The 71,882-nt window shown below is 42.7% G+C and overlaps 1 protein-coding gene and 1 pseudogene across 3 annotated transcripts; both read left to right on the top strand.

Annotated features, from left to right (window-relative positions):
* Positions 1-22,419: 22,419 nt before the first annotated feature.
* On the top strand, positions 22,420-71,670 carry SLC35F2 (solute carrier family 35 member F2). Of its 3 annotated transcripts, XM_077893329.1 has the most exons (9): positions 22,496-22,566; positions 48,737-48,830; positions 56,920-57,095; positions 59,627-59,754; positions 63,823-63,982; positions 64,829-64,985; positions 65,512-65,564; positions 66,765-66,919; positions 70,688-71,670. In XM_077893329.1, the coding sequence occupies exons 3-9, from the start codon at positions 56,951-56,953 to the stop codon at positions 70,871-70,873; spliced, it is 984 nt and encodes a 327-aa protein (XP_077749455.1). In that variant the 5' UTR covers positions 22,496-22,566; positions 48,737-48,830; positions 56,920-56,950; the 3' UTR covers positions 70,874-71,670. The 3 variants fall into 3 exon arrangements, with proteins under 3 accessions (XP_077749454.1, XP_077749455.1, XP_077749456.1); XM_077893328.1 differs by lacking the exon at positions 48,737-48,830 and having other exon boundaries at positions 22,420-22,566; XM_077893330.1 differs by lacking the exons at positions 22,496-22,566; positions 48,737-48,830 and adding an exon at positions 39,518-39,673.
* On the top strand, positions 27,339-28,215 carry LOC144311189 (small ribosomal subunit protein eS6 pseudogene; annotated as a pseudogene).
* Positions 71,671-71,882: the final 212 nt, after the last annotated feature.

The following is a 71,882-nucleotide window of genomic DNA, read 5'->3' as shown; positions in this document are numbered from 1 at the left end:
TATATTCCCCAAATGAATGAGACCATTTAATATTTGTCTTTCTCCGATTGACTTATTTCACACAGCATAATACCCTCTAGTTCCATCCACGTCGAAGCAAATGGTGGATACTTGTCGTTTCTAATAGCTGAGTAATATTCCATGGTGTATATAGACCACATCTTGATCCATTCATTTTTCAATGGACACTGAAGTTCCTTCCACAGTTTGGCTATTGTGGACATTGCTGCTATAAATATTGGGGTGCAGGTGTCCTGCCATTTCACTGCATCTGTATCTTTGGGGTAAATCCCCAGCAGTACAATTGCTGGGTCGTAGGGCAGATCTATTTTTAACTCTTGTAGGAACCTCCACACAGTTTTCCAGAGTGGCTGTACCAGTTCACATTCCCACCAACAGTGCAAGAGGGTTCCCCTTTCTCCACATCATCTCCAACATTTGTTGTTTCCTGTCTTGTTAATTGTCACCATTCTCACTGGTGCGAGGTGGTATCTCATTGTGGTTTTGATTTGTATTTCCCTGATGGCAAGTGATGCAGAGCATTTTCTCATGTGCTTGTTGGCCATGTCTATGTCTTCCTCTGTGAGATATCTGTTCAGGTCTTTTGTCCATTTCATGATTGGATTGTTTGTTTCTTTGCTGTTGAGTTTAATAAGTTCTTTATAGATCTTGGATACTAGCCCTTTATCTGATATGTCATTTGCAAATATATTCTCCCATTCTGTAGATTGTCTTTTAGTTTTGTTGACTGTTTCTTTTGCTGTGCAGAAGATTTTTATCTTAAGTCCCAATAATTCATTTTTGCTTTTCTTTCCCTTGCCTTCATAGATGTATCTTGCAAGAAGTTGCTGTGGCCAAGTTCAAAAACGGTGTTGCCTGTGTTTTCCTCTAGGATTCTGATAGATTCTTATCTCACATTTAGATCTTTCATCCATTTTGAGTTTATCTTTGTGTATGGTGTAAAAGAATGGTCCCATTTCATTCTTCTGCACGTGGCTGTCCCATTTTCCCAGCACCATTTATTGAAGAGACTGTCCTTTTCCAGTGATTAGTCTTTCCTGCATTGCCCAATATTGGTTGACCATAGAGTTGAGGGTCCATTTCTGGGATCTCTATTCTGTTCCATTGATCTTTGTGTCTGTTTTTGTGACAGTACCACACTGTTTTGATGACAACAGGTTGTAGTACAACCTGAAATCTGGCATTGTGATGCCCCCAACTATGGTTTTCTTTTTTATGTTTTTTTCAATTTTATTTTTTTAAAGATTTTATTTATTTATTCATAGAGACAGAGAGAGAGAGAGAGAGGGGCAGAGACACAGGCAGAGGGAGAAGCAGGCATCATACAGAGAGCCTGATGTGGGACTCGATCCAGGGTCTCCAGGATCACACCCTGGGCTGCAGGCAGAGCTAAACCGCTGCGCCACCGGGGCTGCCCTGGTTTTCTTTTTTAATATTCCCCTGGCTATTCGGGGTCTTTTCTGATTCCACACAAATTTTAAGATGATTTGTTCCAACTCTCTGAAGAAAGTCCATGGTATTTTAATAGGGATTGCATTAAACGTGTAAATTGCCCTGGGTAGCATTGACATTTTCAGAATATTAATTCTACCAATCCATGAACATGGAATATTTTTCCATCTCTCTGTGTCTTCCTCAATTTCTTTCAGAAGTGTTCTGTAGTTTTTTAGGGTATAGATCCTTTACCTCTTTGGTTGGGTTTATTCCTAGGTGTCTTATGCTTTTCAGTGCAATTGTAAATGGGATTGACTCCTTAATTTCTCTTTCTTCAGTCTCAGTGTAGAGAAATGCCACTGATTTCTGGGTATTGATTTTGTATCCTGCCACACTGCCAAATTGCTGTATGAGTTTTAGCAATCTTGGGGTGGAGTCTTTTGGGTTTTCTATGTAGAGTATCATGTCATCTGCGAAGAGGGAGAGTTTGACTTCTTCTTTGCCAATTTGAATGTCTTTTATTTCTTTTTGTTGCCTGATTGCTGAGGCTAGGACTTCTAGTACTATGTTGAATAGCAGTGATGAGAGTGGACATCCCTGTTGTGTTCCTGATGTTAGGGGAAAGGCTCCCAGTGTTTCCCCATTGAGAATGATATTTGCTGTGGGCTTTTCGTACATGGCTTTTAAGATGCTGAGGAATGTTCCCTCTATCCCTACACTCTGAAGAGTTTTGATCAGGAATGGATGCTTTTATAAATTAATAATCAGTTCAAATCCACCAGTACTGTGTTTTGTCAAATGCTTTCTCTGCCTCTACTGAGAGGCCCATCTGGTTCTTGTTTTTTCTCTTGTTGATATGATCTATCACATTGATTACTTTATGAGTGTTGAACCAGCCTTGCATCCTGGGTATAAATCCCCCTTGGTCATGGTGAATAATCTTCTAAATGTACTGTTGGGTCCTATTGGCTAGTATCTTGTTGAGAATTTTTGCATCTGTGTTCATCAGGGATATTGGACTATAATTCTCCTTTTTAGTAGGTTCTTTGTCTGGTTTTGGAATTAAGGTGATGCTGGCCTCATAGAAGGAGTTTGGAAGTATTCCATCCCTTTCTATCCTTTGGAACAGCTTTAGCAGAATAGGTATGGTTTCTTCTTTAAATGTTTGATAGAATTCCCCTGGGAAGCCATCTGGCCCTGGACTTTTGTATCTAGGGAGGCTTTTCATGACTGCTTCAATTTCCTCCCTGGTTCAGGAGGAAACCCTGTTCAGGTTTTCTGTTTCTTCCTGTTCAAGTTTTGGTAATTTGTGATTTTCCAGAAATGTGTCCATTTCTTCTAGATTGCCTAATTTATTGGCATACAGCTGCTCATAATATGTTTTTAAAACCATTTGTATTTCCTTGGTATTGGTGGTGATCTGTCCTTTTTGATTTGTGATTTTATTTTATTTTTTAACATTATTTACTTATTCATACAGACACACACACACACACAGAGAGAGAGAGAGAGAGAGAGAGAGAGGCAGAGACACAGGCAGAAGGAGAAGCAGGCTCCATGCAGGAAGCCCGATGTGGGACTCGATCCTGGGTCTCCAGGATCACGCCGTGGGCTGAAGGTGGCGTCAAACCGCTGAGCCACCCGGGCTGCCCTCATTTGTGATTTTATTTTATTTTATTTTTTATTTTTTAAATTTTTATTTATTTTTGATAGTCACACAGAGAGAGAGAGCGAGGCAGAGACATAGGCAGAGGGAGAAGCAGGTTCCATGCACTGGGAGCCCGACGTGGGATTCGATCCTGGGTCTCCAGGATCGCGCCCTGGGCCAAAGGCAGGCGCTAAACCACTGCGCCACCCAGGGATCCCTGTGATTTTATTAATTTGAGTCTTTTCTCTTTTGTTTTTAATAAGGCTGGCTAATGGTTTGTCTATCTTATTAATTCTTTCAAAGAACCAACTCCTGGTTTTGTTGATCTTTTCCACAGTTCTGGTCTCTATTTCATTGAGTTCTGCTCGAATCTTTATTAACTCTCTTCTTCTGCTGGGTGTAGGATCTATTTGCTGTTCTTTCTCCAGTTCCTTTAGGTGAAAGGTTAGCTTTTGTATTTGAGTACTTTCCAGTTTTTTGATGGATGCTTGTATTGTGATGTACTTCCCCTTCAGGACTGCTTTTGCTGTATCCCAAAGTTTTTGGACAGTTGTATCTTCATTCTCATTAGTTTCTGCGAATCTTTTAAATTCTTCTCTAATTTCCTGGTTGACCCTTTCATCATTTAGCAGGATGGTCTTTTTCTTTTTCTTTCTTTCTTTTTTATTTTTTTTGTAGCAGGATGGTCTTTAACCTCCATGTGTTTCAATTTCTTCCAAACTTCCTGTGATTTAGTTCTAGTCTCAAAGCATTATGGTCTGAAAATATGCAGGGAACAATCCCAATCTTTGGGTATCGGTTAAGGCCTAATTTGTGACCCAGTATGTGGTCTATTCTGGAGAAAGTTCCATGTGCACTTGAGAAGAATGTGTATTCAGTTGCATTTGGATGTAAAGTTCTGTAAATATCTGTGAAATCCATCTGGTCCAGTGTATCATTTATTTATTTATTTATTTATTTTAAAATATTTTATTTATTTATCTATTCATAGAGACCCAGAGAGAGAGAGAGAGGCAGAGACACATGCAGAGGGAGAAGCAGGCTCCATGCAGGGAGCCCGACGTGGGACTCGATCTCGGGTCTCCAGGATCACACCCCGGGCTGCAGGTGGCGCCAAACCACTGCGCTACCGGGGCTGCCCCAGTGTATCATTTAAAGCTCTTGTTTCTTTGGAGATGTTGTGCTTAGAAGATCTGTCAATTACAGAAAGCGTTGTGTTCAAGTCTCCCAGTATAAGTGCATTATTATCTAAGTATGTTTTTACTTTGGTTATTAATTGTTTGATGTACTTGGCAGCTCCCACATTAGGGGAATAAATATTCATGATTGTTAGGTCCTCTTGTTGGATAGATCCTTTTAGTATGATATAGCGTCCTTCTTCATCTCTTACTACAGTCTTTGGGATAAACTTTAATTTATCTGATATAAGGATTGCTACCCCAGCTTTCTTTGGAGGATCATTTGAATGGTAAATGGTTCTCCAACCTTTTATTTTCAGTCGGGAGGTCTAAAATGAGTCTCTTGTAGACAGCAAGTAGATGGGTCCTGCTTTTTTATCCAGTCTGACACCCTGTGCCTTTTGATGGAATCATTAAGCCCATTCACGTTCAGAGTTACTATTGAAAGATATGAATTTAGTGTCATCATAATACCTTTTTAGTCCCTGTTTTTGTGGATTGTTTCCTTGGACTTCCTCTTTCTTTCACAGAGTCCCCCTTAATATTTCTTGCAGAGCTGATTTGGTGGTCACATATTCTTTCAGTTTCTGCCTATCTTGGAAGCTCTTTATCTCTCCTTCTATTGTGAATGAGAGCCTTGCTAGATAAAGTATTCTTGGCTGCATGTTCTTCTCATTTAGGACCCTGAATATATCCTGCCAGCCCTTTCTGACCTGCTAGGTCTCTGTGGAGAGGTCTGCTGTTAACCTAATACTTCTCCCCATAAAGGTTAGAGATTTCTTGTCTCTTGCTGCTTTAAGGATTTTCTCTTTATCTTTGGAATTTGCAAGTTTCACTATTGCAAACTGGGGTGTTGAACAGTTTTTATTGATTTTAGGGGAGGGTCTCTCTATCTCCTGGATCTGAATGCCTGTTTCCCACCCCAAGTTAGGGAAGTTCTCACCTATGATTTGTTCAAATACACTTTCTGGTCCTCTGTCCCTTTCGGCGCCCTCTGGAACTCCAATCAAATGTAGATTTTTCCTTCTGAGCTGTCATTTATTTCCCTTAACCTTTCCTCATGATGTTTTAATTGTTTTTCTTTTTCCTCAGCTTCCTTCCTTGCCATCAGCTTGTCTTCTACGTCACTCACTCTTTCTTCTACCTCATTAACCCTTGTCATTAGGACCTCCAGTTTGGATTGTATCTCATTTAATTGATTTTAAGTTTTGGCCTGATTAGATCTAAATTTTGCAGTCATGAAGCCTCTTGATTCCTTTATGCTTTTTTCGAGAGTCAACCAGTAGCTTTATAATTGTGTTTCTGAATTGGCTTTCTGACATCAAAATGTAATCCAAATTCTGTAACTCTGTGGCAGAGAGTACTGTTTCTTTCTTTTGTCGTGAGTTCTTCCTTCTAGTCATTTTGCTCAGTGCAGAGCAGCTAAAAATGAGTTATACTGGAAAAAGGAAGGAAAAAAGGGGGAGAAAAGGGGGAAACAAACAAACAAACAAAAAAAAACAAGGAGGGGTATCCTCTGATTCTATATAGTGTAAGTCCCTAGACTTCCCCTAGACTTTTCCAGCGCTTCTTGGTTAAGAACTTGCTCTTCCCCTGTCCTTCCAGCTGGTATTCTGGGGAAGGGGCCTGCTGTGCTGATTCTCAGGTGTGTGCACCTGGGGGAGCTGCCCCGCCCTTGCCAGGTGCACGGTTCAGTGGGAGCTGTTTATCCTGTGAGGCCCCTGCTCCCTGGCGGCCCTGCCTAGTCCCAGGCACAAGGTGATACCAGGAGGAACAACAATAGTGGCAGCGGCCAGTTCTCCAGCCCTGGAGTCCGCTCCAGCAGTAACGATCACAGCTCCCAGTCTGCTGGGGCCTGGATGCTCTGGGGGTGGAGGCGCTGACCTGCATAGCTCGGGGGCACCCAGTGGCAGGAGTGTCCTCCTTGTCCTGTGTCCTCCTGGCTTCCGCCTGTCCCGGGTGGAAGCACCGGATTCTGGGCTGTGTCCCCCAATGCCCTGGGCTCCAGGGCCTGCGCCACTGGAATCGTGCTCTCCGGCAGTGCAGTCCCCTGTGCGGAGCCGCGGCCTGAGCTGCTCCCGGGGCCGCTGGTCGCTTGCCACAGCCGTTTAGAGAGCTGGTCCATGGTGTGTGGTGTGCTCTCCCCTGGGGCGCAGTTCCTCTTTTAGTGACCCCAGGAACCTGGGGGCTCCACTGCCCCTCCTGGGATCCTGCCCGAGTTCCCTGCGAGTACGTTTCTGTCCGGGAAGATTGGTGAAGCACCTGCTTCTCCGGGACTGGGCTTTCCTGTCCTGGGGGCACTTGCCACCGGGCCTTAGCCCGGCTCCTCATTTGGGCCCCGCCCCCACTGGATGCTTTTTTATTTATTAATTTTTTTCTGTCTTCCTACCTTGATAGAAGTGTGAACTCTTCTCACTAGCATTCCAGCTGTTCTCTCTTTAAATCTCAGGCTGAATTCGTAGGTTTTCAGGATGATTTGAAAGTTATCTAGGTAAGTTGGTGGGGACAGGTGACTTGGGGATCCTACTCTTCCCGCCATCTTGCCTGACGCCCAAGTGTCCCACCCTTGATTTGGCTAAGGTCATGACATCAGGGTCCTGGGATTGAGCCCCACAGTGGGCTCTGTGCTGAGCACGGAGCCTGCTTAGGATTCTCTGTCTTCCTCTGCCCCTTCCCTGCTTGTGTTCATTTTATGGGTCTAAACACGTGTGCGCGTGCACACACATACACACACACAGAAGGGAGAGAGAGAGAAATAGGGTATTATCACTGAGAAAAGATAGATTAACAGCAGAAATAGGCCTATAAAAATTTTAGCTTTTGGAATTTTAAGACAGAATATAAAATATTGTTGTTTAAAGAAATAAGAATGAAGCTTGAAAACATGAGGAGGAAACAAGTAAATATGCAAAGTAACCTCCAGAAACAATTGAAAAGAAAATCTCAGAATTGGTTTAATCACCATTAGACACAATTAAAAAGAGAATTACCATTATTGAAGGTAATTTGAAATAATTATCCAGAATAATTTCAGGGAGAAAAATATGGAAAATGTGAAAGAAACTGAAAATGTGGAGGAAAGAATAAGAATATCTGGTCTATGTCTAAAAGGAATTCCAGGGCTACTTGGGTGGTGCAGTCAAATGTCTGACTTTTGATTTCAGCTCAGGTCATAATCTCAGGGTTGTGAGATTGAGCCCTGCAACAAGCTCTATGCTGAGTGCGAGCCTGCTTAAGATTCTCTCTCTCCACCTCTCCTTTGCTCTTTCTCTCTAAAAGAAATAAATAAAATACTTAGGGCAGCCCCTGGTGGCTTTGCAGTTTAGTGCCATTGTCAGCCTGGGTGTGATCCTGGAGACCTGGGATCGACTCCCACATTGAGCTCCCTGCATGGAGCCTGCTTCTCCTTCTGCCTGTGTCTCTCTGCCTCTCTCTCTCTCTCTGTGTCTCTCATGAATAAATAAATAAATAAAATCTTTAAAAAATATTTAAAAAATGGAGTTCCAATAAATAAATAAATAGATGGATAGATAGATAGATAATAAATAAATGGAGTTCCTGACGAAGATAATAGAAAGACCAGGGAAATGTTAATATAGATCTAATGGCTGACTATTTTCCTAGTTATTGAAAGATATCTTCAAATCCTGGAAGCCCAGCAAAGCCAAACAAATCCCAAGCATCACATGAACATTGAGACACATCATAGTGAAATGAACAACCTCAAAAAAAACAAAACAACAACAACAAAAAAACGATGGTAGTGAAAAGCCACAGGAAGAGTCAGGTCACCTACAAAGAAGGTGGTTGACTGACTCTTGGTTGTAGAGGTGTAGACAAGTAAAATATATTCAAAGTGGTAAGAAAAAATATTAGTCAATATAAAGTTCTATACCCACCAAAACTGTCTTAAAAACACAAAGAAGAGGGGCGCCTCGGTGGGTCAGTCGACTAAGTATCTGACTCTTGGTTTCAGCTCAGATCATATCTCAGGATCTTGGAATCAAGCCCTGTGTTCAACAGAGTTTGCTTGTCTCTCTCCTTCTGCTCCTCCCTCACCTCCTCTCATAAATAAATAAAATCTTTTTTTTAAAAAAGAAAGAAGATATAATCAAGACATTTTTAGACAATCAAAAATAGACTATCATCAAAAGGCACCGTCTAAAGGAAGTTCTAAAGATGTACCTCAAGTGGAAAGAAAATAAATTCTTTTCTAAAAATATTTTATTTATTTCTTCATGAGAGACAGAGACAGGCAGAGACATGAGCAGAGGGAGAAGCAGGCTCCCTGAGGGGAGCCTGATATGGGACTTGATTCCAGGATCATGCCCTGAGCCAAAGGCAGATGCTCAACTGCTGAGCCACCCAGGCATCCCACAAATCATTATTATACAGACATATTATTGAAAGACAAAGAAGGGGGAAAAAATACCCAAGCCCAATACTAATTAAGAGGAACCTGGAGAAGCTCTATTAGTAGCCAGAAAAGTTGACTTTAACATAAAAATTATTACTATAGATAAAGAGTGTCATTTCATAATGGTGAAATCTTTGATTCACTAGAGATATATAACAATTTAAAATTGCTACATACCTATTGCTGCAAATTGAAAACATACACATCAAATATTGACAAATTTAGAAGGAGTAACTGACAAACCTCCCATCATATTGTTTAATCCATTGGCTCTCAAACTTTAGTATACATCAGAACCCATGAAAAGCTTGTTAAGATGCAGACTGCTGGGCCTGTCTCCAGAGCTTCTGCTTCAACAGACTGAGGGTGGAATCTGAGAATTTCTACTTCTAACAAGTTCTGAGGTGCTGCTCATGTCTCTGCTTTGGGAACCCCAATTTGTAAATCACTGGTTTAACAAATGTTTCAATGATATACATCAAACCAACAAGAACTTAGTAGGAGATGGAATATTTGAAGAGCACCATTATTAAGCTTGATCTAATGGACATATTAGAACATTAGAGAATATGTATTTTGTTATTTTTTTTAAATTTTATTTAAATTTTACTTAGTTAACATTGCAATATTGTTTCTGGAGTAGAATTCATTGATTGATCTCTTTCATACAACACTCAGTGCTCATCACAAAAAATGTCTTCCTTAATCCTCATCACCCATCTATCCCATCTTCCTACTCCCATCTCTCCATCAACCCTCAGTTTGTTCTGTATTGTTAAGAGTCTCTTATGGTTTATTTCCCAATCTCTCACCCCTCTCTTACCTTATGTTCATCTGTTTTTTTCCTTAACCTTAAATTCCACATGTGAATGAGACCATATGACTTATTTCACTTAGCATAGTACACTCTAGCTCCATCCATGTTGTTGCAAATGGTAAGATTTCATTCTTTTTGAATTTCATTGTATATATAGACTACTTTTTTTTTAAAGATTTTTTACTTATTCATTAGAAAGAGAGAGAGAGAGGGAGTGAGAGAGAGAGAGAGAGAGGCAGAGACCCAGGCAGAGGGAGAAGCAGACTCCATGCAGGGAGCCTGACATGGGACTCGCTCCCAGGACTCCAGGATCACGCCCTGGACTGAAGGCGGCCCTAAACCACTGAGCCACCTGGGCTTCCTTAGACTACTTCTTCTTCTGTATCTTCTGTATCTAGTCCTCTGTGATGAACATTTTGGCTTTCTCTATAGTTTGACTATTGCTGATAATGCTGCTATAAACATTGGGGGTGATGTACCCCTTTGAATCTGTATTTTTGTATTCTTTGGATAAAAATTAGTAGTGCAATTGCCAGGGCATAGGGTAGTTTATTTTTAACTTTTTGAGGAACCTCCATACTGTTTTCCAGAGTGGCTGCATCAGTTGGCATTCTCACCAACATTGCAAGAAGGTTCCCCTTCTCCACATCCTTGACAACATCTATTGTTTCTTGTGTTGTTAATTTTAGCCAGAGAATAGACATTTTATTTATTTATTTATTTATTTATTTATTTATTTATTTATTTATTTATGATAGTCACACAGAGAGAGAGAGAGGCAGAGACATAGGCAGAGGGAGAAGCAGGCTCCATGCACCGGGAGCCCGACGTGGGATTCGATCCCGGGTCTCCAGGATCGCGCCCTGGGCCAAAGGCAGGCGCCAAACCACTGTGCCATCCAGGGATCCCGAGAATAGACATTTTAAACACACATGAGACATTTAAGGAAATTCACTGTCTGTTTAGGTCTCAAAGCTAATTTTGGCCATTTTCAAATTATTGGTATTATATAGGCTGTGTTCATGGATTAAAGCTTGAAATTAATTTTAGAAAAAGAACTTAAAAAATCTTACTGTGCTTAGAAATAATGAGATGTCTTGAACTCATGATCAAAGAAGAAATCATAATGGAAATTGAAAAATACTTATAAGTGAATGATAGCAAAACTATTAAGTTGTGAGATGCAGCTCAAAATTAATGAACTTAAATTATGATTTAAGGAATTAGGGGACTAGAAGGATAAACCCAAATAATGTAGAAGGAAGGAAGGAAGTAATACAGATTGAAACAAAAATTAATGAAATAGAAAACAAATATGACAGGTAGTGAGAGGGGCACTGAGATTATTACATTAAAATTTATGGAATATGTATATGAAAAGATAAAAAATATTTTTGAAGAGGGTTACCTGAATGCTTTACGGTCAGCCTCTTTTGTTGATCTCTAACATGATTATTGAGGCACTTATGGAGCTGTTCCTACTAGAATAAGGCGATGTTTTTGGGGAGCAGTGGAACACCAAATTAGTCATTAAATAAACAAGCCAATTTCAGGTAATTTCTGAATTAGCTTGCTAGGGTTGCCATAACAAGGTACCACACACTGGGGGGCATAAAAAACCAGGAATGTATTTCTCAAAGTTTTAGAGACTGGAAGTCTAAGGTCAAGTTGAACAGGGTAGATTCCTTATAAGAATCTCTACTTGGCTTGTAGATGGTCATCTTCTCCCTGTGCCCTTACATGGTCTTCCTTCTGTAACTATGTCCTAATTTCTTCCTCTTATGAGTATACCAGTCATATTGGTTTAGAGCCCACCTTAATCACATCATTTTATTTAATTATCTTTTGAATGATCTGATCTCCAAATATGGTTACATTCTGGGGTATTGGGAGTTACGACTTAAACATATGAATTTTGGTGGGAAACAGTTCAGCCCAAAGCACTCTGCCTTCTGGCCCCCCAAAATCTATGACTTCTGTGGGCAACCACGGACTAGCTGGAGTAACTGAACCAAACCAGGCCCGGACTTGCGTCCTTCATTCACTCAAAAGGCTCTGGAGCCTAGAGGGTGAATAGGGGATCCCTGGGTGGCGCCCCGGTTTAGCGCCTGCCTTTGGCCCAGGGCGCGATCCTGGAGACCCGGGATCGAATCCCACATCGGGCTCCCGGTGTATGGAGCCTGCTTCTCCCTCTGCCTGTGTCTCTGCCTCTCTCTCTCTCTCTCTCTGTGTGACTATCATAAATAAAATTAAAAATTAAAAAAAAATAAAGGGTGAATAGCTGGTAGACGCTTGAGAAAGGGCTTGAGCAATGGTTCTCAGGGCTCGCTTGTACGTGATCGCCCACATAACACAATAGATACAACTTATTCTGACCTGGTCAAAAATGTAAATAACGGTCTGTCTGTCCTTGCTGGTCTGTTTACCATACCTAATATTCCTTTGAAGTATGCACATCTGGAGCAACAAGCTTATCTATTTACCAAGGTCTTCTGGCACCTGTGAGTCTGTCCTGCATGCTGAGAAAGGGGAACTTTGGAGGGTTTCACAAACCTGCTAAAAATAAACACCTTCTTGGCTTTGTTTTGCTCATGCTATAAAATGTTGTAAAACCTTGAATAAAGCTGGCACTGCTTGGACATCATCCACTGTGTCCCTCCTGTCCCCATCTCTTTTCTTTTATTTTCCTCATCCCCTTATCCTCAGGACCCTGATCATGTTGCCACAGCATGCGCAACACTTTTCACATGCAAAATATATTTAGCCTATATCAATAGATAGCTTCAGGAGCCTAACCCACTCTAGCATCAATTCTAAATCTAGAATCTCATCTAAATTTAATCTCAGTCAGGTATGGGTGAGACTTGGTTTGGCTTATCCTGAGGCAAAATTCCTCTTCAGGGCTGTGAATCTGTGCAATGAGACAGATTATCTACTTTCCAAATTCAGTGGTGGGACAGGCATAGGACAGACACTAAAAGGGAGAAATCAGAAATAAGAAAGAGGTTACTGTCCCAAATAAGTCAGAACACTAGCAGGGCAAATTCCATTAGATTTTAAGCCTTCTTTGGCTTGATGCTCTGTCATTTGCGCCAACCAGGATGATGGTCCCTCACCCCCGGTCCTGGTTGACTTGAACATATGAATTTTGGGGAACACAATTCATCCATAAAGATGTCTATGGTAAAAATGTACCCATTAAATTTGATAGAGACTGGGAGACAGTGGATTAATTTACATCAGGGAAGTCTTCTCTACATAAGTGACATTGGACCTGAGATGATGCTGAAATTATGCTCTAATAATCTGAGGCAGATTATTCTAGGTAGAGGAAATGGGAAAAATTTGGAGTTAGAGGAATAGGAAGAATAGTATCCTGTGCAAGTTGGAGAGACAGAGTTGTAGACTGGAGTAAGAAGTCTAATTTTTATTCGGAATAAGACAGGCAGCATTGATAGCTTGCAAGCAAGTGAGTGACCTTATTTCATAGGCATTTTGGATAATGGTTATAGAGAGGCAGGAACAGAATACATCCAAAGATACAGGACTTCAGTGCAATGGTTCAGGCTAGAGATTTTGGTAGTCTGTTCTAAGGTGATAGAGATAGAGAAAAGTGAGTAGGTTCAAGATATATTTTGGAAATGGGAAAAGAAGACTGGCTATTGGATTGCATGAGGAGGATCAGAGAAAGGGAGGACTCAAGCATGACCCCTAGATTTTTTAGCTTGAGAACTGATACACTGAGGTGCTATGTCCTAGGACTGGAATGAATGGTAGAGAACAGGAAATGGGGAAACTGAGTTTCGTTGGTGCCATGTTTGAGAAGTCTTTAAGATTTCCTAGTGGAGATGCCAGGTAAACAGATGTGTGAATTTTCAGCTCAGAGGAATCCCATACCAGACTTATAAAATTTGGGAGTCATCAGCCTATGGATACTATTTGAAATCATGCAACTGGACAAAAAGAAATAGCTATAGGTAATACAAACTTTATGTTTCTCCAGATGATTCTCCCCTTCTTTTTTCAATTTTTAAAAAATTGTTGTTCAACTGCACATCTGCACTCTTTTCAATGACTCTTAACTCCTTATATCAGAGGTTGGACAATCTCGGGGGTGGTGGGGGTGGTGGGGGAAAGGATTCAGGCAATAGTGCCTGGAGAGGTGAAGGGAAGAGAAATCCTTCAGGACTGAGCAGAAAAGAAGGTAGGAAGTGGGGCCTGGCTGGGAATAAGAAATAATCTTGGTAAAGGCTCATGTTTCAAACTCTTCTTTCCTTGCATAGATAATAAGGTCCTTTAGGGTTGTGTACAGATCTTCTCTATTAAATTTTAGACAATTTCAGGGCAAGAACCATGTCTTATTCATTATCACATTTTCCCTGCCACCTACACAGGTCCCTGATTATAGCAGTTTTTCTAAAAGTATTGGTGGAGAGGAGGAAGAAAAGAAAGATGGGAGAAAAAGTAAGGGTAATTTTCATGTCTCAAATATTGCTGGTCATATCTGGAACTGTGGTCTGCACATAATTTGCCTTCAACCAATACCTGGTTGATTGATTTATAATATTCTCTATCATAAGATAATGGTTTTAATGTGAATTCTCCAAACCTGACATCTAAGCGCACAGTATTATTGATTCACTCTGTTTAATGACAAATAATTCTGATGTTCTCTTTTTCGGTACCTTGTGTACTTCCAGCAGTTCAAATCGAAGATAGCTAGACACCAAGATTCGTAGAACACTCTGAGAAAGAGAAAATAAGGAGGCTTAGCTAGAACAAGTCAGCTGTTTGTCTTTGTTTGTGGGCCTCAAATGTAGTGATAATAGGATGCTAGAAACAGGGGTCTTGAGACGCTTGGGTGGCTCAGTGGTTGAGCCTCTGCCTTTGGTTCAAGTCATGATCCTGATGTCCTGGGATTGAGTCCCGCACTTGGCTCCCTGCAGGGAGCTTGCTTCTCCCTCTGCCGTTGTCTCTGCCTCTCTCTCCGTGTCTCTCATGAATAAATAAATAAAATAAAATCATTTTTAAAAAGAAACAGTGGTCTTTTAAAATAAGAGTTTTTTCCTCCAGCTTTATTGAGATATAATTGACAACATTGTGTAAGTTTAAAGCATATGATATGATGATTTGACATCCATATATATGTGCGTGTGTGCATAGCAAAGTGATTATCACATTAAGGTTAGTTAACACATCCATCACCTCACATGGTTACTTCCTTTTTTGTTTTTGTTTTGTTTTTGTGGTGGGAACAGTTAAGGTCTATTCTAGCAAATTTCAAGTTTACAATTCAGTGTGGTTAGCTGTGGTCACCAGGCTGTACATTAGATCCCAGAACTTATTCATCTTATAACTGAAAGTTAATACCCTGACCAACATCTCCCCATTTCTACTTCCTAGCCCCTGGTGACCACCCATATTCTACTCTATTTCTATGAGTTCACCTTGTCCTTAAGATTCATCTATGTTGCTGTAAATGGCAGGATTTCCCTTGCTATAGCTGAATAATATTACATTGTATTAAAATAAGGCTTTTATATAAAGGCTTTAAGAGGAAGTTAAATACAGATTGCATTTGAAAAGTTCCCATTTACTTTTCAAGAAAATGACTGTAGCCTAGTTTAGTTCTGGATTTAAAGAGTCTTTTTTTTTTTTTTTTTTTTAAGTAGCCTCCACATCCAGCATGGTGCTTGAACTCACAATCCTGAGATCAATGACCTGAGCTGAGATCAAGAGTCAGACACTTAACTGACTGAACCACCGAGGCAACCCTAGATTCAAAGAGTTTTAAATACTGATGTCTGAATTGGTTTCAAATGTTTCTTCTTTCTGATTCTGTTCAATACAAAAGTTGCAGTCCGTTATGAATATGGTATTTTTAGTATTCATATATGCCTCACAAAATAACATGACAAAAAATCGTCAACACCGAGAACCACAATCTTATGTTTTTTGATTGATGAGATTCACTATGGATGTGATCTAACAGCTTTTGTTAAGACAGTATGTTATAGGGACGCCTGGGTGGCTCAGCAGTTGAGTGCCTGCCTCAGGCCCAGGATGTGATCCTGGAGTCCTGGGATCAAGTCCTGTGTTGGGATCCTTGCATGGAGTCTGCTTCTCCCTCTGCCTGTGTCTCTGCCGCTCTCTCCCTCTCTCTCTCTCTGTGTCTCTCATGAATAAATAAATAAAATCTAAAAAAAAAAGACAGTATGTAATATCTGATGAGATTTAAGTGTGTTTATTTACAATTATTTTTATAAACGGAGAAAAAGATATTGAGAAAGAGGCTCAGGTGTGCTTGTCAGTTAAATTGGAGAAGCAAACTGGTGACTTGATGTCAGAGTCAGTTACTATCCTACAGAACATAAGCAAATCACTTAATCATTATGAGCCTTCATTTACTCACCTGAAAAAATAGTGCTAATAGGCTAGTAAGAGCTAATGAGGCTAGCATTTTGGAAAGCATCTGTGGCAGACTCTACTTTCCAAAGATGTCTGCAACACTGTCTTCCATCCCACAAGCTCTTTCCTGTGGCTTCCCTGTGACATGTCTCCCAAGGAGAGGTGGGGAATTGTCTTAGTCTATTTGAGCTGCTTTAACAAATTACGATAGACCGTGTTCCTTAAACAACAGACATTTATTTCTCTGTTCAGGAAGCTGTCAGTCCAAGAAGCAGGTGCCAGGATGGTTAGGTTCTGGTGAGAGCCCCACTCTGGGGTGTAGACTGCTCACTTCTCATTGTATCCTCACATGACAGAGAAAAAGTGAGCCAGCTCTATGGCCTCTGTTCATGGGTAGTCCACTCTCACAACCTAAATTACCTCCCAAAGACCCCACCTCCAAATACCATCACATTGGGAATTAGATTTCAACATACGAATTTTGGAGGGGCACAAGCATTCAATCCAAAACAGGAGTCCTGTATTCTGCCCCTCCCCCGCCGTCCCCCCGGCCCACCCCCCCCCCCACTCTTGCGGCTTGACGGTCTTGTGATAATATTGAAGATGATGCTATGTGACTTTTGATGCTAGGCCATAAAGGAGGATACTAAGACCCTCCCCCAACTCCAAAAAAAAAAAAAAAAAAAGAAAAGAAAAAGAAAGAAAAGCAGTCTTTAATATTTGTTTTTTGTTTTTTGTTTTTTTTTAGTCTTTAACATTTGGAAGCTGGCCTGGCACTCATAGTCAGGCCATTTTTCTTTTTTTTTTCTTATTGGACATAAACAATCTCACAAAGTACCATCCTCAGACAAGATTACTCTGAGACTGAAAAAAATGAGACAAAGCAAGGCCAGTTCATAATTTTATCTAAGCAGAAGCCAGGATCGCTGTGCCACCCACAGAATACCAACTCTCCTTCTCTCTTGGTCAAAATGAGTGGATGCTACTTCTTTACCAATTGCAGTATTTGGCCCTCCACATAGGTAAGACTTACTGATTGAGATACCAATCAGAATTTTATCCAGTCCAATAGCATTCAACCCAGAGAAAATCCTTGCTTCCTGACATCCTTCCTCAAATCATTCAGCCGAAGGCCAAATCCTAGAACAGATTTTTTCTAACATCTTCTTACTGAGAAAGCCAATGGTTCTCCCACGGGGTTTGTTCTCCCTTGATGCAAGCCAATGGTTCTCCCACGGGGTTTGTTCTCTCCTTGATACTAAATTCAACTGTTTAAGTATACGTATATTCTTGGTGGTCTTTGGCTGGAGGACATTAACAATGTTTTGGCCTTTTTTTCTCTTGGGACACTAGTGTAGGGGTGGGGGAACCAGTTGCCATATAAGCAGACAACTACCCCAAAGTCACCAGGCTGTGAGGAAGCCCAAATTAGCTCACAACAAGAGACCCCATGGAACTAAGTAACAAGAGAGAGGTTGGTCAGTCCCTGGCTGCTCCAGCCCTGACACCTGACCACCCACCAATACCCTCACCTTTCAGCTTCAATTATCTTTGACTGCAACTGCATGAAAGACCTGGAGCCAGACCACTTGGTGAAGACTTCCTCAATTTCTGACCCACAGGAACCAAAAGAGATAATAAAATGATTATTGTCCAAAGCCACTAAGATTTTGGGTTATTTGAAACATACAATAGATAACTGGAACAGAATTGAAAATGTATATGAAGTATCTGGCACACACAGTAGGTGCTTAATAAGTGGTAGCTGTTTTTGGTACTTGTAAGAAGTAAGGCTATTATGTGCAGAATCTTCCAACAACTGAATACTTTTTTTTTAGTAAATTTCCTCTGACAGGGATGCCTGGGTGGCTCAGTGGTTGAGCGTCTGCCTTTGGCTCAGGGTGTGATCCTGGAGTCCTGGGATCAAGTCCCGTGTAGGGCTCCCTGCATGGAGCCTGCCTCTCCCTCTGCCTGTACCTCTGCCTCTCTCTCTCTGTGTCTCTCATGAATAAGTAAATGAAATCTTTAAAAAAATTTCCTTTGAAAGAACTTTGTGGAATGATGCCCACAGATCCACTGAATATATGTTAATCCTGCTACCAAAATAATACAGACTGATCAATAAACTTCAGTAAGAGGGATGAGTTCATTTTGGAGCAATGTTAGAGTGTTACTACTATGGCTACTTTTTGAGGAGGATCTTCTGTTTAGAAAATACATGTAACTGTGCAGAACTTCAGAATCACACCAGTGGTTGACTATGTTTCCTGACCTAATTTTTATGTGGGGGTAAGATGTTGAGCCTAATTGGTTTTTAATTAGGATTAATATGACCCATGGAAAAAAAGTCTTAATTGAGTATTTTTCAAGTTGCAGAAGTAGTCTATGCCCATTAGTAACAACACAAAATGAAGATGTATAATATGAGGGTGTTTCTCCTCCCTCCTCCCTCTCTTCCACCTCCCTGCCATCACTCCCATGACCTAAACAGTAATCTGTAGCCCGGTATATATATATATTTATTTTCTTTCTTCCTTTCTTTCTTTCTTTCTTTCTTTCTTTCTTTCTTTCTTTCTTTCTTTCTTTCTTTCTCTCTCTCTCTTTCTTTCTTTCTTCTTCTTTCTTCTTCTTTCTTCTTCTTCTTCTCCTCCTCCTCTTCCTTCATATAAACACAAGCAAGCATAAATACATGCATATAGGGATCCCTGGGTGGCGCAGCGGTTTGGCGCCTGCCTTTGGCCCAGGGTGCGATCCTGGAGACCCGGGATCGAATCCCACGTCGGGCTCCCGGTGCATGGAGCCTGCTTCTCCCTCTGCCTGTGTCTCTGCCTCTCTCTCTCTCTGTGTGACTATCATAAATAAATAAAAAAAAATTTAAAAAAATACATGCATATAGATGTATACTATATATAAAGATATTTAGTTACTTAGTTGGTGGTATTTACTAAAACAGAATCACATGATATAATTATTCTGCAAGTCTGCAACTTGCTTTTTAGTCTTCAACTTGCTTTTTTCACCTGACAGCATATCATGATCTCTACAAGTCAGTGTATATGCAATCTGCATTTGTTTCCTCTGGCTGCTGTAACAAATTGCCACCAATGTAGTGGCTTAAAACAGCAAAAGTTATTCTCTTACAGTTCTGGAGGTCAGAAGTTCGAAATCAGTGTTATTGGCTATAGATGAGGCTAAAGTCGGCAGTGCTACTTCCTGCTTGAGGCTCTGAGCTTCTAATGGCTGTCTGGACGCCTTGGCTTTGGAAATGTATTTTCAAGCTGAATTTCCCAAATCTCTGTGTTCCCCAATTTCTGCTTCTGTCACAGTGTCACTTTCTCTTCCACTCTGTCTCCATCTGGGGGCACCTGGGTGTCTCAGTGGTTGAGCATCTACCTTTGGCTCAGGGCATGATCCCAGGGTGCTGGGATTGAGTCCTGCATCAGGCTCCTTCTCCCTTTGCCTATGGCTCGGCCTTTCTCTGTCTTCATGAATAAATAAATAAAACCTTAAAAAAAAATCTCCATCTGTTTCTCTCTCATAAGGACACTTGCAATTACGTTAAAGCCCACCAGATAAATTCAGGAAAATGTCTTGATCTCAAGGTATGTCATTTAATCACATCTGCAGATCTCTTTTTGCTAGAGTGTAGAGGCTGCTTTTAGGCAACAGGCTTGCTTGCACAATGGAATGAAGAAAGGACTCACAGCTGGCTGAATGCAAACAGGTCCATCCTGCGACCCATCTCAAAACATCCATAAGCCCTAACTGACCAATGAGTTACTTACACCTGGACACAGGTACCAAAAAAGGCAAATTCCATGCATTCTATTCCCATATCTCCCCAACTTTCCCATTTAAATACAGCCCCCACCCACTGCCCCTGGCAGACAGTCTCTCCTTTGCTGTCTATCTGTCACACCCTTGTCCTTGTCCGAAGCTCCCTTGCTGTGTATTCCATAAACTTCTTTGTTCTGCCTCAGGTGAATCTTTTCACCACCTATACCACCAGCCTCCACCCAATCAGGTCACCCCACATTTGGGGGCCCCATCTGACCAGGACAGATACCACATATATTTAAAAGAACATTCTCAGATTCTAGGGAGATTACTTAAATAAGATTTTTTTCTTTTAAGATTTTATTTATCTACTTGAGAGAGAGAAAGAGAGAGAGAGAGAGAGAGCATAAGCGGGGGGGGGGGGGAACAGTAGGCAGAGGAAGAGGGAGAGCAGCAGGCTCCCCAGTGAGCAGGGATTTCCCCATGAAGGGCTCCATCCCAGGACTCCAGGATCATGACCCGAGCCCAAGGTAGATGCTTAACCCACTAAGCCACCCAGATGCCCCACTTAAATAAAATCTTAAAAACAAAACCAAAACTGATTTAGGTGAGAAGAGACTTTATTTGAAAGAATTATCAGAGGAGGAAGATTATTGCAAAAGGGGGAGGAGGACTCTTCCTTGCCTAGGAAAAAGGTGGAATGAAAGAGTGGCTTGGGGGTCCCTGGGTGCCTCAGCGGTTTAGCGCCTGCCTTTGGACCAGGGCGCGATCCTGGAGTCCCAGGATCGAGTCCCGGGACCGAGTCCCGCGTCAGGCTCCTGGCATGGAGCGTTTCTCCCTCTGCCTGTGTCTCTGCCTCTCACACTCTCTATGTCTATCATGAATAAATAAATAAAATCTTTATAAAAAAAAAAAGAGTGGCTTGACCAAATAGTAGATCAGAGAGTGTTTCACCTTGAGGTGACCACAGTCTCAAGAGGGGCCCATTAAGGGTGGTTATAAGCTGGCTCAGGCTGAGGCAGGGATAAGTCCCAGGCCTGGAGGAAGAAGAGGAATGTAGCTAGTTGAGTTAACAAGTATTTTGTTCTGAATAGTCAGTGGGGAAAAGCAGTTTAGCCATCATTTAGGAAGGAGAAGATGGGAACTTGGAGGGTCTGTCTGGTTTTGTCCTGAGTGAAAACAACTCTGGGTCTTATCAGAGGCATATGGGAAGTGTGTGTTTCTTTGGAGCATGCCACTTCTAAGAATACCAAAGTATGGAGCATTAAAAAACTTTTTTTTTTTTTTTTTTAAAGAGAAAAAGCATGGAGAGTGCAATAGGAAGGGCAGAGGGAGAGGGAGAGAGGAGAATCTTAAGCAAACTCTGGGGGGGGGGGCATAGCTGGGATTGTCCCTCCTAGAGCTTGATCCTAGGACCATGAGATCATGACCCGAGCCAAAAGCAAGAGTCAGAACCACCCAGGTGCTCCACTATGGGTGCATTTCATAACCATTACTATCTTCCAGGAGCACAGGACTCAGGTAAAATTCAACACTGTCAATATATAAGGTTTAGTGGACTGTTTGCTTTACAAAACTGAGATTACATCACACGTACTTCTGTATATTTTGCTTTTTTTTTCACTTAAAAATAGCGAAATAAACTCTTCCCATCTCTTGGTACAGCTCTTTGCCAGAAGATGCTGTTGCACCATAATAGTCACCCCTCTACTGGATGACCATGTTCTTCAACAGTCAAAAAATGATTTTAAGTTTGGGGTTCCTGTTGCTGCTAAACTCGGGGTTCCTAAAGCCACACCATTTTTTAAAATCCATTTTCTTTCTTAGAACCTTCTCACAGAACTGCCAGCTCATTTGAATTTACCTTTATTTTGCTCCTTCATACCGGTCCTCCACCCTCCTCGCTGGCGCTGGGAGGGAGGTGGTCGGGAAAAGAAATGGTCCCACACGCCTCTCTCCCTCTCTCTCTCTCTCTCTCTCTCTCTCTCTCTCTCTCTCTCTCGTCTTCTGGAGAGGATCGATGAGGATCGGGAACCTTTCCACCTCAGGTGGTTGTTTCTCCTCCGCGGAGAGGCATCCCACGGCGTGGCCCCGGCTGCAGGGCGCCCCGGGTGCCTGTGCCTGCCGCCAGCTGGTGACAGCGTGCGCAGCGCGGGCCCCATAGAGACGCGGTGCGAAAATCCCCTTGGGATTTTACCCAGGTTTTGCAATTTAAAGAAACAGCTCTGAAGCGTCCTCAGTTCTTTTAGATGGTAGGTGTGTTTCGTGACCTAGTCAGAGGGAGGGTGGCCGGCCGGGGAGGCAGGGGAGGAGTCAGCCGGCCGTCTCCACTTAGCAAAGTTCAGGCGCTGCAAAGTCACTGCTCTTTAGGGCCGGTGTAACCTCGGCTCACGGGCTGGTGTCGACCAGGGGCCGTAACACCCCGGGGTGCCCGCGCGGTGTCGCCCATCCCCGAGGCCCCACCGCCAGGGCGCGGGAGCAGCGCGCCCCTAGTGCTCAGCTCCCCGGGAGGGGCCAGGTCGTCGCCTGCAGACGTGTGGGCCCGGCCGGGAGAACTGACGGCGGAGGCCCGGGGGCGGCCCAGCCCGCAGAGGAGGCCGGCGAGCGAGCGCCGGGGCAGGGAGCGTGGGCGGGAGCGCAGGGGGGCGGGAGGCCGCGAGCGCGGGGCCGGGTCCCCAGGCCGCCCGGCGCCGTCCCCGCCCGCCCCGCCCGCCCCGCCCCGCCCCGCCCCGGCCGCTCGGGGGTTCCGGGCGCCGAGCCTGCAGGGGCGCATGGAGGCGGCCTCGCCCGCGGGACCCGGCGCGCCGGGAGCGGCGAGCGCGCTGGGCAGCCTGCTGCGCGGGCTCCGGGGCCGGCTTTTCACCTGGTGAGTGCGGGGCCGGCGGGGGAAGCCGGGCCGGGGGCGGGGGGCGGGGGGCCGGGGGCCGGGGGCCGGGGGCCGGGAGCGGGGTCCCTGCGCGCACGGGGTGCGGGCGCACGCGGCCGGGGAGGCGGCGCGGCGGTGGCGCTCGGGCGGCCCCCACGTGTGGCTCACCTGGCTTTGTGAAGCCGCGCGCCCCGCCCTCGCCGCCCTCTTGGAAATCGGCCGGTGTGTGTGCTGGGGGCGACGGGGGTCTCGGCCGAGTGGGCGCGGGGAGGGCGCCCGGGGGATGCCGCGAAGGCGGGGCGACCCGCCCACCCCGGGCAGGTGGGCAACTGGCGATCGCGGCGCCGCCAGGCGGTCACCCTCGGCCGCGATCCTCCCTCCACGAGGCAGCGAGTTCCCCCGAGTGAGAAATCGGGGTTAAGTTTTGAGGTCCCGCCCTGAGGTCGCGGGGAGCCCGCGGCGTCCTGGCCCCGGGCGAGGGGGCGGCGGGGGAAGCCGCGTCTGCGGTGTCCGCGCCCGGGGGCGGCCGAGGAGCGCTCCGGGGACCCGCCGCGGGCCCGGGCCGGGGGAGCCCCCCTGCGGCCGCCGCGGACCTGCCTTGTGCGGGCGCAGGGCCTGGGGACTTGGGACCCGAGGAGCCCGAGCCACGGTGCTTGAGCTCAGGGCCTGGCCGGTTATGTGGACGCTGTCGTGTACTTTTACCACTTTATGAGATGGCACTATTCTAGACGCTTCGCTGGCGGAGAAACAAACGAGGCTGAGCATTTTGCCCAAGACCAAGAGATGATGACCCGTGAAGGGTGGTGCCCACAAAACCCAGTCACAACTGTGATTTAACCACTTCTGGCCGCTGGCACCGCGTCTAACAGGCATTTGCTTTTTTTTTTTTTTTTTCCTTCTAGTTAACGTAAAAAAGTATCCAACGAAAGATTGTGAAAACTCATTTTCTGGTTTACCAGATCAAGAATGGTGTATGCATTTTTGTTGTGTAAAAGAATAGTTTGAAATAGATGCGTGTACTTACAGGGCAGAGTTGGCCAGAAATCACCTTGTGTCCTCCAGTTGTGTATGTCCTGATAAATGGCCACAGGTTCTCAGCTGGGAGGCAGCATAAGGTAATGGCTAAGGACCCAGATTCTGGAATCCTATCCCGTGTGTGCCACTTACCAGCTGGGTGACCTTGGGCAAGTCACTTAACTTCTCTGTGCCCCATTTTCTTATTTGTAAACTGGAGATAATAGCAGTTTCTAACTGGTAGGGAAATTGTGAGGATTATGTGGCTGACTCCATAGCCTGGCTCATGGTACGGCTCTGTAGAGGCTACTTGTCATTTCCATCAGTCTCCATTCTTGGGTGTTGGGAGATGCCAGAGGCCCTGAGGATGGACAGACAGTATGGCAGAGAGCAGTATAGCAAGATTTAAGAATAAGGAGTAGCGATGGTTTCTTTTTTCTCCTTATGTTCTAATATTTTCAAAATATTGGCATATTGTACAGTCAGGAGTATCTAATAGCTTCCTAAATATGAGATTTCTTCTGTCTCCGAGCACACTTTTTTGTACCTCCTTTACAGATTGTGACTTTCTTCCTTGTGTGATAGCTGTTTGTGGCCATCTTATATCACTGGCGGAGTGAGTCCTTCATAGCAGGAATTAAGAATTTTTCCTTTTTCTATGTCCCACAACCCTTAGCATGTGAATACATGAATGAATGAGGGGTGGCAAGGGTGCTTGAGGCTTCCTTTACTTTCTGCCACACACCTTGCATTCTTCCTTCATTGATCTTTATTCTATCTTGGGGTGGCACTTCGTCTTTTTTTTTTTTTTTTTTTGGTTGGCAGAACTTTTTTTTTAAATTAATTAGTTTATTTTAGAGAGAGAGAAAGGGTGAGCAGGGGAACAGGCAGAGAGAGAGAGAGCATCTCGAGCAGACTCCCAGAGCCTGGATGCGCTGGACTCCATCTCATGACCCATGAGATCAGGACCTGAGTCAAAACCAAGTTTACACACTTTGGTTAAGCCTGAGCCACCCAGGCGCCCTGGTTGGCAGAGTTCTTTGTTCATTAAGGTTTCCATTCTTAATGTCTGGCAACCATCCAGACTTGTATTCTGGTTCACAGTTTTTCCTTGTCTGACCCAGCAATCAGAAAAATTCAGTTTACTAAATATCCAGTATTCTATATACTCAATATTTTAAACTCTCATTAAAACTCACCTCCCAGTTGTAAGTTTGGCTCCATGAATCCCCAACCATATCTGGGAGCCATGAGATGGACAGAGGCTGGTGAGTGGATGTGTTATTACAAGGATACTGTGTATGTAGGGGGACAGACACAATTCTACACCTTTTACCAAAAAGGGGAATGAATAGCCCTTTTGGCAACTGGATACTAACTAAATACAGGGGAAACATTTGGGGCCTTGTTTCATTATGAGAAGGAAGTATTCTAGGTAACCCCAACTCCTGATATAGTTTGCCTCATTAGTAGATAATTTTCCCTTTTTTTTTTAGATTTTATTTATTTATTCATGGGACACACACACACACACACAGAGATAGAGAGAGAGAGAGAGAGTGGTAGAGATACAGGCAGAGGGAGGAGCAGGCCCCATGTAGGGAGCCTGACCTGGGATTTGATCCCAGGTCTCTAGGATCAGGCCCTGGGCCGAAGGAGGCAGTAAACCACTGAGCCACCTGGGCTGCCCAGTTTTTCCCTTTGATTAAGAATATCACATCACTTATTCAATAAAAGTTTATTGAGGACTTACTATGTGCCAGGCATTCATGATAAGAAGCACTGTGTTTTCGACTGGACTCTGCTTGTAACTTCAGCTTCTGTCATTATTGCTAGTAGCACAAATGACAACTGATAAGAGAATATGTGTTTCCTAGAGGACCTGAGGATATTTATTTAATTGTATACCATCTAGCAGTTTACATCCTAATACCTATACTGTAATTCATATATGAAAAAGTACATATTTCTTATAATGATTATCAAGTTTACATCTCTAGCAAAAACCTGCAGTTACTATTTCACATATTTATCCTTTTCCCATTGAATAGGTGGTAAGCTTTTTTTGTTATATTTATTTTGAATATTTTATTCTGATGAAAAATGAGTTCACACTCATTTTAAATATGATATGCAGACACATAAAAAGATCAGAATCATTTGCATTCCACTAACTGTATTTACCTTTATATTTTGTGTGTTTATTTCTAGTCTTATATTTCTGAATTTTGTGAGAATGAGTGATGGTATACATGAAGGGACTTTTTGATATAGTAATTTATGTTACACATAATGTTGACTTAAAATTCTAATATTTGAATTCTTAACTAGTTTTTCTACATCTTTTTATTTATTTGTTATCTGAGATGGTAAGCCTTTGAGGGCACAGACTTTATCCCACTCTTTTTTGTAGCTCAGTGCAAGATGTGTTGTTCATTCATTCTTTCAATTGCTGAACCTTGAGGATCTATGATGTTCTAGGTTCTGGACTACTCTCTGGCCTACAGGGATGAGTAGGATTTAGTTTCAGGGAGTTCACAATCAAGTTATGGTAAGAAGTTATGGCAGATGTTCTAGAGGTGAGCACAAGTACAGATGGCACAAAGGGTGAGGTGTAGGGTTAGGGAGCATGGCCGGGAAGGGGATCAGGAAATTAGAAGCATGAATAGGAGGTTTCCAGGTGAACTAGGAGAGGAAGGCCAATCCAGGCATGGATGTACGAGAACGTTTTGCTTAAGGAACTGCAAGTGGCTTGGTGTGAGTGAGGTGGGTATGGGCATGAGGAGGAAGGAGCACTGGTAGTGGGTGGACAGGTGCACACCTGTGATAGTCTGGCAAACGACCTGGCCCTTGGGCTCCTCCTTTCTGTTCAGTTTCCTCGTTTCAAAGGTTAAGGCCCAGACGTTTTTGAAGGAGTCATTTAGGGGTGTTCGTCTATTCATTCAGCAAACATCTCCTGAGTGCTCACAGTGTGCATAGCAAGGTCTCAAGCTGGCATGCACTCTGCTGAAGAGCACTGTTGTCTGGTGGCAGTGAAGCAAAGAAGTAGGTGGAAGGGCTTTTTGTGGTTTGTGTAGTGCAGGATTGGGCAACTCTAGATCCTGCCAGTCTCCAAAGTAGCTCCTTCCTTCTCCTTTTCCTTTGTGAGATTATTAAATTAACATCTGCCTCCTTTACCAACTCCAAGAGGTGAGAAATACTACATTTTTAAAAAAAGATTTTCATGATGTATTTGAGAGAGAGAGAGAGAGAGAGAGAACGTGTGCACGACAGCACACAAGCAAGGGCAGAGGCAGAGGGAGAAGCAGACGCTGAGCAGGGAGCCCATGTGGGACTCGATCCCAGGACTCTGGTATCACGCCCTGTGCTGAAGGCAGATGCTTCACTGACTGAGCCCCAGGTGCCCCAATACTACTTACTTTTTAGTCACTACTATAGACTCTGCTGAGCACAGTGCCTACTTACAATAGATACACAATGAACATCAGATGGTTGAATGAATCCCTAATCCCCAATAGGAATTTTATAATAGATCACATTTCTTTTTTTTTTTTTTTAAGATTATTTATTTTAGAGAGAGAGAGAGAGACAGAGAACCAGAGAACACAGGCGTGAGTAGGGGAAGGGACAAAGGGAGAGGGAGGGAGAGAATCCTAAGTAGGCTCCCTGCCTAGCGCTAAGCCTGATGTGGGGCTCAATGTCCCGACCCTGAGATCACAATCTGAGCTGCAATCTGAGCTGAAATCAAGAGCCAGATGCTCAACCAGCTGAGCCACCCAGGTGCCCCCATGTCTCTCTGAAATAAAAACAAAAACAAAAGACAAAAAAACAAAAAAAACCTGCTCTTTTTCGTGGCGCCTCCGAGGCGGTAGGCCGCTTCGGGATGAAGCTGAACATCTCTTTCCCAGCTACTGGCTGCCAGAAACTCATTGAAGTGGATGATGAGCGCAAACTGCCTACCTTTTATGAGAAGCCTATGGCCACAGAAGTTGCTGCCGATGCTGTGGGTTACGTGGTGCGCATCAGCGGTGGCAATGACAAGGCTTCCCCATGAAGCAGGGTGTCTTGACCCACGGCCGCGGCCGCCTGCTGCTGAGTAAGGGGCATTCCTGCTACCGACCCAGGAGGACTGGAGAGAGGAGGCGCAGATCTGTTCGGGGTTGCACTGTGGATGCCAATCTCAGTGTTCTCAATTTGGTTATTGTGAAAAAAGGGGAGAAGGATATTCCTGGACTCACGGATACTACTGTGCCTCGTCGCCTGGGGCCCAAAAGAGCCAGCAGAATCCAAAAGCTTTTTAATCTGTCAAAAGAAGACGATGTCCGCCAGTATGTTGTTAGAAAGCCCCTAAACAAAGAAGGTAAGAAACCTAGAACCAAAGCACCCAAGATTCAGAGTCTTGTTACTCCACGTGTCCTCCAACACAAACGTCGGCGTATTGCTTTGAAGAAACAGCGTACTAAGAAAAATAAGGAAGAGGCTACAGAATATGCTAAACTTTTGGCCAAGAGAATGAAGGAGGCCAAAGAAAAACGCCAGGACCAGATTGCCAAGAGACGGAGGCTGTCCTCTCTGAGAGCTTCTACCTCTAAGTATGAGTCCAGTCAAAAATGAAATTTTTCTTTTTTTTTTAAATTTTTATTTATTTATGATAGTCACAGAGAGAGAGAGAGGCAGAGACATAGGCAGAGGGAGAAGCAGGCTCCATGCACCGGGAGCCCGATGTGGGACTCGATCCCGGGTCTCCAGGATCGCGCCCTGGGCCAAAGGCAGGCGCCACACCGCTGCGCCACCCAGGGATCCCAAAAATGAGATTTTCTAAGAGTGACAAAATAAATAAGATCAGACACAAAAACAAAAACAAAAAACTATGTTTATCACATAGTCATGTTGTCTTGTATCTCTGTTTCTCAGTCTGGCCTTATTGACAGTTTAGGTGGAATAATTCTTTGTTGTGGCGGACTATGTTGTCGGATGCAGCAGCACCCCTGATCTTAGCCCACTAGATGCCCACAGAGCACCCCCCAGTCCCTCCCACCCCTGAGCGGTGATGATCAAAATTCTTTCCAGACATTGTCACATGGCTCCTGGGGGAAAAGTCGCCCTGGTTGAAAACCTCTGATTTAGGCCTATTGTTTCTAACTGAGCGCTGCAGGGTGTGCCGTCGTCCTCCAGTGATGCCCCCCCGGGGAGTTTCCATCTCTCAGCTGCCACAAACCACACTGTGACAACTATGCTCACACGTGTCCCCTTGTGTACTGGGAAGAGCCAGTGGCCAGGCTCAGGCTCCTGATAAACCCCAGGCTGGAGACTCTGTGGGTGCCGCAGCCTTACTGCTGATTGCTGTTGTCCTGTACCTTTCTGGGACCGTGGCAGCTGCCCTGGAAGGAGGAGGAGGCCTGTCTCTCTCGGTGTGGCCCATTAGCCCTAAGAGCTTGGAGGTCGTGGGTGGGGGAATGATCTTTGGCTGGAGAGTTTGAACCTTTTCGTTAAACGTCTCAGTAATGCAGGGAGTTGGTCAAGGGACAGGCAGTAAAGCGTAGGACAGAGGTGAAGGTGGACTTCACAAGCTTCCATCCAACATGACCTGACTGGGCCCCTGGCTGTCCCCTGCCCCAGGCTAGTGACCTCTCCCTCCCGCAGACAACCTTTAGGTTACTGCTTGCTTATCTCTGCTCCTTCCTTCAGGTTGATTGTGAGAAAAATGAGATGATGGCTGCTAGTGCTTATTCCTTTCTTTTTCTTTTTAAAAGTTTTATTTATTCATGAGAGACACAGAGAGAGAGGCAGAGACATAGGCAGAGGGAGAAATAGGGTCCCCGTAGGGAGCCCATTGGGGGACTCTATTCCAGGATGTGAGCCAAAGGCTGATGCTCAATCACTGACCCACCTAGGTGCCCCTTCTTTTTCTTTTTTTAAAAAAAGATTTATTTATTCGAGAGTGAGTGAGAGCGAGCGCGTGTGGGGAGAGGGACAAGCAGACCCCATGCTCAGTGTGGCACGGGGCTCAGTCTCATGGGGCTCAGTCTCGTGACCGGGAGAGCAGCACCCTCCCCAGATGATCACTGTGCCACCTAGTGCATCTTGACAGCACTTCCAGACTCTTTCCGGGGCCCACCTCCCCGTCCATTCCCTGTGGTCACAACTTCAGAGTAGGCCTGTATCTCTCTCACGGGGAACTTGTCACAGCTGCTACCCCTGCCTGTCCCTGCTCGTGGTAGCCAGCGTGATGCCAGATACCACCAGAGGCTATGGGTAGCTTCCAGCAGGTGGGGACTCACTCCATGCCCAGCTGTCAGGTGTTTCCACAATCCTGTACAAATATGTTTACTTCTGTTGATGGTGGGTAAGTAACTTGCCCATGGGTACATGGCTGCTGAGGCAGAGGCCTGACAGTTTTCTTTAATTCCTTTTTTTTAATAAGATTTTATTTATTTATTTGAGAGAGAAAGAAAGAGAGTAAGGGAGAGGGAGATGGAATCTGAAGCCAACTCCACACTGAGCACAAAGCTCGACACAGGGTTTGATCCCACAACCTTGAGATCAGAACCTGAGCTGAAAACCAGAGTTGGACTCTTGACCAATGGAGCCACCCAGGTGCTCCATGATTCCTTTGATTCTAAAGACCAGGCCTGCTTTACTAGTTCAGAAATCCCTCTGCATCCTGTTGGGGCTCCCCTCAGGACCTGCCCCGGGTTCACAGACCAGGGATGCTTGTGGGGTTCCCTGGAGGGTCCTCAGTTGGGAAGTAGGAAGTGGTGGGCTTCTGGGTGGGTCTCTGGCACCCATCAGGTCTGTTGCTCTGCCTGGTTTATGCCAGATGTTTGAAGAAAGGGCTCTGGATACCCGATAGAGCTCGAACTGTGGCTCGAGCTCTTCCCCCTCTTCCTCCCCCCTTCTTTACCTTTACAATGATTACATTTCTGGTGGTGTTCATTGTGGTAAAATGTATGTAGCATAAAATTTACCATTGTAACCATTTTTAAGGGTACAATTCGGTGACATTAATTACACTCACAGTGTTGCACACCTATGACCACTGCCCATTTCCAGAATTTGCTCGTTATCCCGTACAGCAACTCTAACTCCACGTTCACCTCTCCCCTCAGCCCCTGGGAAGCACTATTTTCCTTTCTTCTTCTATGACTCTGACAATTCTGGATCCCCCATGTAAGTGCAATCATGCAATATTTGTCCTTTTATGAGAGCCAAGCTTCTTGATGTTCACTATGGGGCCCCCTGTCACCAGCCTACCTCCCTTGCCAGGCTCGTCTCCCAGCATGTCCACCTGTCAGAGGGTATGCTGGTGACAGGGATATGCCTGTGATCCCCCACAGACACCTTGGTCTGCACCCTTGCACCTGCAGCTTCCTCCGTGGATGCTCTTCCTGCCCCCCTCTGTGGCTAGCTACTTAAAGACTCTGTAGATGCCCAAGTCAGTCAGGCAGTCTTCTTCTTCCCTCTCCACACACATCTTGACTTAGGTCCCTTCTTCTGTACCTTTCAGACACTGTTCCTCATTCATTACACTTACCATATTGTGACATAAAGGTAATCACCAGCCTGGGAGAATGCCTTACGGCTGGAGATGGCAGTTCATCTTTGAAATACCTGTACTGCTTACTTTGTGTCTGGCTTTGAACCGAAATGGTAGCAGTTGATTCCTTGGAACAGTAATAACCTGTTTGCAGCAAGATTTGGTAAATTAGGTGTAAGGATGAGGGCTGAAATTAAAGCAGGCTATTTTTGAAGTCTGAACAGTAGCCACCCTGAATTGCCTCCCAGGTTCGTTGCTTGAGTATATCAGTTTTGGTAAGGTTATTAAAAAAGCTACAAAAACTTCCTTATAGTATTATTTATTGAGGATCATCAGAAAAACAAATCCTTTCACTGGTGAATTTTATGGATAACTTAAAACATGCTCCTTCAATCTATTAAAGTTTTTTTAAACCCAATTGAGCGGCAGTATTCATGTAATGGATGACTCACTTCTGTTAACTAATTCATAATTTTGGGTAGTAGTTCTTCAGCATTTTACTGGTTGCTACTGAATAACTTTCTAGGGCATGTCATTATTTGGTAGGTCCATTTGCAACTAATCCTGGAGATTTTGCCCAGAAAAAAATAAAACATTTAAAAGTCTTCATGGTAGGGGCACCTGGGTGGCTCAGTCTGTTGAGTGTCTGACTCTTGATTTCAGCTCAGGTCATGATCTCAGGGTCATGAGATTGGGCCCTGTGTCGGGCTCTGCACTGGGTGTGGAGTCTGCTTCAGATCCTCTGTCTCCCTCTCTCTCTCTCCGTTTCTCCCCTCACCTGTCTTCTCTTAAAAAAAAAAAGTCTTCATGGTATATTTAAATTTTTTTAAAGATTTTATTTATTTATTCACGATAGAGAGAGAGAGAGAGAGAGAGAAAGAGAGAGGCAGAGATACAGGCAGAGGGAGAAGCAGACTAATGCCAGGAGCCTAACGTGGGACTCGATCCCGGGACTCCAGGATCCTGCCCTGGGCCAAAGGCAGGCACCAAACCTCTGAGCCACCCAGGGATCCCCTCGTGGTATATTTAAAACAAATATATGCAACTACTTGCCTTTAAGTAAAGTGCATTCAACATAACACCTTTTCTTCTTGATTCAGGATCATCATTATGAAGTTTAATTATTCTGCTGAGTGGCAGTAATAGTAATATGCTGCTCAGGAGTCACTGAAGTGAATTATTTGTCATGTTTTTTCCTGCCTTTTTTCTCACAGTTGTCACATGTGATTTTTTCTGTGTTATTGAACATATCTCCAGAAGCCTGCATTCTTTCTAAATGATGGCTTCCAACTTGCTAACATCGTAGAAACTAGATAACCCAATCTCTCAGAATTGCTTGTAGTGAAAGTATAAATAGGCCCTTAATAAAGATTTAGATAATTTTCATTTTAATAAATTTAATAAAAACTTTTAATCCACAGATTTAGGGACTTTTTTTTGTGTTAAAGTCATCAGATTAAGTGATCACAGGAACTTGGCTATTTATGTTAATGATGTAGAGAGAGAGAATCTATGAAAAATCACAGTTAGGTCCCAAACTTCTTTCTAGTAATTCCCAAGCAGGAGTATTTAAGGAACATACTGACTTGGGTCTTCAACAAATCCTTCCTGAGAGTCTGAGGCTAGTATTGTGTGAGATTTACATCTTGCCAGAGTAGTATTGGGATGAGCCTGCTCAGGCAGATTTAGAAGAGAGGCGCCTGGCTGGCTTAGTCACTGGAGCATGTGACTCTTGATCTCAGGGTTGTGGGTTCAAGCCCTATGTTGCATGAAGAGATTACTGAAAAAATAAAATCTTTTAAAAAAATTGTATTTATTTATTTATTCATGAGAGACACACAGAAAGAAGCAGAGACATAGGCAGAGGGAGAAGCAGACTCCCCACAGGGAGCCTGATGCAGGACTCCATCCCAGGGGCCTGGGATCACACCCTGAGCCAAAGGCAGACACTCAACCACTGAGCCACCCTGGTGCCCCCAAAATGAAATCTTAAAGCAAAAGAGTATAGAAGAGCCATTTCTTAAACTTTTCACAGTGGTATCAAGCCAGAGATAAAAACAATAATTAATAAATAAAGTCCTTGTTGAGTAAAGCTTAGTTGATACACTTAGAACAACCTCATTATTCCAGGGCTTCAGGGTGGGCTAATTCAGTGTCATCCTACAATAATTTTCTGCTCTGAGCATTATGATGCTGTCATTGCCAGCCCCACTGGACACGTGGAAGCTGAGACACAGAGTGGTCAAGTGTTTTCCCTAAAAGTCACACAGTCACACAGTTACACAGTAGTAAGGAATGCAGTGAGGTTTTGCCTCCTCCCCTGCAAGGCAGTCTGGCCCTAGAGCCCATGCTCCTAACCACTAACCTCTTGCGAGTTAGGCAGCAAACTGGAAAAAAAAAGGCCTTGAACAATTAACGCTGTGTCCCCTTCCCTCATTGTCCCTCCACCCCCTCCCCAGGCTCTTTGCTATTTGTGTCTCCAGGAGTTCCAGAAAGTATATAACATCACAGGATATAAAATATAATGTGTCTTCCTGGATCATCATTTATTTTTTATTTATTTTATTTTTTTATTTTTAATTTTTTTATTTATTCATGATAGACATAGAGAGAGAGAGGCAGAGACACAGGCAGAGGGGGAGAAGCAGGCTCCATGCAGGGAGCCCGATGCGGGACTCGATCCCGGGACTCCAGGATCGCGCCTTGGGCCAAAGGCAGGCGCTAAACCTCTGAGCCACCCAGGGATCCCCTATTTTTTATTTTTTTACGTAAGCTCTGCCCCCAGTGTGGAGCTTGAACTCATGACTCTGAGATCAAGAATCGAGTGCTCCACTGGCTGAGCCAGCTGAGTGCCCCTGATTTAATTTATTTTTTAGGCTCCAGTCGCATGGAAGTGGAGTAATAATCCCTGGCTCATAACATTCAGTTGGCTCATGAATGGCTAAATAACTTTTTTTATGCAGTAAGTTCCTCAAACCCATCACCACCCTAGAACTAGAATCATGATGGTAACTTCCATGTACCCAGTCATGCCCTCTACCCACATTCCTCCCCAACCAGAGATAATTACCATCCTGAATATACCTCTCCCCATTCCCTTGCTCTCATTCTTTTGGGTACGATTTTGTGCCTTTGTGTATTTCTAAAAAGTATGCTTTTATTTATTTTTTACTTTATTAAAAGGATATCATACTATAGATAATCTGTTGTGATTTATTTCCCCTTCTATATCACACTGCCAAGATTCATCCGTGCTGTTGCCTAATGCTGCAAGAACCCTCACTGTGACTCTACAATATTCTTTCCTGTGCATATACCATAGTTTATTAAATCACTTAATGGACATTTGGTTTTTTTCCAGGTTTTTTCCTATAGCGGAAAGGATTTCCAGGAACATTCTTCTACAGGTCTCCTATTGATCACATATAAGCACTTTTTTTTTTTTTTTTTTTTAGAGAGAGAGTGAGATCATGTTTGCATGAGCAGAGGGAAAGGGAGAGAATGTTAAGTAGGTGCTGCACTCAGAGCAGAGCTCAGATCTCACAACCCTGAGACCACCACCCCAGCCAAAATCAAGGGTCAGATGCTCAACCAACTGAGCCTTTCAGGCACCCCAGCACTACTTTTACACACACGCAGGTGTATATAGAGCGTGTGGGAGGGGGCCAACTAGGTGGTAGAGAATGTGACTTTTCAACTTCACAAAATGCCAAACTGGTTTCCCAAAGGGTTGTGCCAGTTTACACTGCTACCAGCTGAGTATGAAAACAAACATCTGAACACTTGGTATTATTAGACATAAAGTTTTGACAGTGGAATGAATGTAAGATGTATCTCTCATCTGCATATCCCTGATCACCAGTGCAGGTGGGCCTCTGTTCACTGGCCTTCCACGTTTCCACTTCTGAGAGATGCCCGTACTACCTGTGAAAGAATCACATTTTGCACATTATTTCTATACTAAATGGTTTGCCCTATACACAGTGCAATTTACATGGATTTTTAAGGATCACCCTTGAAAGTTGATGAAGCTTGGGGCTGGCACCAGCTTCCCGTGGGAAATGGTAATTTGCTTCTCTTTGCCTAATAGAGGCGTTCCGTTGAAAAGTTTGGGAGTTGGCTGGGTTAAATCAGATACCGGGAAGCTGACTAAGGAGGGGAGTGAGTTTTTCTGCTGTGAGCCCTTGTGGAGTATTGAAAAGCTCACAGGAAATCTACCTTCCGCCTCCACCTCCCGTTCCCTCCAGGCCGAGTGCCAGGAAGTTTCTAGATCAGGCTCAAACTGCTCTTTTCTGGTGCCTGGTTGGTGTTTGATGAGTGTGTTAGTTAGAAATCCAGCTCACTGCTGGTGTAGGTAAAACAGAGGATTTATGACTACAGAGTTTGAGGAGGTTCAAGTGCCAAACCGCAGAGGGCAGGGACACAGCTGGAGCCCGGAACCCAGCCGCACCGGGATTCTGCGTCTGTGTTTGGACTGGCTTTGGATTTCCTTCTTTTAACTGCTCACTGGTTGATTGTCTTCACCCCAGGATCCCATTTGACAGTTTAAACCAGACACAGAAACAAGCAATTTTGTTTTGATAATCCACAGGAAGGCTCATTTAGATTTTACAACAGTTAAAAAAAAAAATAGTCCTTCCAAACTTCTGATTGAGCCTCAGAGGGCAGGCGGTAGTAGAAATTTAAAGTTTCGTGGGCTGTGGCTTCTTGACTGCCTCCTGAGAACAGGGTTAGTCTGTTTTCTTCTGTGCCTGTGCCAGACCAGGGCGGGTGGAGAGAGGGTGGTGTGTCTGTCATAAACCCTCATCATCCAGACTCTTGAAACAGCATGCACTTGTTACCCTGTACCGATCCCATCCTTCAGAATCTACCCTTCCTCCATCCCCAACCCTCCTTGCCCACCCGCCTGGAGCTCCTGTTCCTGGCCTCTGTGTGTTCACATGGGTGCCCCTCGGAGAATTCTCACAGAAGTGTCCAGGGATTGGGAGGGTCCTGCAGGGAAGAGGCCAGTCCTCCACATACTGACCACAGTTTATGCTGCCCCCTCCCCACATCTAGGCTGTAGGGCTCGTGGTCCTCACATATTCAGAGAGAATAGGTGATTTGTCCATTCGTTTCATGTTTTCTCATTTCAACCAATCACAAATCAGAGGATGGAGGAAGACTATCACATATAAATATTATGTCCCTTCATTTTCATTAAAACATCCCTTAGTAAAATAATTGTTGAACATATATAATCAAATGGGCCATGCTAATCAATACACACTGTTGGAGATGCAGAATAATTTGTTTCTCTTGATCTCCTTGCATAGTTCAGAATCTTCAATATTATGATTTATTTTTGTTATCAGGGAGGCAGTGTGTAGAAGGGGAAAACAGAGACAATGATTTTTTGATTTAAAAAAAATTATTCATGAGAGACACACACACAGAGGCAGAGACATAGGCAGAGGGAGAAGCAGACGCCCTGTGGGGAGCCTGATGCGGGACTCGATCCCAGGACCCCGGGATCATGACCTGAGCCAAAGGCAGATGTTCACCTGCTGAGCCACCCAGGTGCCCCTGATTTTTCGACCTTAGGCAAGTTGGTCACCGGTGCAATTGTACGCATTCCTATCCCGTGAGAGGTTTCATGAGTTTTAAATGGAGTAACTTAGGTAAGCACTTAGCATGGCACCTGCCACGTCGTTATTTTTATTAAGCCATCTCACTTTTATTAGGCTGAGAAAGGCTTTTGAGTCCCTAATAGATACCAGTAGTACACTTCCAGTGGGACAGTGATGATGAGCTGCGCTGCTTGGTTTGCCCTCCAGGTTCTACCAGATGCTAGCTGTGTGATATTGGGCACGTTGTGTGACATCTCTGTGCCTCAGTTTCTTTATAAATAGCAATAACAGTAGCACCTACCTCTTAGGATTGTTGGGAGGATGGAATTAATTAGAACTGTGAAATCCTGTAATTGTTGAGTCCGTGCCTGGTACATAGAGTGAACTCAAGCCTCTGAGTCCTTTAGTTAGGGTTTTTTTTGTTTGTTTGTTTGTTTGTTTGTTTGTTTTAAGATTTATGTTATGTGTTAGATACTGTTTTCACTGTTAATAGTAACAATTTTAACAACAATGATGGTAATTACAATAGTAACCCTAACAAGGGTAACCACAACCATAATAATAACAATATTAGATACTGTGTAGGTATGTATATGGGGGGAGCACAAAAGTATCCATGGCATAGTTTCTGCATGTATAATCTAGTAAAGCAAATGCAACATAACACACTACAGGCAGGTTGTAGAAAATGGTTCCAATGCTGTAGGAACTGAGAGGTCATCATTCTGGAAATGAGCACCCTTCTAATTTTCTTCCCACAATTATTCTTTTAGCGAAGGGGAATGGAAAAAAAAACAGACTTTTGAGCCTAATTTGGATTTTGATCTAGCGCTCTTATTTACCTTATGAACCTTATTGAATGACTTGAATTTCAGCAAGATGATACCTACATTTTAGGATTGTATGAAAATCCGGTAAGTTCATGTACATAAGAGGTTAGTACGGTGGCTGTCACTAGTCTCCCTTCCATTTATGGCAGAGGGGGTGAGTATTAATTTGTTTCCTCTGTATTCTTGACTATCTAAGGGTCATGCAGGACAGAACATTTAAGAAGAGGTCACTGAATTTATAATTTTTACTTTCATTTGCATAAAACTAGTTTGATGGCATGGTTCCCTTTTCTCCTTGGCAAATGGTGGAAGTGTTTAAGTGTAGGATGGCTCTTGATCAGCGTTGTCTGCAGTTAATTTGAGACCTGTCTTGTTACTAAGGAAATTCATTGAGATGAATATAAATAGTTCTAACATCACGATTCGAGTGTCGTTTTAAGGTATCACACCCGTTGTTGACCTAGTATTACTTTTCTATTACTGTTAAAATATCACCACGAATGTAGTGGCTTAAAACAACACGAGTTTATTACCTGACCAGTTCTGTAGGAGGGAAATGGGACACAGGTGAATCCAGGCTAAAATCAAGGCATTTGACAAGGTTGTGTTCTTTCCTGGGAGGTGTGGGGGAGGGTGGATTTCCTCGCTCTCCTGTTGGGAGGCCGCCTGGCTTCCTGGGCTCCTGGGGTCCCCCTCTGTCCCCCTCTGTCTGCAAAGCCAGCAACGCTGCCTCTCTTGCTGACTCTCCTCTGACTACAGCTGGGAAAGGTTCTCCCTTTCAAGAAATCGTGTGATTAGATGGGGCCTCCCTGAATAAATCCAGGATAATCTCCGCATCTCAAGGTATTTACCGGTGATCCCATCAGCATAGGCCCTCTTGGCATGGAAAAAGGAAAAAAACTGTTTTCCTGTACTCAGCACTTTACTTCTGACCACAAATGTATGTGGATTTTTCTTAGAGCGCCATTTCTTCATACAAACTTGAGTGTCTTATGATTTAGTGATGACACTGCCTGGAGTTAGCAAAAACCCCATAGACTAAGGGCCCAATCCCCCAAGATTGCCCTCCTCCGGCTCCCCACCCCCCATTTTAGACACCTCCCAGGTTGACACCTTGTACTTCTGATTGTCTGACTACACAGCAGAGGTTCCCATGGCCTCTGCCTTGGGCTCAGTAATTTGCTAGAGTGGCTCCTAGAACTCAGGGAAACAGTTTATTAAATTACCAGTTTATTGTGAAAAGATAAAACTCAGAAACAGCTGGATAGGAGAGACACATAGGGCAAGGTATGGGGGAAGGTAAAGGGCATGTAGCTTCACCGCCCCACCCCCCTCATCCTCACCTCAGCACATCAGGGTGTTCATGGGACCTGGAAAGCCTCTGAGTCCTTTAGTTAGGGTTTTTTTTGTTTGTTTGTTTGTTTGTTTTAAGATTTATGTATTTATTTTAGAGCAAGAGTGCAGGGCGGGGAGGTGGCAGAGGGAGGGAGAGAATCCTCAAGCAGACTCCTGGCTGAGCTCTGAGCGGGGAGCCCAAAGTCGGGCTCTGCGTGGGGCTCGATCCCAGGATCCTGAGATCATGACCTGAGCTGAAATCAGGAGCCAGATGCTTAACATACTGAGCCCTCAAGCGCCCTTTTCCATTAGGAGTTCTAGGGAAGGCTTCACTATGTAGGCACAGGTGATGAATGAAATCTTTGGTCATTGGGGATTGGCTCTACCTCCAGCCCCTGTCTGCTCCCTGGGGTGGGGCTGAAAGTCACAACCCCATTAGCTCCTGTTGGTTCGAGTGGCAGCCGGCTCCCCTCCTTTAGGGGCTTTCCAAAAGTCACCTCATTAACATAAACTTGGTGTCATTGGATGGCGCTTGCTATGAATGACTGAAGATGACCCCTTCTCATCACCTTTAGAAGCTCTGGTGGAGGGGCATGATTAAAATGTATTTCTTTTTTTTTTAAGGTTTTATTTATTTATTCATGAGAGACACGGGGAGAGAGAGGCAGAGACACAGGCAGAGGGAGAAGCAGCCCCCCTCCCCCCACCATGGGGAGCCTGTTCCTGGACCCTGGGATCATGACCTGAGTGGAAGGCAGATGCTCCACCACTGGACCCCCCAGGTGCCCCTGTATTTCTTATTATCTCATGGTATGTGAGGTGACCTCTTCACAGGTTCCTGGGGCCTAGTGTGTGGGCATTTTTGAGGAGCCATTATTCTGTCTACTACATTTGGTGGTAGAATCTAAACATGGCTCCAATAAGAAAGTAGAGCACAAAGACCAGACGCTGGTGAAAAGGTAAACAAACAATAATTCATAAAATGTCAAGGAATTGTTTTCTCAGCTCATCTAACCCACACCCTTTGAAATAATCAACCAAGATTTGCTAGACTCTCTTGAAGCTGCAGGAAAGATTTGAAAGAGATGAAGTGGCTGCTCCTCTGGATGAGCTACCTCTACAGGCTCTAGTCATGGAGGGTAATGGGCAATACGGACCTTTCTGCTGGGCAGCAGTTCCTGTTCCCTTTCTCTTGACCTGAACGACTTGTCTTCATTGACCAAGTCTCAGATGAAGAATCCCTTGATGAGGAAAGCCTCCCATGGAATCTGAGATTAGGTTACATCCCATTCAGACAATTTTGAGAACGCACATGGACCTAGATGGTAGGTACAATGCTAAATGAAGTGAGTCATCTTGTTCCTTCAGTGTTTTTCTTCCCTGCTGAATTATGAATTCCATGAGGGCAGGGCCTGTTGTTTCTTTGTACTCTGGAGTCTGGCGGGGTCAAGAACCAACAGGGTAGTAAAAAATATTGGCTGAATTGAACTGGATGCCATTAAGAAGATGGTAATAAAAAGGTCACTGTGGCCTGGTGAAGTTGCTGGACTATTTCCACCAAGCAGACGAGGATAATTCTCACACATTCTGGTCTTTAGTGGGAGTCTGGGAGTGGTGTACTAGTGCAAGGGCTACATCCTGTCTCCAAAAAGGCACAGATATAAACTTGATTTGATCGTCCCTGAGACAGATCAGCTAGGTGTGCCATGTCCAGGCCATAGGTGTGGTTACCTTCAAATACTTCAGCTGGCTCTTCTCACTGCATACTTCTGTCTTTGTTCAGGGGTGTGTGTGTAAAATTCAGTAGCCAATCAAGGCAGTGCATGCCGGCCCCTTCAACTAGTGCTCACTTGATTGTCTGCCAAACTATTTTTCCAGAAGATTGATATTGCTAGCTTTGCCTTATTGGCTGTGGGATGATGTGATGATTAAAGTGGACACATTGCAGAAGGTTGTGTATTTTAGTAGTGTGGGCAGTATTAAATCAGTTGGAGTGTGTTAGGATATATTTGCCCATAAAATTCCAAGTAAAATATAAAATAGTTATAATTCTATGGTAACTGATTTTATTCTATGATAACCGAATCTGCAGTTATCGTGGACTATATTATCCATTATAAAATATGTGGGAAAATATAATATTGAAGTCATTTTCAGTGATCTGGATAAAAGGCCAGGCATTTAAAAAAGAGCGCTCGAATCGTCTGATCTGTACTTTTGCAGCTTTATCCATTTCCATCAAATATTGGTTAGAGAGAGAAAAAAAGCTATAGATCATCTGTTCTGAAGTTATTTTATTTTATTTTATTTATTTATTTATTTATTTGAGAGAAAAGGGGAGCGTGTGTGTGTGAGCCAGGGAATGGCGGGGAAGGTCAGAAGGAGAGGGAGAGAGAGAATCCTAAGCTGACTTCCCGCTGACCATAGAGCGCCATACTGGGCTCAATTCCAGGACCCTGAGATCATGACCTGAGCTGAAACCAAGAGTCAGACACTTAACCAGCCTCATCCTCTGGGCACCCCTGAAGTTATTTAATCACGTAGGAGGGAACATAGTAGGCTAGCAAATGCACTTAGTGCTGGGGGTTTCTATTTTGCACCTGATTTTGCCACTGTTGAACAACATCAGTTAGGTGACTCATTTCACCTCTCTGAGCTTCAGTTTCTTCATCTGTAGTTCAGTGGCACTGTCCCATGGGTCAAAAATTAAAAACGAGAGGGTACAGAAAAGTTTTTGTGAATGACAAGGCAGTGTAGAAAACAGGTATTCTAATGGGGTCTATTAGCATGAGTGTAATAAATAATACTTGATGCTGATGGATACCACATTGGCAAATCCAGGGAGCTTTAAGTCAGCAGTTTGGAAACCTCAAATTGTCAACAAAGAATCACAGGTCATAGGAGACTGGGGGAGAAATGAAAGAGAGAAGGTGAGCTCTGAATCCAAATTAGCACAAGGATTCAAAATGAGTCAAGAAGGCTTCTGAAGTCATTCTTCGTGCTGGCTTCGGTCCCTTTGCTTTCTTGGTTCTTTTTTTTTTTTTTTTTAAGATTTATTTATTTATTCATGAGAGACACACAGAGGCAGAGACATAGGCAAAGGGAGAAGCAGGCTCCTTGCAGGAAGCCTGATGTGGGACTCGATCCTAGGACTCCAGGATCATGCCCTGAGCCAAAGAGAGACACTCAACTGCTGAAGCACCCAAGAGTCCCATCTTGGTTCTTTTAAGAAAGAACACAGATTGGAAAAAAATAGATTTCTCCTTGCTAGAAAATTTGATATGTACAAATGGAGAAAGAAGAAAACAACCAAAAAATGTCCTATAATCCCACCTAAAAACTCTTGTTAATTTTAAGGTTCCATCAGGCAATTTAACTCATCCATCACTGTAGTCATTGACTTCTTACCTCTTCCACTAGCACCCTTAAGTTGTAGACCCTCTGGTGTTCCCAGAGTCAGAATGGAAACAGTTCCCGGGCCCCTGTGTGGCTCAGTTGGTTGAGTGTCCAACTCTTGATTTAGGCTCAACTTTTGATTTAGGCTCATGTCATGATCTCAGGGTCCTGGGATCAAGCCCCATGTTGGGCTCTGTGCTGGATGAGGAGCCTGCTTGAAATTCTCTCTCTTTTTCTCACTCACTCTCTCTCAAATAAATAAAATCTTTGTGGGGGCAGGGGGAGAAAGAAAGAAACAGTTCCAGGAATGAGCAAGGTTGGGAAGGTCCAGAGGTTGAAGTTCATACTGGGTGAAAATACACTGAGGTACAATTAAAGTGAATGGGTGCAATTGGGTAGGTTCCTTGCTGGGTTTAGACCCCATATTAAGCTTGCTCTTCTCTCAACTTCTGTTGTATTGTTACAGAATACTGAAAAATGGGTTAGTCCCACTCTGCAGCCTCTAGTCTAAGAAGTTCAATAGGACATATTGTGAAGATAAATAGAGGAAACATGTTTTTCAGATTTCAGAAGTGTCCTTTCCATTGTTTTGTATAATAATCTAAATATAAGAAAATTTGATGGGTGTTATTTGTGGCACAATTTTTGGAAAAGCTTGCTTCATTACTTAAAGTACTGGACTGTGGTTTTGGCAAACCTTTATGAACATGCTTCTAGCATTGTAGATAAGAAAGCTGACATCTGAAGCTCTGGATTCCTGTACGTTGGCGGAATATTCCAGTGTTCTGTGTCTGGGACATCATGGTCAGTTCATTTGAGGAGATCATCAGTCTCTAGATAAAATGATTCTTTCTTTCAAGCTCACATTTATGCCTGAAAATAAATGTATTAATTTATAATCAGAATTTTTGCTGTTAAATTTGACCGCTGCTCACAGGAAGACCATCCCAATAGAAAAATCTGCATAGGAGATACAGGATCTTCAGTTGCGTGGTGAATGTTAGAACAAAGACAAAGGAAATTACAAGTCTGTCCAAATCACCCCCCACCTTCATGACACCCATACTTCTACTCTTGGTATCTGCCTTCCAATTATGAGACATGTGATAATAGATCAAGGGACTCTTGCTCCCTTGCAGGACGGGAGAAACTGGTAACTTGCCAAATTTCCTTTTTCTGGAATTTATATTGTCCAGCAGAGCAGAGCACTGTCACCCCATCCATATCAATATGCAATGCAACTTATTTTACATTTTCATTTTATTTTATTTTTAAGATTTTATTTATTAGAAAGAGAAGGTGTGCACGCACCCCAAGCAGGGGGAGGGGCAAACAGAGTGGGAGAAGCAGACCCCCCTGCTGAGCAGGGAGCCAAATTGGGGGTGGATCTCATGACCCTGAGATAATGACCTGAGCCAAAACCAAGATTCAGATGCTTAACAGACTGAGCCACCCAGGTGCCCCTCATTGTAGTTTTGATTTGCATTTCCTTGATGATGAGTGATGTTGAGCATCTTTTCCTGGGACTGTTGGCCATCTGAATGTCTTCTTTGAAGAAATGACTGTTTATGTCTTCTCATTTTTTAATTGGAGTATTTGATTTTTTTTTTTTTTTGATGTTGAATTGTTTAAATTCTGTATACATTTTGGATACTAACCCTTTATGGGATATATCATTTGCAAATACCTTCTCCTGTTCAGTAGGTTGCCTTTTAGTTTTGCTTCCTTTGCTGTGCACGGCTTTTTATTTTGATGTAGTTCCAACAGTTTATTTTTGCTTTTGTTTCCCTTGCCTCAGGAGACATACGTAGAAAAATGTTGCTACAACTGATAATAGAGATTACGGTTTGTGCTCTCTTTTAAGGTGTTTATGGTTTCAGGCCTCTCATTTAGGTTTTTAAGCCCTTTGGAGTTTATTTTTGCCTTTCACCCATTTTCAATACTTATCAACTCATCTTGTTTCACCTCTACACTTCCTCCCTCCTGGATTATCTGGAAGTAAATCTCAGGCATCATACAACTTCATGCATAAATATTTCAGTGTTAATCTCTAAGAGATAAGGACCTAAAAAACAGTCATAATACCATTTTCCACCTAAAAATTAACAATAATTCCTTAATATCAAATATCTAGTGCATGTTCAAATTTTCCCAACTACCACATAATTTTTAAAAGTTTCTTCACATCGAGATGCATATAAGGTCCACACGTTTCAGTGGGTTGTTATATTGACATCTTCTTCTGTAGGCTTCCTCTTGCTCTTATTTTCTTGCAGTTTATTCCTGAAGAAACTGTCATGTAGAGTTTACCACATTCAGGGGTTTGCTGATTGTATATTTCTGGTGGGTTTACAGTATTTCCTTCTCAAAATGTTTTTAAATGCATAGAGTAACATAAATGGGGTATAAATGGGGTTATAATGGCAACCAGTTACATCTGTTTGGGTAATGAACTATTAAAAACACACTGTGATACATGTTAGTATATATGTTTCTTTTTTTAAAAAAAAGAACACATGAAATAAGGGATCTCACCGTGGGAGTTTATCTCTCATGATGTGCAGTCCTGATGAATGTAAATGTTATTTTGAATTTCAGCAACAGTTGCCATCTGATAAGAAAATGTTTGTGATACTTTGGCAGCAAGGTCTTAGGCGCTCATACTACTGCTTTAGTTAGTTGCCTATTTCATAATGGAAGGGAAAATTAAACTTCAGTTAAATGTTACTGAAAATCAGATTGTATTTTTTTTCCCATCCGAGTTCATAGATTCTCCTGAATATTTTCATTGACCTGTCCATGGACCCCATTAAAAACCCTGTGGTCCTTCCCCCACCTTTGGCAAGAATATTTCATAGATATTGTGTACTGCCATCAGGAGATGCATAATGTTTGCTTGTTTCTTTGTTATGCTAGGAGCTATTGAGGTTTATTGCCTAGATTCATTATGTTATTAGGGGTTGTAAGCTATTCTGTTTCTGTCATTCCATTTTTAATTATTATTCAAGTATTTCTACATAGACAAACTCTGTCATCCACTCATTACCCTGAAGTATCATTTGTATAGGAAGGGGAGGGTAAATGTTTGCTTCCTCCTCTTTATATATCAGTTTTCAAAATAATGGGTTGTTGGTTCCCTAGCATCCTTTAAAATGACCAGTGAGTTTTACTTTTATTTTTTTATTCTTATTTTTATTTTTTTTAAAGATTTTATTTATTTATTCATAGAGACACACAGAGAGAGAGAGAGAGGGGCAGAGACTCAGGCAGAGGGAGAAGCTGGCTCCATGCAGGGAGCCCAACGTGGGACTCAATCCCGGGTCTCCAGGATCACACCCCGGGCTGCAAGCAGCACTAAACCGCTGTGCCACCGGGGCTGCCCTATTTTTATTTTTTAAATATTTATTTGTTATTTTAGAGAGAGAGAGAGAGAGGGAGGGAGAGAGATTCTCAAGCAGACTGAGTGCGCAGCCCAAGGCTGGGCTCGATTCCACGATCTTGAGATCACAACCTGAGTGGAAATCAAGAGTCAGACCCTTAACCCACTCAGGTGCCCCATGAGTTTTGTTTTGTTTTATTTTATTATTTTATTTTATTTTATTTTTTTTAATTTTAAGCATTGCTTATTAATTTGTGGATTCAAATGTATTTCATGTATTTCAATCCATTGCAGTTGTTGTTCCTGATGTTCAGAATGTCTTTTCGTTATGTCTCCACTAGTCTTTTGATCACTTTCTTGCCATCTGGTGTGACAAGGTATTCCAGGCTTATTTTGCACAGTTCTTACTCCAGGTCTGAAATCAGCCATTCTTCAAGGGGCCTTAGTTCTTTTTAGTGGACGATCATATTTAGTTGCCATATCTAGGCACTAAATGTGTTCATGATTGTTGGTTGGTCATGGTTTCAGACTGGCTTTTCAGTGCACAGAGATAGGAATTATCTATTTTTAAGTTATATAAAATGTCCTTTGAGTTAATTCTAATTTTCAGTGACGTTCAGAATAGTAAGGGGTTTTATTTTTTAAAAGATTTTATTTATTTATTCATGAGAGACAGAGAGAGGGATTGAGAGAGAGCGAGAGAGAGAGGCAGAGACATAGGCAGAGGGAGAAGCAGGCTCCATGCAAGGAGCCCGATGCAGGACTTGATCCCAGGTCTCCAGGATCAAGCCCTGGGCTGAAGGCGGTGCTAAACCACTGAGCCACCTGGGCTGCCCTGCCCGGGTTTTAACTTACCCTGTTCAATCTTACGTCTTCATTCCTTTTACCTATGCTATAAATCAATATGTTAGTATAATTTCTTTTCTGCTTTATTCTATGGAATATATACACAGTCCCAAAATAATATCAGCACCTTGGTGGCTCAGTTGGTTAAGTGTCCAGCTCTTGATTTCGGCTTAGGTTGTGATCTCAGGATTGTGAGATTGAACCCTGCACTGGGCTCAGCACTGGGCATGGATCCTACTTAAGATTCTCCCTCACTCCCTCTCCCTCTAACCCTGCCCCCCATCTCCCCAATACTGCCTCCAAATAGTTTAAGATATTTTACAGTTCTTGCTGTTCCTATGGTCTATTCCATTAGGAACACATAGTCAAATTAATGTTTTAAAATTACTTGAAAGAATTCTTCTCAATTTTGTTTTGCTACCAACTTGAAGCATCCTTAAGTCATGTAACATTTAGGATTTTATTTTATTTTATTATTTTATTTTATTAAATTTATTTTTAAGTAATCTCTATACCCATCATGGGCCTTGAACTCACATCCCCAAGATCAAGAGTTGCTTGCTGTACTGACTGAGCTAGCCAGGCACCTGTGTGTGTGTGTGTGTTTTTTTTTTTCTTTTGGATGTGGCTTTTTAAAATTTAAAAATTTTTGTTGTATTATTTTGTAAAACATTCACATGGCTCCCAAGACAACCTGTAAAACAAGATATATTCAGACATATACCTTTTACTTTGCTCTCTTTCCTGACCTAGAGATAACTTGTAAAAACAGTTTTGGTTTTATCTTTACACTTAAAAATAACAAATTTAGGTAAATGCTAGTATTCCAAACCCATTTTCCTCCACATTTGCTGCTTTTTAAAGTATTCCCTGGCAGTCGTGTTCTAGCAGCATATAGAAATGTCTGCCTGGCTTTTTATAGAGCACAGTACTCCTTTGTGTTTATTTGGCTGGTTCTCTATTGTTAGACATTTAGGTTTTTTCTTTAGTCTTTTACTGTTATTGATAGTGTTGTAATGCATGGCCTGTACATATGCCTTTTGTATTTTTTTTCTTTTTTAAAGATTGATTTATTTATTCACGTTAGACAGAGAGAGAGAGAGAGGCAGAGACACAGGCAGAGGGAGAAGTAGGCTCATGTGGGGAGCCCGACACGGGACTCGATCCCAGGACCCCAGGATCGTGTCCTGGGCCAAAGGCAGGCGCCAAACCGCTGAGCCACCCAGGGATCCCTGCCTTTTGTATTTTTGCCAGAGTATCTTTGTGATAGACCCCTAGGACTGAAATTGCTAGAAATGCACCCCATCCCCAGGACCTCCCCCAGTAAAGATTGTGTCATTTTGCTTTCTTACTAGCAATGGTCAGAAGTTCTGTTAAGCTATTTGAAGTGTCAAAAACAGATTCTGACCAGATTGCTGTCATTAATTCCATGGATTCCTAGAGTTGAGAGACCTCAGAATTGGAAGCACTGCTCTAAGGCCCTGCTACTCAAAGTGTGGTCCATGGACTAGAAGCACAGGCATCATCTGAGACCTTGTTTGAAGTGCAGAATCTCAGGGTTCTCTCCAAACTTACTGAATCAGAACATGCAATTTTTAAATATTTGTTTATGTGAGAGAGCATGAGCATGAGTGGTGGCAGAGGAAGAGGGAGAAGCAGACTCCTTGTTGAGCAGGGGCCCGATGCAGGGCTCCATCCCAGGAGCCTAAGATCATGACCTGAACCGAAGGCAGTCGCTTAACTGACTGAGCCACCCAGGTGCCCCCAGAATGTGCAATTTAACAAGATCTTCAGGTGTTTCACATCCCATTAAGATTTGAGAAGCAAAAAAAAAAAAAAGATTTGAGAAGCACTGGTCTTGAATTACGGTCTTTGGTGCTTTAGCCACCAGCCAATGTGGCTACTTAAAGTGAATTACATTGAAATACAGTAAAAACTTCAGGTCCTCATTCATATTCCTAGCCACATTTCACATGCTTTCTAGCTACTTCTCAAACATTTCCATCCCTGCAGTAATTCCAGTGCACAGCGTTGGTCTGTGGCTCCAAAGACCTCTAACCTCTAGCCATTTATGGCTGTTTTAATTTAAATTGAAGTTACATAACATTCAAAATTCAGTTCCTCATTTCCATTAGCCTATTACAAGTGCTATGCTTTACAAGTGCTTTATTGCTATGTATGGCTGGAGGCAACTCTATGGAATGAAACATTTTTGTCATTGCAGAAACCTCTGTTGGACAGCTCTGGTCCAAAGGTTTCCAAAAGCCTGGGTGAGCCATAGGAAGGCAGGAAAGAACATTCATTGAAAGCCTAAGATGGTAGGTACTTTTTATATAGGTTACATTAATTAACCTTTAACCCATACAGGTGGTTTTATATTCATTAGAAAAAAACAGGAGTTCACCTGGATGGCACAGTCAGTGGAGCATCTGATTCCTAATTTCGGCTCAGGTTCTTCATTACATGAGTCATGGGATGGAGCCCTGTGCTGGGCTCTGCACTCAGCTGGGAGTCAGCTTGGGATTCTCTCTCTCCCTCCGTCCCTATCCTCCCATTTGTGTGCGCATTCCCCCTCTCTCTCTCACTCTCTCTCAAATAAATCTTAAAAAAAAAAAAAAAAAAGACAGTTTTGAGAGACTAATTCAACTTCATAACACTAATAAAGGGTGGAGTTAGGCCATCTGATTTGATTCTTTCCACTGTAGTCACAGGAAATTCTTTCCTAGAGATCGCATCTGGGGTACAATCTCCAGCAGCCTTTTATCAAACAAAACACGATATTAACCACTGTTTGCCACTTGCCTGCACCTGTTTCTCTTCTCTTTCATGTTTCAGATTTCCATCTAGACCCCAGTGTTCTCTGATTCCTGTGCTCACATTCGTTCCTCTAGAACCTTGCTTGCATTTACTTCTAAGTGTCTCCTAGCTATACAGTATTTGTCTGCCTTGCATTTTAATATTACAGAGTTTCATTTAACATTATGACATCTCATTTAACATTACCACATTTTAAGAATGAGTTACATTTATTCACTAATCTCTTAAACATTTACTGAGCATCTGCTCTAAGTGAGACATAATCTAGTGGGGGGAAAAGAAAACCCACACTACCTTTCCTTACCAGCCTTTCAAAAATTATATATTTATTTATTTATTCATGAGAGACAGAGGCAGAAACATAGGCAGAGGGAGAAGTAGGCTTTCTGGGAGGAGCCCGATGTGGGACTCAATCCTGGGACCCCAGGATCATGCCCTGAGCCAAAGGCAGACAGATGCTCAAGGACTGAGCCACCCAGGCATCCCACCTGCCTTCCTTTTAAGGTAATTATATATACTGTATGCTTTCTAATCTTTGAAATTTGGCTTCTGTGGCCTTGAATATGCCTTTTTAACAGACTGTGGGTTCTTCAAAGTTGCTAGCTCCTCATGTTTATTAGAATTACATGATACACTGATGGCTAAATTTTTGAATCATAGAAATGTAGATATGGAAAGACTATAACCTGTCATCGAGGTTGCTTCTCACTATGTAAAGAAAGACTATTTTCTAGCTTGTTGCCAGTATAATTTAAAATGCTCTAGTAATAGACACTGGATAATCTTATATGCTGAGTATGTGGATTTGGTCTAAATGAATATTTCTTTTCAGAATTGTTACAGGATTTTTATAGATGGGCTGGAAGTTATTGTTCTGTGCCAGGTATTTACAGGTGGCAGGTGTGATGGATTTCACAATCTCCCCAAGGAAGCTGTGCTCAACACAAGTCTTTTAGCCCTAATATGAAATCCTGCTTTAGCTGACAAGGTGCACCCCAGCAGCACAGATTTATTGAGACATAAAGTGAAGAAAGATGATTTGCATTCCAACAATGCATTTTATCACTCATTTGAAACTTTTTTTTTTTTTTTCAGATAAAATGGGGAGAATAACTCGGTTTGCTATCCTTGTTGTATATTAAACTCACCTAGGAGGTTATTCAGATAGACTAGTATTTGGACCCTACCTTCTGAGAATCTCATTGAGCTGGTTTGGGCTGAGGTCAGGTTTGTTTATTTGTTTTTAATCCTCCAATGATTTTTTTTTTTAAATATACATTTTACACTTAAGTTGAGGACTGCTGGTCTAACTTGTTGTAAGATAAGAGCTAAAGAAATAAATCAATCTGATCGTTGTGTCTCATGTATATTTGATGTAAAACTAGTGTTTGAAATAGGCAAGAACTCGTAGAGAAAAAGCTTTTTCTTCTTCATTCCTGAATCTTCTTGGAAATTGTTCACTTTTCTGGTCCATAATCAGGTGTTTCATCCTCTGTGAACCTTCTCTTGCCAGTCTGGATCCTTTCTTCCCCTTGGGCACACACCCAACCCTGACACTTTCCCGTTTTGTTGTGGTTCTGTGTGGTGGGATCTCTCTCCTTGACCAGACAGAAAGCTCCTTGACATGTTTGAAAATGGCCAGTGTCCATTAAGCACTTACATGTACCAGGCACTATGTTGGTAGACGTAATGTCCCTGTCCTCTTGGAGTATAGAGTTGGAGAGAAGAGATCCATAAGCAGCGTGCTAGGTGCTATCATAGATGGAGGTGGTACTTTTTTAGGGCACAAAGCGTGAACCTCCTGATCTGCTCTGGGTAGAATAGGGTCTGGGACTGGGAAATACTTGGGCCTTTTAAATTCTGAATCTCGGGCAGCCCAGGTGGCTCAGCGGTTTAGCGCCGCCTTCAGCCCAGGGTGAGATCCTGGGGTCCCGGGATCAAGTCCCACGTCGGGCTCCCTGTATAGAGCCTGCTTCTTCCTCTGCCTGTGTCTCTGCCTCTCTGTGTGTGTCTCTCCTGAATAAATAAATAAAATCTTTAAAAAAACATTCTGAATCTCCCTTTAAAAATTTTTTTATCCCCTCCCGCTTTTTTTAAAAAATGATTTTATTTATTTATTCAGGAGAGACACACACAGAGAGAGAGGCAGACACATAGGCAGAGGGAGAAGCAGGCTCCATGCAGGGAGCCTTACGCAGGACTTGATCCTGGAACCCCGGGATCACAACTCAGGCCAAAGTCAGATGCTCAACCACTGAGCCACTCAGGTGCCCCAAATTCTAAATCCCTTTTGCTTGGCATGTGTTAGGCACCCAACAAACTTTAGTGAATTGAAGACTGAAGAGCTTCTGGGCTGAATACATGAATAAGAGAAGTTAGAAGATAAGGTTTCATTAGCAAGTGTGTGCATGAGTATGTATTTTGGAATGGAAGGGATATTAAGATATGTACTTTTATATTTTCTGGAAGAAGAAAGAGGGGCAATAAAATGCTTTGAAACTCTTTTCTTCTTTCCATCCTTAATAGGAAGTTCTTAAATTCATACTATATTCAAGTGGTAGTAATGTGGCTGGCAGTGGCCACATTCTTTTATCTCCTGCCTGCTTTCCCACCCCTGCCCCCTAAGTAGCGAGGACTCTTGTTTGCTCTGCTTTCCGGTGGCCTGGCTCTCGCAGCGTGCAGCCACCTGAGGAGGCATGTCTTAGAGTTGGACCACATCCTGCCATTGAAGCTCATGGCAGGGGAGTTTCCATCTGAAAAACCGTGACAGGATATGTCCCATGGTTAGGTGCACGTTGCTTCTGGCAGCTTCCCTTAGAAAGGGACAGGTTTTGTTATGGTTTAGAGAGGCCCCCATGTTCAGTTCCAGATTCGAGGGAACTTGGACCTTGTCCAGATGCTTAAATGTGAAGCCATGGTAACAAAAGTTGTGTCCCTGTCCCCAGCTACATACTCAGGATCATGTGAGGAAGGGGATCTAAATGAAGAAATGGTTCCAATTCTCCTGCATTTCATTGTCAACTGGTATCATACTAACACACATTCTCCACATAATCCTCACAACTATCCAGAGAAGAAGTATCATTACCCTCCTGTTACAGATGAGAAAAATGACTGAAGGGCTCCATAATTCACCCACAGTCGTCCAGTGTGGAGGAGGGAAAGGAAGTCAGTGCTCTCAGCTCTTAAAAGACTAAATAGATCAGGTTCAAATTTGCTTAAAGAAAGGGACCTGAGGAAACATCCTGTCCTACCTGGAAGAAAGTCTCAGGAGTACAGAACTTTGGTGCTTCTTCACATGATCCTGAGTATGTAGCTGGGGACAGGGACACAAAATGGATACATGTTCCCATGTTTTGGCTTTGGTTCTCTAACTTCTGTAGACTCCTGGTGCTCTATATAGACCAAGTAGCAAATTTCTTTTGTTTAGCCTAAAATCTAGAATAAGTTTCTCCTTTAGAAAGAAGTGAGCTCAAGGGGAAGAGGTCAGAACCCCTGGATCCATGTTGTTTTATCACGCTGTGATGGGTAGAGCATCCCTAGAAAGGATGCTACCCTTGTGGGAGCAAGTGCTGAACTCTGCTCACCTGGATGAAAATTTCCTTCAGTAGCCTAAAAAAATGTCTTTGCATCTGGCCAGTTACTGATACCATTCTTCCCCTCGAAGGGTGGAGATTCCTTCAGTGCCTTCCTTTTGAAAGTAACATAGTAAACAACATGAAATAATAGAACCTTTTGAAGAGCCATCTAGCAAAGCAAATAAAATCAAAGATGCTTCTGCTAGCCTAAGAGCAACGATTCCACTCTTGGTATTTCTCCAGAGCAAATGATTCCTTTAAACTTCATGAAGCAAATAGGAAGTCATTATATTTGTAGGATGCTCTGAGTAGTCCCTATCAGGCCATCCTGAGTGCTTATAATCAGGCCATCCTGAGGAGATTATATCTTAGCATATCAGCAACCCATTTGTAAAAACCAGAAAAATTCTTAGCTGTGTACATTGGGAGACATAGGCAAGAATATTTGCAGAGGCATTGTTTATAAGAGCGCATGCACACACACACACACACACACACACACACACACACACACATTCAAATACAACCTAAATATCAAGAAGGGAATGGATCAAGTGATGATCATGTAGTAGAAAGGAATGAACCAGAACCAGTGTAGCAACATGGATGACTCTCCCATAATGATCAAAATAGTGAGTTGTAAAAGTAAACATACATATTATGCTGTTCATATAGAATTTTAAAATAGGCAAAACAATACTATTTATTGCTTAGGGATATTTACATAAATATTAAAATATATGGAAATGTATGGCATAAATACCAGGAGAGCTGAGGCGGGGGACAGCAGGAGGAGGATGTGTTGATGTTGCCTCTATTTTATTCTGATAGATACATAAATACATGTTGGCTATACATTATACTTTGTTATATATAAAATCAAAAATTAAAGCTGTGAAAGAGTAGTCCCAGATGAGACTGGCAAAGAGAGACAGGAGTAAGATGATGGGGTGCCCTATAGGCCATTTTAAGGTTTAGTTTTTGTTTAGGCATAGAGGGATCCATAGAAAGGTTTCAGGAAGCGTGGGAGTGGTCACGCTTCGGGACACCTTCGGGACACCGACTCCTGCTACTGAGTGGAGACTGGGTTTGTGGAGAGTGGCACAGCCCACACAGTAGAGTGCTTTCTCCTTAAACTGCCATTTTCTCCTGCTTCCAGAATGTTCTTCCTTCCTTGTTCTTTCCATCATCTCTGGCCATACCTCTTCATCCCCATGTCTAATTCCTCTTCTTTCTCAGGCCCGTTAGTGTTGCCGTTTCCGAGAATTTTTTTTTTTTAACTTCTTTTCATTTTTTAGGTATATATCTTAGTATCATGTATATCCCAACTTCAGTTACCATCTCTTTGCTCTTGATTCTCAAATTTGTTTCTACAACCTAGTCCTTTTTCCCAGCTCTAAACTGCCTACTGGATATTTTTTCTTGACTGTCTCATAATTAAACAAAGTTCAGCATATCTGAGATGGAGTTATTATCTTGTGCAGATGTGCCTTTTTCTGCTGCCCTTTGGCTCTTGGTTAACCATATTGTGAGCTATCCAGTTGCCTGATTTAGAAAACCAGGTATTCAGATCCTCTCTGTCCACTTTCCTCTTTAACTGGTTTTCATGTTAGGCATTAAGGGTAAGGTCTTGGTGCTATGTGCTATGACATATTTAGGGACTCAGGAATGATTACTGACTTGCTGGTCACTTTACTCTGTCCTATTTAGAAGATTTCAGTGATCTCACCACCAGCAAGATAAGATGCGAACTTTAGAGCATTATATCGAAGGCCCTTCTTGATCTGGCTTGTGTGGACTTTTACCATCCTCATCTGCTACCATATTCCTCTCTCACCTCCTTTGCAGTTACAGCAACCCACTTGAAATCCCTGATTGTGCCATATTGCCTTAGGGCTGTGTGCCTCGGTATATGCTGTTCCTTTTGCTTAGAATGCCTTTCCTTGCTGTGTTTGGCGACCTCTTGAAGTTTTGTAAGCTAGCCCATTGTAGCACTTGTCTTGCCCTAATTCCTAGTTTATGTGTCTCTTTATCCCCAGTAGACTCTGAACCTCTGAGGTACAGAGGGTGCCTATTTAGTTTGATTTTTTTTTTTTTTTTTAATTTGAGAGAGGGTGTGTGCACACACAGTGTGAGGGAAGAGCAGAAGGAGAGGGAGAGAATGTTAAACAGGATCCATGCCCAGCACAGAGCCCAACAGGGGGCTCCATCCCATGACCCTGAGATCGTGACTTGAGCTGAATTCAAGTTGGACACTTAACCACCTGAGCCACCCAGGTGCCCCTCAGTTTTTACCTTCATGTCCTGGCATGTGGCAAAGGCTCTACAAGCGTGTTTAGGGTTGACTCACCCAGTGGACTTCCCCTTTCTCTTTCTGTCCCTGTGCTAGGATTGTTTGAGGTCACTTGTAAATTACTGAAGCAACATTCCAGAGGAAAAAAATACATTGTAAACTCTTAGAGACAAAGAGATCCTCTTTGTCTTCTGCATTCTTAGTATTTTCTACTTTGCTTAGAGAATTATTTATATAGAGAGCAATTTAAGCAAAAATTGCAGTGTTCCCATTCCTGATCTCTGATCTTCCAGGAACTATCTTCATAATCTTTTTTCAATTCCTTTTTTGTCAGTCTTCAAGTTTTCACTCATACTGCCTTCTGCTCATCTCCCAGATGTTTAAACTTCCTTGCTCCTTTAATAAGATGATGATGATGATAATAATAATAAATCTGTCTTCAACACTGTTCCTCATTCTTCCATTGGCAGTTAGTTGTGTGTCCAACTTAGGTCACTGGTGTCAGGGTTATGGTATCAAGCCCCGTGGTGGGCTCTGCCCTCAGCACAGTCTGCCTGAAGACGGACTCTCTCCCTCTGCCCCTCCCCACCATGAGCTTGCTCATTGTGCACACGCGCTCTCTCTCTCAAATAAATAAAATATTAAACAAACAAACAAAAAGAAACCCAGAGATCATTTCAACACTTCCCCCAGAGGGTTAATGGGCTGCTAGGTTCTGTGCACTCAGCCCCTGTGGCATCTTTCATATCATCCTCTACTTTTCATCGGCACTGACAAGGCTTTGGTTGGTTGTTAAGATGCCTCTTTTTTTAAATGCCAAAGGCAGAGTCTGGGTTTTTCTCTTTTATGGATCCAAAGTGCCAGCTTCTGGAGCTTGGCAGATTCAGAGGCTTGGCTGCATATTGGAGTCACCCAGGTAGCTTGGAACATCACTGGTGCCTGGGATCCACTGCCAGAGATGATGCAGTTGGTTCTGGTACAGCTGGACATTGGTGTTCAAAATCTCCATTATTCGGGGGTGCCTGGGTGGCTCAGTCGTTTAGCGTCAGACTCTTGATTTCAACTCAGGTCATAATCTTGGGGACGTGGAATCGAGCACTGTGTCCGGCTCCGCACTCAGTGGAGACTCTGCTTGAGATTCTGTCTCTGTTCCTCCACCCAGTCACACTTATGCATGTGTCCTCTCTCACATACATACATACATACATAAATAAATAAATAAATAAATAAATAAATAAATAAATAATAAATGCTTTAAAAAAGTGTCCATGATTCAAAGATGCAGGCTACCTTGAAAGCCATTGCTTCTTAGTTGAAGAAATCAAGTCTCTGGAAGAATGAAAGATGAGAAAATGCTAAATACTTACTGCATAGGAAGAATTTAAAACTAGAGTTAAAGTTGCATTAAAGAAAAATCATACACACACTTCAGATAGTATATGACACAGCTTGGAAATCAAAACAATCTCTATGTGATCAAGAGGGGAATATGTATTTTTCTGGGAATGAAGGGGAAAATCAGAAATGTGAAAGAGTAAAGATACAGTGTCTCAAGATACAAAACTTTAGTTTTTGTGTATATGAAGTAACCAATAAAGTGAAATAAAGAAGCACCTAGAATAATTAGAATATTTCTTTGTGTGGATTGTGTGTGTGTGTGTGTGTGTGTGTGTAAAGAATAACTTGTGAACTATTCTGATTTTCTCCTTTATTTTCTAGGAATATTTTGAAGACAATTGCCCTGGGTCAGATGTTGTCCTTGTGTATATGCGGGACCGCCATCACCAGCCAGTACCTGGCAGAAAAATACAAAGTGAACGCCCCTATGCTTCAGAGCTTTATCAACTATTGCTTGCTGTTTCTATTTTATACAGTGATGCTGGCATTTCAGTCAGGTAGGTCAAATGTGGAAATGACCTTTTCAACAAATTATCTTCATAAAAATGTTTGGCTTCTAGATATTTAGAAAATAAAATGTGAAGTAAAGCCAAAAACAGGAAATTATTTTTTCATAGAAGTTAGTAGAAAAGTATGAATGCTATGAAAATAGTGACTGGACATTTATGTGTAATTCTCTGAAATTGTTGATTAAAACAGGAAGCACCAAACTATTTCAGAAGTTGTCAAAAAAAAAAAAGAAAGGCACTGGGGTGCCTGGCTGGCTCAGCACAGGATTCTTGATCTTAGGGTAGTGAGTTTGAGCCCCATGTTGAATGTAGAGATTACTTTAAAAAAATAAAATTAAAAAATAAAAATACAAAAAAAGTGTAGATGCCATTATGAGTTAGGTTATTGTTTTTCTCCTGTGGTTGATACAGTTAAGAGAAAATACAAAAAAACCCTTAAAAAGAGGCTTACTCTGCAAAATATGTATTTCCAGCCAAGTGGAGAATGTTAAATGGAACGTCAGTTGCATGTGGATCCAGTCTGTGTTGTGAGAGAAACAAAGACAAAGAATTGGCAAGGAATTAACATCTTTAGCACTGGCTTTTTCTTTTTAAGAATTTATCAGTTTTTTTTTTTTCCCAAGTTTTATTTATTTTATTTTTTTATTTTTATTTTTATTTTTTTATTTTTTTTTAAAGATTTTATTTACTTATTCATAGAGGCACAGAGAGAGAATGAGAAGTAGAGACACAGGCAGAAGGAGAAGCAGGCTCCATGCAGAGAGCCTGATGTGGGACTCGATCCAGGGTCTCCAGGATCACGCCCTGGGCTGCAGGCGGTGCTAAACCGCTGCGCCACCGGGGCTGCCCTATTTTAGAGAGAGAAAGTACATGCATACAAGCAGCGGGAGGGGCAGAGGGTGAGAATCTCCAGCAGACTCCCCACTGAGCCTGACATGGGCTCCATCCCACCACCCTGAGATCACCACCTGAGCCGAAATCAGGAGTCAGAGGTTTAACCACCTGAGCCACCCAGACGCCTGGGTGAAATTGTTTTAGAATCATAGAATTATGATTTCTAGCTAGCTAGAAAATGGGAAAAGCTAGATTCTGGCCAATATTATTGTGTCAAGCATCATTTTAATTGTTTAATGCATTTTGGTTATGTGTTACCTCACTGGATCCTCCCAAGGAAGCAGGTAGGTGTGACTATTATCTCCACTTTGCAGATGAGGAAACTGAGGCATGTAGCACCTAGGTGACTGGCTGTGAGTCATATAGGTGGGATGTGGTGGAGCTGGGATCCAGCCCAGACAGCCTGCCTCTGAGCCCCACTGTCCCCACCGCTCTGCACCAGGAGCTACTAGTCCTGGCAGACATCCTTCCCTCAAGGATAGAGCAGGACTCATGAAATAGTCCTTCATGAGAATAAATGATATGAAATTGAATTCAGAAATGTGAAGACGATGGGTATAACCCAAACTGATCGAGAAGGGCAGACCTTCCATTTTCATCACTTTAAGGTCTGTAACAAATGAGTAGTGTTTGCGAATCATATGTAATGTGAACCTGGGTGCATCAGTGGTGTTCCAGTGTCGGGATTGGTGATTGACTTTTGAAAGAAAGTGGAAACCAGTTGTGGGAGGGGGAAAAACATCTTATGGGGAAGGTGTCAAATTTGACAAGAGCTTCGGGAGTTGGAAGTAGAATTGGACACATGGTTGATAGCTTTGGACTTTGCTCCTCTGTAAGCATTGGCCTTAGGAGAAAGTCAGTGTGACTCATAAATATATCGGTGAGGTCTCCCCAAAGGGATGGTTGGTGGGTACCTGCCATGCCATATTGTGTTGAGGAAGACTAACTTTGTATTTTCAGATGTTCCTGCTAATTGGGCTTTAATGATAATTATTTGATTATGATTCCCACTTGTAGGTTATTATTATTATTATTTTTTACCATAAAGCCTTCTCATATCTGTGCTAACTATATAGCTCCTGCCTACTAGATTCTCAAAAGGAGTGAATTGCTGTTAAACTTGAATAAAGTAGAATTTGGGAGATAAAAGGTGTTTCTTCAAGGGTCCCACCAAGTCTTTTTTTTTCCAAACCCATCACTGACTTAATTTTCTCTTGAAAGCACATCTCTTCCAAAAGAATGACCATGTATAGAGGTTAAATAACCAATGAATTCATAAGAAAACATGAGATTTTTTTTTTAGAATAATCTGTGCTTGTCAGAAATGACAGCATCCAAACCCATACCTGGATATTATATTTCTGTTACAGTAGGAAAGGAAATCTAATCACTTTTGTCCTATTTACTTTGTCTCTGGTGTTTTCTTTAAACACTTGATCTATGCTGACAGCTTGGGTCTCAGAAAAAAATGCTATTGTAGGCATTTTGGTTATAAGTAATGGAAATTAGGAGTGGCCGCATTCAAAATACATAGTAAACCCTTGCTTTGACTCTTCAATCTCTAAATTAACCTACCTAGCATCATTTTCAAGTCACATGTCCCAACCCAAGTTTCTTTAATCCAGGTGGTGATAACCTTTTGTGCATCTTGAAGAGAAAATGGTGGAAATATATCCTGCTTGGACTAGCGGACGTGGAAGCTAATTACCTGATCGTCAGGGCATACCAGTACACGACTCTCACCAGCGTCCAGGTAAGGCGGCATCCTCTGACCAGTGTGGGTTTTCCAGGTTCAAGAAAAGAATCTGAACCCATATGTGCTAACCGAATTTTATTGAAAACCTGTTCCTTGCAGAAAACCTAAACATAGGTGGATACTATCTGTTTCTTCATGGAGCATATGTGCTAATGAGTAAAACTTCCTGGAATTAGTGAAAATGTATACAAGTTAATAGGTTCCCAAACTGCCAATGCTGTTGCAGAAGAGAACAGCTTCTACCAAAATAAGCATAAATATTTAGTTGGCAATTGATGCTATGATGTTGACAAGAGTTCTTTTTTAAGTTTGCCTAAAGATGGCATATCAAGGGAATATACTTTTGTGCTACAGACCAGTAGGAAGTTTTCTAGGAAAGTAGATATTCAGTACAAAGGAACCATTGAGATCACTGGAAGGAAACTTGTAGATATCTGGGATAGAGATTAAGCATCTTGGGTAGCCAGAGGTAAAACTGGTATCCCTGTTCCTTTTTTAGGTTTATTCTGGCTGGATTGAAAGAAAAATGTTCCTGCAGAGCAGAACTTTTTAATTCAATGTTGAGAAGACTGATTCAGTTGTCTTAATATTAGCAGACTCTGAGCTGTATCATGACACTGACTCACCACTGCTAACAATGAAATGGTTTAAGAAGGGAGGTGAAGGTGAGAGACTCTGATACCAGGTTTAGTCTTCACAGTATAGTAAATCTGCAACTTTTGGGTGCATCAGTTTTCTCACTAGGAAGCAGAGATGTCCTTATTTCATCTCTGGAAAAATTGTAGTATAATGAGACTTATTTGACTTGGAAGACATAAGGATTGATGAAAATTCAGTACTGTCCCAACATGAATATACATTAAATGCTACTGTTATTGGAAATGCATCATATTAAATATTTCCTCTTCTGTAACCTGGTACTATTTTTTTTTAAGGTTTTATTTATTTATTCATGAGACACACACACACACACACACACACACACACACACAGAGGCAGAGACACAGGCAGAGAGAGAAGCAGGCTTCATGCAGAGAGCCTGATATGGGACTCAATCCCAGGACCCCAGGATCATGCTTTGGGCTGAAGGCAGATGCTCAACTATTGAGCCACGCAGGCGTCCCAACCTTGTGCTGACTTGTGCTAAGCATTGTCTTCATCAGACCTTTTGGTTTGGGGAATTATGCGTTCAGACAGATATCAACAGGAGGCACGCAGACAACCCAGCATTCATAAAAATTAAAGCCAGAAGTTATCTAAAGGATGAAGTTAATCACAAATAGGATTACGTGTGCTTTTAATTATGGGTACTAAGCATATATGTATGTAGACGATGGCATTGTTCTAGTCACATCTACCCTCCTAATCTCATATGCAATTTAATTGCTTGATTATAATTCCCAGAAACTTTGGTTGCTTGATGACCAATGATTGTCAGTTTTGAATTGGTACAAGGTCTAAACATAGCTAAGCAAAAACACTTACAGTTGGTCTTTGTGACTGAAGTCCATGCCTTATTATTGAAAACAATTTCTTTGGGCATCTGGGTGGCTCAGTCAGTTAAGCATCTGCCTTCAGCTCAGGTCATGATCCCAGGGTTCTGGAATCAAGCCCCACATCATGCTCTCTGCTCAGCGGGGAGTCTGCTTCTCTCCTGACCCCTCCCCCCTGCTTGTAATCTCTCTCATGCTCTCTCTCTCAAATAAATAAAATCTTTAAAAAAAAAAGAAAAAAAAACAATTTCTTTCATTCTAGCCTCTTAGAAGAACCTAAGCATTTGGTTGTCAAAAGTTAGGTGCTTTTGATCCTCGCAAGGAGTATATTATAAAAAGGGCATCTAAGAGCTAATGCTCCCTGCTGCAGTGGGTGGTGACTGTCACTGGGATTCCTTAAGCTGATTCTCTGTTTGGGTAAATCTGCGGGGCAGGTGGAAGCTTGCCTCAGGGGGTCTCTGAACCTCCTCCTTAAGGATTCCTTCAGAGATTCTGTAATTGCAGCCACTGATGAAGTTCATGACATGGCCATTGGCACTGCGTGGACTAGGGCTCCCACTTGACGGCCACTTCTGCTCATTCCCCACCCACAGCCAGCTTCTCCTCCATTGCATTTCTCTGGTCTTTCTAGAACACAATATTTTTTGAAGCCCTGTCCTCCATTCTCTAAGGCTTAATTCAATCTCACTTTCTCCTCTGTGCACTATCTCTAATAAAGTATTTCTAACAAAGTCTAACTCATTTTGTATGTATGCCTCCCCTACCCGAGGGTCTTAGTACCTTGCCTACTGTGGCTGAACAATAATTTTTAAAGATTAAATTAAGTAGGGAGGCTCTTGGGGCTGAAAGCATCAAAGAGAAGACATCCATCACCAATAGTACAGGTGAAAAGGGGAATCGATATAGATAGATGGCTGAGTATACTGGATATCAGATGAAAAGTTGTGGAACTTTATGGTAGGAAGGGACCTGGGGGATCATTTGTCTGATCTCTTCATTTCATACTGTCACGCCAAGGGACTCAGAGTGCACACAGCTGGTCAATGGCAGGATGACACAGGCGGCTCCCTTATATGGCCACCTACTGCCCACCAAAAATTGTTAAAAATAGAACAAAAAAATTTTTTTAGAGATTTTATTGATTTATTTGGCAGAGAAAATGATTTATTTGGGGAGCAGGAGAGGGAGAAGCAGACTCCCCACTGAACAGGGAGCCCAATGCAGGACTTGATCCCAGGACCCTGAGATCATAACTTGAGCCGAAGGCAGATGCTTCCACCCACGGAGACTCCCAGCCGCCCCCCAAAATAGAACAAATTTAAGTTTGATTTTAAGACACAATTTAAGGGTAGGGAATCTCCTGTGAGAGTTTTGAGAGTGACCTTTTTTTACTTTTTATATTTAACGACTTTGTTAAGTCATTATGGCTGGATTCTGCTGGTGTCTTCAGGGACAGACTGTTATCATTTGCATCGTTTTATGGTTTGTTATTCAGGCAGGCTCAGTAAACCACTTAGGGGATTAGAGTTCTGCCTCTGGAATAAATAAGGAGGCAAGGTGCCCGGCCTCCAACAATGGCATTGCTTGAAAGGCAATCAGTCAGCAGCTGTGGACGGGATCAAACAGGCTGCTGGAGATTTAGGGCCTGCCCTGTCCAAAACTAGACAGATACAGAGGGAGTCAGAGACAAGGTTAAAAAAAGAACAGCAGGAGATATAAAACGGGTTCAGGAATGTTGTTAGTATGCGGAATATATTTTATCCTTGATTTCACTTCACAAAATCTGTGAATTCAAGAATGGAGTGAATATAATCTCCATTTTCCCTTTATCTTACAAGTGATTTTGAATTCATTGTGATTTTGGCACTGCCTTTTAGGCTGGCAGTATCAGAGGTATAGCAAGTATTTTCTGGACCCACAAACAACAGGTGATGGAGGAATGAATATACGTTGAAGATGTACAAGAGGATTTGCTGTGAGCTAGGGTGGGGTTGGACACTTTGTCCAGGGAGACGGCGTCTTTAGCCTTTCTGACGATCACCTGTATTTCTTAGTGGCACTCAGCCCAACTACAATTAAGTATCTGCTTGCTTGACTATTTAGTCTGTCTGTCTAGCCTTTTGCATGCTCCTGAGGACTGGGCTGTGTCCCTCCTGTTTTCTACACTCCAGCTCTTCTCTTCATGTGTCCCACATGTGAGATGCGAAAGTATTCGTTGAGTGAGTGAGCTGGTGCAGGAGGGAAGGCAGGTCAGCCTCCTGGGCCTAAGGATGAATGCACAGCACAGGCTGTCAGGCAGGATTCCTGGGGTCCTCAGCTGGTTCTCCCACTTCTTCCAAATCTATAGGATTTGAGGGCAGCTCATTTCACCTGTCTGTGCCTTTGTTTCCCTCATGTGTAAAAATGGGTATTGTGATTTCAATCTGACAGGGTTGTGAAGATTCAAAGAGTTAATCCAGGTAAATCACTGAATGAAATATCCAGAGCTGGCAGTAATCAGTGCTAATTATTATTTACCCATCTTTTAGCCAAGGACGGATGCCTGAAGCTGTTTGTTTTTCCTTCCCTGCAGCTTTTGGACTGCTTTGGGATTCCTGTGTTGATGGCTCTCTCATGGTTTATCCTTTATGCAAGATACAGAGTGATCCACTTCATCGCTGTGGCTGTTTGTCTGTTGGGTGTGGGGACGATGGTTGGTGCAGACATACTAGCAGGGAGGGAAGACAACTCAGGTGAGGCTGTGGTACTCATTTCCCGTTCAGTTCACAGAAAAAAGTTTTACTCATGTTTTTACTTTTCTGTTGAAAAGATATATGGCAAAAGACAGAAAACATGTCCTGGTTAGACTGTCTTTTAAGTTTTACTTTCAGATTTACTTGCTTCTGCTATGGAAACCTCTTCCACAAAGCACACTTCATGTTCCTCCTCACCCATGGTCCTTGCTCATTTTTGTCACACTAAATAGTTTTGTTTTGTCTCATGAGAGAGAAGTGTCTTTAAATATTTGCAATAGTCTTCTTTTGGTCCATACATTTAGATTAGCTACTGGAAAACCTACTGTAGGTTCTTGGGTTTTTATCAAAAGGAAACTTGGTATGACTTCTTTTCCAGTCGCTCTGTGCGTGAACACTTGGACATTCTTTGGGTCAAAGTTCAGGCAATTGATGGTATAAAATCTAAAAACAGTCTTTGAGTTCATAGTGAAGGGAGTGACTTCACTGTGTCCTTTGAAGGACAATTCCCTTGACCACCTCACTTCCTTCTCTGTAGTTTTTAGTGAATTCCCTTCCATAAATTCCATTAGTTTCTATGTCATAGAATCGTTTCCTTACATTATCGTATGTACTCCATCTTCCAGTCTCATTGTCTCCTAAGGGGTCAAAACATGAAACATCACAGCAGGATTGTGCCAGGAAGTGAGAGGAGGAGTTAGAGTCCTTAAATGTCCAGAAACCAGGGTTTCTCCTTCTGTAAAATCTTATTTAAATGAATGCTAACCAGATGAACTCCCAGAAACAAGCTAGAGCAGATCCCCTACAGTGATACCTTCTACCTTTCTGTGTCTTATCTTCCTGTAGGTAGTGATGTACTGATTGGTGACATCTTGGTCCTTCTTGGAGCATCCCTCTATGCTGTTTCCAACGTGTGTGAAGAATATGTTGTGAAGAAGCTGAGCAGACAGGAGTTTTTAGGGATGGTGGGCTTATTTGGGACACTCATCAGTGGCATACAGCTGTAAGAGTCTAAAATCTCCTTTAAAAACCAAAATAAGCACATATATGGTACATGATTACTTTCCAGCTACTAATATTCATTGTTGATTTGGCCCCCATTCCCATTTGAAATCAGTAACGTGTAACCAGCTGTTAGAAGATTCTCGAAATAGCAAGGATTTTGCCTCATTTTCTCATGTGTGTGCAATGCTTAGGATTTCTGCTTACAGTGTGGTAGAGGCATTACCAGTACAGACTTTATTTTTCAATTATTTCCAGAAAATAGTAGCTCCCTATTCAAATGGAAAACATAATGCCATGCTGGCTGCTATTGGAAAAGTGCTTTGAAGGGTGTCAAGCATGTTTGTGGGCTCCTTTGTTTTTATTCTTTGTCACTTATATTAAAGATATTTATTTTTATACCCTAAGAAAAATTTAAAAGTCAACATAACTCCTCACCTTAGCTGAAGGATAGCAAATAAAATGCTTATAAACTAGTGAAAATGAGTATTTGGATCTCTCGTTGACTTCTTGTTTTAATCTTATAGATTGATCGTGGAATATAAGGATATTGCCAGCATTCAGTGGGACTGGAAAATTGGTACGTACATAAATGATCATCTTTTTTTTTTTTTTTTGGTCAGTATCCTTTCCTCCAAGTGACAAAAACATACGTTGAGAAATAAATACTTCATTTAAGTAATATTTAACCTTTACGTAAAATCACAGAGTAATTCGATACACAGAGAACTCCAGGGGTTTACAGTGAGTTTTCTCTGAAAATGAACCTCCACAGGAGTTAATTCTTAATCTTTACCTTCAGGAATAGCTTTTCTTTACTAGGAATTCTGAACAAGGCTGACCTTTGGTCACACCGACTTTCAATTAGATCTGCATGGCAAGTCTTCAAACTTCGTGTGCAGCTTGTCTGCTTGATGTAATCTGTGAAACATTAACCCAAATAATGTGATGGCGTGTCATCACCCACCACCTTCCATTATGACTCTCGCCTCATATTCCTGGGCATCTGCACAAATAAATAATGTAGAAAACAGTGGTGGAACAGTTAGGAAAGACTCGAGCCACTTAATGGTGGGTGGAAAGAAGTTAAAAATAGTCTGTAAAATGTCATTGAAGTTCATATGCTGTGCTTGGATAATTTAATTCAATTAAGTAACTTTGGATTGCCAGAGTGTGTGAGAGTGTGAGTGGGGTGGGGGTGTTGAATATGGGGGTGGAGTTGAAAGAGTGGTTGTGGACCTAAATAGCAAGGCCCCTCTGTGATGAGCTGGGTCCTGAAGAGGGTGGTTACACTGTGCTTTCTGGAAGTGCTCAGTTTAATGAGATGAACAAAAGATAATGGATCTAACAGCCAGCTGCCTTGGATGAATAAAATTACTTTATTCTGAATCAGGTTACACAAATCATGTCCAACCAGTGAACCAGATAAAAGCACACGAGAGATACTGGGTGATTTTTCTTAGTGATCCTGGTTTCAGGATCACTGGTTGGCCTTTTATCCCGGCGTCCCGCTGCCTGGGGTGGGTGGATGAAGTGGCAGCCAGAGCTGTTAGTAACGCCATGAGCAAGTCCATGGCCTTCACCATCTAACACCCTGTTGCAATTTTGAAGTCCTTCCTCTGTGTCATATCTGGTTATTATTATTTTTTTTCCCCAAGCACTTTCTGTGTCTCATGTGCAATGCTGAGCGTTAACAAAGTGGCTTTGTATATGGTGTGTTAAAGGATCAGGGAATTTCTCCCGTAATTTTAAGTAAGTACTCCACTTTTTTTCCCCATAGCCCTGCTGTTTGTGGCGTTTGCCCTCTGTATGTTTTGCCTATACAGCTTCATGCCACTAGTGATTAAAGTCACTAGTGCCACTTCTGTCAACTTGGGCATCCTGACAGCCGACCTCTACAGTCTTTTCTTTGGACTCTTTCTGTTTGGCTACAAGGTAAGCAAATTGAACATGTTCAAAGAGGAACACTTGCTTGGTCTAAAAGAAGTAATAGGTGTCTTTAATATTTTAGATCCAAAAATAAAACCTATCTTGCTGGCAAGAATTTCATTGGACAGTCCACACTCCAGGCAGATAGCATCTTATTAGTGTTATAAGAGTTTTGATGTTACTTCTGAAGGGGGTCTTGGGTACCCTCAAGGTCTGGGGAGCACACTTTCAGAACTGCTACACTGGAGTCTTTCTTTAGTATACCTTCAGTGAATGCTTGTTGACCAGCTTGGAACAAATAAGTTAGAATATTGACTGTTGCTTGATACATTTCTTTGTCCTTGTAAAAATTTTGTATCCAGGCAGAAATTGTTTGGCACTGATTTACACTATTCCCAGGAACTGGCCATGAGCTCACAATGCCTAGTTCAGTGAGTTCTCAGAAATTTTTGCTTAACAAGCATAGACCATTTTGCCTTGCAAGGTTACAGAAACTGGGTGTTATCTTTACAAACTTGCTGGTTAAGGTATTCCTGAACTAAGACCGGAGGAGTATTTATAGCTTTTTAGTAGCATCATTAAAAAGTAACAGATGCAGAGAATCAGAGAAATGATCTGACAGGCCCAGATTTTTCTCTTTTTGAATGAGAACAATTGCTGAGGGCTGCAAAGTGAGCCTTAGAAGTGAGCTGTGGTGCTGTGCTCGCATTTCAGGTGGCCGCCACTAGGGGATGATGGTGTTTCTACTCTACGGTGAAGCTTAGTGGTGATGGGTTATCTATGGGACATACGGCCCCACTCACCTGCGCTTTTTTCTTTTTAAACCCAGTATATTGATTTAGCTTTAGTAGTTTAACTTCTTCTAAGTAAAATAGTATCCAGGTGGGAAGGAGGAAGTAAGGTTACAGAAATAAAAGCTTTGAAGGGAAAGTATACCTGCCACTACCTATTGTCAGCTCCCTTCTGTAGATATTTGCTCTTTCGCTGCTCTTAATGTTTTTTTTTTTTTTTTAATATTTTATTTATTTATTCGTACGAGAGAGAGACAGGCAGAGGGAGAAGCAGGCTCCATGCAGGGAGCCTGACGTGGGACCCGATCCCGGGTCTCCAGGATCACACCCTTGGCTGAAGGCAGCGCTAAACCGCTGAGCCACTGGGGCTGCCCATCACTGCTCTTAATGTTAACATGCAAAAGCCTTTTTGTGTGTCATTTTTTTGACTGTGTAACTTTAAACTGTTATTCTCAAAATTAGAGCATGCAAACTTTCAGTTCTTTCTCAGTTCTTTTGCCTTACGTATTTTTGTCCCTGCATGTCTAGCAGCTCACTCTTAGATCAGATTTGATTGTTTTTGTTCAAAGGCCATTTCAAGACTTGTAGACCAAAGGGGAAGTCTTGTGTGATCTTTAGAGTAAATTACAGAGGTGGAAAACCATTCAGAGCTTAAAGAAGAGACCTGGCATTTTAGAAACAGTTTTTAAAGACAAAATTATAAGCCCAATATACTACCAGTTCTTAAAATTGTAGTATCTACAATAACTTTGGCTCTGATTTTTTATTTTATTTTTTTATTTTTATTTATTTATTTGTTTATTTATTTCATGAGAGACACACACAGAGAGAGGCAGAGACACAGGCAGAGGCAGAAGCAGGCTCCCTGCAGGGAGCCCGAAGCAGGACTCGATCCCAGGACTCCAGGATCACACCTTGAGCCAAAAGCAGATGCTCGACCGCTGAGCCACCCAGGTGTCTCCTGGCTCTGTTTTTTTTTAAATGGATGGATGAAAAAGAAGTTTAAGAATTTCCATACTCCTCAGTGTCAGACTCTGCCTCCTCTGAAATTGATCTTGAAACAATACTGACCAAAGTAGCAACAAGAAACTTCCTGTATAAATCCAGACACAGGGACGCCTGGGTGGCTCAGCAGTTGAGGAGAGGGCTGTGGCTTTGGAGAGGGCTGTGGCTGTCCCATTCCTTAAAAAGCTGTAGAGTCTTACGGTTAAGAAATAATTGAGCATCTTTAAAAAAACTAACGTGGGGAAGCCAGTGATGACTCACAGAAGCTCAGAGCTGAAGATGACCAGCACTGTACTTAATATTCATTTCAAAACCCTATTTAGTTCCTCCTAATTTGGGGACAGTATCTGTTTTTTTTCTTCTTTTTCTCTTCCTCTCCTCTCCTTTTCCAATCTGTTGTGTTTTCCTACTGTTTTTCTTTGTCATCCCTTTATTAGAATTCCTTTTAGGCATTAGAACTCTTTGGGGGCATACTATGAAATATTTATTTAAAAATATCTTATTGGCTTGACCAAAAATAGTGTGCTCTATTCTTTTTTTTTTAAGATTTTATTTATTTGAGAGAGAGCATGAGGAGTGGGGAGGACACAGGGAGAGGGAGAAGCAGACTCCCCCTTCTGAGTGGGGCACCCAACGCAGGGCTTGATCCCATAATCTTGAGATCACGACCTGAGCAGAAGTCAACCGACTGAACCACTCAGGTGCCCCAGTATATGCTCCGTTCTTAACTTTAAAATCAGATTAGCAAGACCATTCATAAATTTGAGTTTACTGTTTCAAGGAAAAGAAATGATCCTAGGCATTTAATTATACATTATTTTCCTTAACTTTTACTACATCATCCTTGGTCAGTCTTTAGCTTTTCTCTTTCTGTGTTTTATCTTTCATGCTGTTGAAAACAAATATTAATTTCCTTAATACTTGAACTTTTGTATGGATCCTCAGTTCAAATCAGAGCAAATAGAGTGTATAATATTTATTTGAACTTTGGGCATATGTCAGAATGCCATTTTCAGTATAATACACAATGAATTGATGTTTTGTCTTCACTGCATTTTGCCCTGTATGGTTGTTTTCCTGAAAAGGGGGTGGGTTGGAGAAGGTCACCAGGAACTCCTGTCTGTCCTTGTGGTGTGTCTGTCAGAATGGGCTCTTGCTGCAGCCAGAGCTGCTGGGAGCAGAGAGTGTAGGAGATTCCTCCCACAGGGCATCGTTCCCTGTGGTCTTCTGGCCTGTACCCTCTCTGGGTTTGAGACTTTTCTGAAAAACGATGTCTCATGAGCTCTAAAAACCTGCATCTACCCAGTCCACCTTAAATTTGATTGTGTAGGGATGCCTGGGTGGCTCAGTGGTTTGGCGCCTGCCTTCAGCCCAGGGTGTGATCCTAGAGTCTCGGGATCGAGTTCCACATGGGGCTCCCTGTGTGGAGCCTGCTTCTCCCTCTGCCTGTGTCTCTGCCTCTCTCTCTCAAAAAATTGTGTAACACTGGTCTCCTGAAAGATAATTTATTAAACTTTAACAACATGGATTTTATGGCATAGCACACATGAAGGGTTGTTGGGGACTTGTCACCTCTGTACATCCACATTTTATCTTAGGTGTTTCTCTGTTTCATACCAGTACTTCATATGCGGTACTTTGGGTCTGAAATTGGCTCTGTCATGGTATCCATGCTGACCTTTGATTCTCTCCCCTAAGTGGGACTGGTTGCAAGGTGAAAGTACAGTTGGACTATCACAGAGAAAGGCAGAAGTTCCATTTCCTAGAGATCCAAGGATCCACTTGGCTGATGTGGCAGGTGATGTTGTCCAAAACCATGCATTGACCAGTATACACACGGGAGGGCTTGGGGCAACTTTCTCCTTAGGCAGCTTTCAGAAAAAAGATGATGAGAAGGGAATCCTTAAAGCAGAGTTGGCAAAGGCAGCAGCAACCGTGTTTATCAGAGACTGTGATCCATAGTCTGTTCTTCTCCTAGTTTTCCGGGCTCTACATCCTGTCCTTCACCATCATCATGTTGGGGTTCATTCTGTACTGCTCCACCCCGACACGCACAGCTGAGCCTGCAGAGAGCAGCGTGCCGCCCATCACCAGCATCGGGATCGACAACCTAGGACTAAAGCTTGAGGAGACCCTGCAAGAGATACATTCTGCCGCCTTGTAGCTGGAGAAGGAGATGCCCTCCCAGGTTTCCCCGGGAAATGGGGGGCTATCACTGGAGGCAGGCTGAGCCTGCTAACCCGGAGGGGACGCTTGGAAAATTACTACCTGGGGAACGAGCACTGCAACACTGGATTGCATCCAGGGGTTAGATTTTACAAAGGAATACAAATAATGTATCAAAAGTAGAAAGATGAAAATAGAGCAGAAGGCAAGATGGCTAGGATTGCGTTTCTGTGGGTTTGAGGATCCATCCCTGCTAGCGTCAGGGAAATGGGGTGCCCCACACGGTGGGGCATGATCCAGCCTTGAGACAGAGCCGGGAGCAGGTTGTCCACTGGGCTGACCAGTCGGGATTGGGCAGTCCAGGGTGGTCGTGGAGTAGCTTTCCACCGTTGGAGGCTTTTGGCTTTTGTCTTGCTGAGGTAGTCCTTGTCCACAAGCCTTGTGGCCTTTATGCCACATCAAGTCTGCTGATTGATTGCATATGGCAGCAAAATGGGTGGAGTAGCACTTGAGAAATCCTGAGAAACAAGTGTACCATAGAAGCTAGAAAGAGGGTGGTGCAGAAAACCTAGGGACCCTCTCTGCATTGTTCTCTATACTACTTCTCACCAAATATTTATAATGTGCCATGAGATTTTTATGATACTTCTTCAATACAAAGTGCAAGCATGTAGCATCATTATATCAACTACCACTCTGCCACTTTACAAAAACTCTGTATGTAAACTTTTTTTAATGTAATAAAGAAATCGAGAGTAAGTGTTCATGTTATTAAAAATTTTTGATTTCATGGAAGTACAGTCATTGTGTGGTTTCTTTGACTAACCAGTTCCCCTTCTGGATTTTCAATGACTTAATAATATATTAGGATTTCTTCATAGGCAACTTTTCAGAATCATGTCTTCTGTAAGGTAATGCAGACCCATCCCGGGTTAAGTTGGGATGGAGGGGATTTCAGAGCGAGCCCACAATCTTTAGCTGGAATAAACTTTTTATTTATTTTTAAT

This window comes from Canis aureus, chromosome 3 (genome assembly GCF_053574225.1).
Source record: "Canis aureus isolate CA01 chromosome 3, VMU_Caureus_v.1.0, whole genome shotgun sequence".
Taxonomy (NCBI): Eukaryota; Metazoa; Chordata; class Mammalia; order Carnivora; family Canidae; genus Canis; species Canis aureus.
This window is presented reverse-complemented; position numbering and strand designations above follow the sequence as displayed.

Coding starts and splice junctions, on each gene's coding strand:
- SLC35F2 (XM_077893328.1), top strand. CDS start 22,472: ATGGAGGCGGCCTCGCCCGCGGGACCCGGCGCGCCGGGAGCGGCGAGC. Junction 22,567..56,919: donor CGGGGCCGGCTTTTCACCTG/GTGAGTGCGGGG, acceptor TTTATTTTCTAG/GAATATTTTGAAGACAATTG. Junction 66,920..70,687: donor TCTTTCTGTTTGGCTACAAG/GTAAGCAAATTG, acceptor TTCTTCTCCTAG/TTTTCCGGGCTCTACATCCT.